Genomic DNA, 60,948 nt, shown 5'->3' with positions numbered 1-60,948 from the left:
AGCCACAGGTGCGCGATTGGCGAACTGTACCTCAATAAATTTGGGGCCGTCCATAAATTACGTCACGCACTTAGCGGGGGGGGGGGGGGGGATTGGTCAGACATTTGTGACGATGTGTGACTAGGGGGGGGGGGGTGAGAAATGTGACGTTACATCAAAATGCGCAACTTTAAATGAATATAGACAACACGCTCTACTTAATTAAATAGACTTTTCAATAAATGTTTTCTCCTACATCAGAGTGCAGCGCCACATTAAATATGCACTACAATGACAATAGTTTAAAGCGATTTGAAGCATGTGTTATTTTTCTTGGGGGTTGGGCAGAGCTTTGTGACGTCATATTTGAGGGGGTGTCTGACGCCGTGAGACGAAGGTGGCGGGGGGGGGGTCAAAAATCGTCCAAAATCGCGTGACGTAATTTATGGACGGTCCCTGTGGCGTGGATGGTCAAATTCGCAATGGAAATTCCGGCGATAGGTGAGATTCGGTGTAATTGCCATGGAAACAAATACAGGACGAAGGTAAACGTATTGTGTAACGCTAATAAGAAGACAAATTTAATAATTTAATAATTTCAGATGAAGAGAGAATCGCGGGAAAAAAAATTAAAGCGAGGGAAGACGATGACTACATGAAGCACTTTGCTAATTATTTGACTCAATCAGAAAACACGAACTACACCAAAACACACATTGGCTTATCTCAAACTTAATTTTATTTCAACAGGTAGCAAAGGAAATGTTAATTGGAATATAATTATTGTATCCTTTATTAATTAATTATTCACCAAAGTTACCCAACGAAGAGTATGTATTACACTAGATAATATCCAATAAAACAAGCATATTTCACAACATATTTCTCAATACTGTAATAGGAAAACTTAAAACAATCAATGACATGAACAATTTGCTACAAAATTGAAAGATTATTTCGGTTTTCATATCAATGGCAAAATATAGATTGGAAACTAATTTCTTTAGAACTACATTTTCTGTTTAGATTGTCCTTCCCCCGCACCTCCGATTAGCATGGATGGCTACCTACGGTGTGAAAGAAGTTCTACAAACGTACATTAATTAAAATATATATGGAATACAGTATGTGAATTTTGCAAGTTTTATTTGATGGATCGCAGCTATGGCTGTGACCTAAAGAGCTCTAAGTTTGCCAAGAATGTGTGGTGTGTGTGTAGAGTTTGTGTGGGGACAAGTTCGGGTTGAGTGTGAGGGTCACGCAATGGACAAGGAACCACGCCAATCGAGGTGATTCAAATTTATATCTCAGTGTGCGTGTGTGTGTGTAAAAACGTGTTCCACGTGTATATATACACGTGTTCCGTGTGTGTATACACGTGTTCCATGTGTGTGTGTGTACAAGTGCTCCACGTGACGCAGACAGCAATAATTGCTTAGCACATCACGTGAGACGTGTTTAACAATCATCGGGCAAGTGCGACGTGGAATGAGTTAATAGTGAGGAGTAAATTGGTAAATACGGAAAGACGTAGCGTGGTTGATCGCGTAGAGTGAAGTTTGGGAAACTCTGCCTGAATATCTGATTGTTAACAGCTCTTGCCTCGACATTTGTAGGCTATACAGGGGATCTTTTTCTTCCTTACACGAGTGTGTGTTTGGTGCGTGCGCGCACATGTGTACACACCCGCACAAATGACCGACTTTCTGTCGAAATTAAAAACTCAACCCTGTTCTGGCCGTACAAAGTTACACATTGTATTCCCCATTTTTAAATACAAAATTTGGATTCTGAGCAACGTTCGGAGACTGCGCTGCCTGCACAGGCAGATCCATCACTTCCAGCCACACGATGGAGGCCCAGTCGTCGAGCATCTTAGCCTTGACTTTGAGCGCGGTCGAGGAGCACTGTGCCGTCAAATCCGACCCGCGTGCCATGGACTTCACGAACGTCGTTCCTTCGTTCTTCTGATTTCGTTTCATCATCTCCTCGTAGAGCATTTCCGGCGTGTTCTGAGGCACCCAGTCCTGCAAGGAGATTGCGAACTCCCTGCTGTAGGCCACTGTGAAAGGGTTGCTGAACATCAGGCACAGGCATTTGTCGGAATCCTTGATGCGGTAGATGAGTATACCGGTGCAGCCAAAGAAGCCGGCCTTGGCCTTGCGGAATCCGCACGCTCGTTTCTCGTGCGGGAAAATCTCGCTGGGGATGCTGTACTCCATTGTGCCGCTTACCAAGTACCATCTGTGGAGAATGTGCTTCATTCATTAAATGTGCCTGCATTATATATAAGGCAGGCTTCAACTTACAAAGGCCCGACTTACCAACGCCCGTATACAGATAGTCCCCGAGTTACGATGGTCCAACTTACGATATTTCGATCTTACGATGGCGAAACGACAAAATTGTAAAATATTTTAAATTTCGCGCGGAGTTAAGTTGTCTCGGTGTTAGCGGACAGTATAATATGATACGTTACGATGTGTTCAATGCATGTATGATACGTAGCTTTAGCGATTTCATTTTAGGGTTACCACGATATGATACGTTCAATGCATGTTAAAAGTTTTTTTCATAGCAGATAGGATTGTTTTCTGAAAAAAACTTTCTATTAAATTGCAGTTCATATAGGTAGGCTAAGAATTTACCTTGTTTTTACTTTACATTTTACTGTGAAATACAGTATTGTAATTAATAAATACATACGGTATATAGTTTATACAGTACGGTACTGTAAATTGCTCTGTTTTGCTAAATTATCACCATTCTTTAAGACTCCTGGGTAGGCTAGGCCATCTTCGACTTACGATATTTCGACTTACGATGGGGTCGTCATAACGCATCTCCATCGTAAGTAGAGGACTACCTGTACAGTCGGAACTCGCCAAACGGGCGGAGGTTGCGTTCCTGAAAACTTCCGTGTTGGGCAAAACCGCGTTCAACAAAAATAAACCTCGTGAGTAAAACAAGGGTTGCGTGTTCTTGGGTCCGAAATTATCACCCCCTGCCTCTTCGTTTAACTAATTATAAAAGACGACCGCCATTGTTATTGTACTACAGGATGCCGAGTTGCTCTCCAGTTCTTGTTTGTGTGTACACTCTTTATTTTAAAATGTCATGTCAACACAAAACCTCCGTCTCCATTCCTCTTCCTGCACGTTGGCACTGTATGCCCAACGCTCTCTCCTAACACTGTCACTTAAACGTTGATGATTCGCCATCTAGGCGTCCGTGTATGACTCAGGTCCTCAACGAGCAAGACGGTTAGTTGCACGCAGCAATGTGGTGGACAATTTGCGTTGTGCTGTTTGCGCGTGTTGAGTGCGTTACATTGTCGCACACAGATGTACACAACAAGACACACACAAAACCACGGTCAATTAATCGTTCTCACAGTCGATTCATTCGCGCGTTCAAACGGACGCAGCACTCTCGTCAAACCACGTGTCGCCGAAACATCACCCCCGCGTTAAAGAAAACATACCTCATATGGTAACGCATGTTCAATAGTCCCACACTGGGCAAAGCTTTCTTCTATATAAATTGTATATGTAATATATATAGTCTCCGTATATTTGTTTCTGTCATACCCCCCCTCCCCCTCCCACATCTGCTATTCACTGCAGCAGACACCGACAGCCCGTTGGGACAACGAATAACAACAACCACCGCCATGGCGGTGATGTCACTACGGCGCTTGTGCTAAGGCGATGCGCATTTTAAAGCCACGTGAAGGGGTCGAAACGCCCGCTTGTAATGAGAGGTTCACGGGAAAGATCCAGTTGCCGTGGGTTGACTGCCTGAGATCGCATTTCACCACGACTCACACGGGCGCATGCAGCGTGCGGCCGGAGAAGTTTGAGATCTCCACGGCCACCTTGCAGCTCGTGGGAGTCCCAGCGATCACGGCTTCCACGTCCACCCCCTTTGACTCCAACGGCGGCTTGGTCCCGGTTCCTGCCATCTGGGTTCCTGCTATAGCAAAATAGCAACGAAGAAAATGTTGGGTTCGGATGGAACACGCCTAGATCTCGAATATTATTTGTCTCCACTTTCTCCACAACGTCAGTAAGAAGAACAAGTGAAGTAATGGCTGAATGGTGGTATAGTTGTTTGTTTTAAAACTGTGTGCACTTCGAGGCCACATGAAGTGTCGAAGATTCGCTGGCAGGTCAGGGAACAGACCCAGGTGTCATGAGTTGACTGAATGAGACGCGCCAACCTCGCCCCTACCGTGCCAAATCGCTGCGTTTTAGGAGCCTGATGCTCCGCTCACTTTGAGCGTCGCTCCTCTGCCCTGCCTATTGATGGAGGGCGACTGCCTCAAATATGCAGTAGCGTCCTTCACTAGCCTCATCATCCACAGAGGCCAATCTTTACACCCCTGGTATCGATCATCGGCAAGTCCAATAACCTTCATTACTTAAGCCCATCTCTTTTCTAATTGCGCCGAGCCTGGCACAAGCGCCGTCGCCACGTCACCCCGACTCAGTGGCGAACGGCAGTTATTGTTGTTGTTTTATTGTTATTGTTTTTTTAAAACCCATTCAGTTGCTATTGAAACTGCGGAATTAAATATATCTCACCTGGCAGAGACGCTGCCTTGACTCCGTCTGTGCACCTCGGTCCGTGGGGTTATGCGCAGTGGAGGGCTCCCTAAATGCGCGTTAAAGGCGACCTCGCCCACGCGCTTCCTCGCTCCGGATTGGCCGACGGGAGAGGCGAGTCACCTGTGCAGGTATTGTGGGGCCACTGTGTGGATACACGCACACACAGAATATGTGTAACAAGGCTCACGCGTGCGTGGGTACCTTGCTGACACACCTTTAATGTAAATGTAAAAAAAGCGTCATAGATCTCCACATTTCTCATAACTCAATAAAGATTCTCATTCTGAACAGCTGTCGATCATCACCATTAACAACATTATGATAACCCATGGTCTATCAACTGCCGGATAAAGCCCCCCACCGCCACCCCCATCTACATCTCCCAAGCTGCTATCATCTCTCATCTGATGTTATCGCTCCATCTCCGCGCTCAATGTCCTCGCGGGCCGCGCTCCCTCCTTTGACTGCCACTCCGTTCATAGTCTCGACCGTCGGTCAACACCTGCCAGTAGCACGGTTGGCTACATAGAACGGGACATAAGTTCAACATACACACATACATACACATGCACGCGAGAGTGGGACACCACTCTAACCCTGTAGAGAAGGGACATTGTATGCGGTTGAACTGTTTTGTACTGCCTTCTGGCGAGCTAGGGGGCATCGCATTCTCCTCGCACGCCCACGGGAAGGGAGTTTCACAACATTCGTGCGCCGAGCCTGGCACTGACCTTTGCTCCTGCCTCTGACAGGTGCTGGATTTTATTCCTGCGTATGGTGGCAGCAATATGTCCAGGAGCTAGAGATGCCAATGTCGAGGTCTGATAGTCACGACGAGAGGACTTCATTAGAGAGTTTGTTAAGTTTTGCTGCTCCTCTGTTGAAGGAATGCAGATGACAATGGTTTACCATTTGGTCCATAGTTTTGGACTTGCATGGCCACAATCTTATTTTTAATGCACCTCTACGGATCTGTACGTGTATCTCGGTATCGATGTGTCTCTTTGATTATCTATGTATCTCTATGGGTCTATACGTATATCTATGAACCACTATGCCTCTATTTATGTGTGTAACTATGGGTCGTTATGTACCTACGAAGGACAACAAACTAAACATAGATGATTTTTGTCTTTAGTTTGTTGTCCTTCCCCACATCTCCGATTAGCACGGTTGTCTATGTACAGTGTGAAAGAAGTTCAACATACATATCAAGGTCGACTCACCCAGCAGATGAGATTATGGCAACATGTTCGAACCACCTTATTTTGCTGCATATGTGTTTGGCTAAATGAATTTAAGACGTGTTCTCTGAAACGCCACTGCTGTCTGCCCCAGTGTCAGACTTATCAGCTGCTCACTTTTTTGCCACGGATTCAACACCCATTGAACCTATATTATGGATGCTACAATAAACCAATACAATTTTTATCATATATCCTCACAAAGATAATTGTTTTTTTTTGTGTTTACGATGTCTTTTTTGATTAACATGTTTATGTTTACACCAATATATTATGTAGATGTATGTAGCGCCTTCTTGGAAGGCGCTTAGATTCATATAACTATAGAGTCTGCATTTAGCGCAAAAACAAATTGATTTGTAAGAATAATAGTGACCCCAGAAATCATGATAACTAATTCGTGGACGGAATTAAATATTACATCCCTTAATATATAAAGAGTTAACTGTACACAGTGAGACGATATCAACAATTTAAGATCTCCACTCGGCAGTCTATGTCCTGGAATGGCTGTTTAGAGCATCACTCCGAGAAAACACCTTCCTGTAATCTTTGCAAATGTGTGGCTTCACGCCCGTGTGTGCCCTGGATTGCTTCTGCCTATATGAACGCTGCGGAAACATCCTTCCCGCGATCATTGCATGTGTAGGGGTGTCAGGGGAAGGATTCCCACCAATAGGAGGGTTAGTGGGAGGGGTGATCGAGGAGATATAAGGGGAGAACGGGCGGGAAGAGGGGGCCTTTGGGGGGAACGAGATTGGGATGGCTGGGGACAGGTGTGGATGGGAGAAAAGGATTAAAAGACGAAACCCCTGCAATCTTGTGTCGGCTCTCCTTTACATCTGGTGGCAGCGGTGGGATCTACAATGGCTACGAAGAAGAATCTCCGCGGAAAAGAGCCAAGAGAAGAGGAAGGAAGGGCCGGGGATCCTTCCCATCCCGGTCAACAAGGGGGCCTGCTATCAGAAGCAGCAGCAGGGGGCCTGGATCGCCTGGAGGACCCCATGGAGGACCGCATGGCCCGCGTGGAGAGGGCACTCCAGGAGCTACTGCAGAGGCTCCCTATGGGGGGCCCGCCAGCACCGGGACCCCCAGGGCTAAACACCCAACATGGAGAGCAGGTGGCAGGACGGCCGCGTCGGCTGGGGCCCGTCGACAAGTTCGTGGCCGAGGAAGAAGATTGGGAGGGGTTTGTCCGCCGATTCAAGGCTGCCTTCCACGCTCTCGAGTGGACAGACGAAGAGGCACTACGAGCTTTGCCATCCGTTCTGGGCGAAGAGGCACTCTCCTCTTACACCTCCCTTCCCTCCCACAGCAAGACCACGCTACAGGCAGCCTACAAGGCTTTGGGGGAGATCTATTGCTCAGCGGAAGGAGCCTTTAAACGGTTCCAGGACCGTCAGCGAGGGGCTAGAGAATCCCCTTTAGCCTACAGGGGTGCGCTGCTCGTGTTGGCGAGGAGGGCTTTCCCTCGCCTGGCTGAAGAAGCGCTCGAGGACCTCGTGGTCGAGCACCTCATCGCCTACGCTTACAGCGCTGGCGTTGTAATGCCCGTGGTGACGCCGGAGGAACGCACCTCGCTGTGGGCTGCCCGGACCATCCAAGCCCACGAGCAGGTCATGGGCCGGGCGCCACCCGTGGGCCGGGTGGCTGGCGCGGCGGGGGGGAGCAGCCGAGCCGTTGCCGCAGAGCTACTGGGTCCAGCGACACCAACCGCTGAACCTGCATCGTCGCCACAGGCTGCCTGTGGGGCAGCTGGGAACGGACCCGCGATGTCTGAACCGAAGCCATCGCTGCGGGAGGTGTACGCGGCGATACGGGGACTGGCAGAGCAGAGGGACCAGGGGCGCGACCAGCCGCCGCGTCGCTGGCAGCCGCCTCTACAACATCGCGCCGAGACCCCCGACGGAACGCCCCGTGGGTCTGCCACCGTTGTGGTCGAGAGGGGCATGTGGTGAGGGGGTGCCACACGGAGCCAGAGGCCGCCAACGCCACCTGGAACCCGCCGGGGCCGAACGCCAACAGGATCCAGGCGAGTGACGCCGTCCCGCCCGGCCTCTCGGTCGGGCCGAGCAATTACAACCCCGATGCCGCGAACTCACCGGGAGTCTCCTCGGGGTGGGCGCCGTCGGTGTTGTTCCCCGGTCCCCACTGTCCTGGTCGGGGGAAGGGGATTGCGCCGGGGATAGCGCCGGGGCCGGTGATCGCGTCGCGACCAGAAGTGGCGCCGCGACCAGAAGTGGCATCGCGAACGGACGTGACGTTGCATCCGGAAGTGACGTCGCGGCCAAAAGTGGTGTCGCGGATCGTGCCGGGAATTGCGCCGGGGCCGTGGATCCCGCCGGGAATCGCGCCGGGGCCGGAGACCGCGCCGGGGATCGCGCCGAGGCCGGGGACCGCGCCGGGAATCGCGCCGAGGCCGGGAGGGATGTCGCGACCGGACGTGGCGTCGCGGGCGGGCGTGACGTTGCGGGCGGAAGTGAGGTCGCGGGCGGAAGTGAGGTCGCGGGCGGAAGTGAGGTCGCGGGTGGAAGTGAGGTCGCGGGCGGAAGTGAGGTCGCGGCCGGGAGTGACGTGGCGGCCGGGAGTGACGTCGGCGGCCGGCAGTGGCGTCGCGGCCGTACGTGACGTCGCGGGCGGGCGTGACATCACGGGCGGGCGTGGTTTCGCGGGCGGGCGTGGTGTCGCGGGCGGACGTGACGTCACAACCGGAAGTGACGTTACTAGTTACCTGCGACGCCGGCGAGTTGCCAGGGGCAACGGCCCTTGGAGGCAACACACAAAATTGACATTGCGCCCTGGAGCAGTTCCACGGCCCGCCTCACCACCGCTTTGCGGCGGAGCGGGACGGAACCAGGGGGACCACGCCCCCGTGACAAAGGAAAGGGAGGGGAGAAGGGAGGGGCTCACGGGAAGGCCTACCCCCCAGTCCCCACCGCCCCCTACAATGGGGGGGCCCCCGGGGGTGCCCCCCCACACCACAAGGGGGGCCCATCCTACGTCACCAAGGGTGGGCAATTTGCACCACATAGAGAGCCTAGCCCGCAACCCAGGGGGAAGCCCACACTATGTAACAAGGGCGCGTTCACCCTGCTGCGACGCACTCCAAAGGGAGGAACCCCATCTTCGGTCCATTCACATCCATCCCCCATCATCTCACCATGCACCACAGGATAACGAGACGCCGCCTGGTCAGTGGCCGGACTCAGCCACACAATGGAGGAAGCTGGCAAGGCGGGTGGTAGCGGCCATGTCAGGAACCTCGGTCCTGGTCGGTGAAATCGCGGGAGTGTCGGCACGTATCTTGGTGGATACGGGGGCATCAGCCACGATCATCTCGAGCACCATGCACGAGGTGCTGCCGGATAAAATCCGACCTTTAGTCCCCATCAAGACAACGTTCATTGCAGCAAATTGAGGCAGCATGGGCTTCCTGGGCCAGGTTGATTGACAGATTGGGCAGCTTTCGGTAGCAGGACCCATCCTTGTCTCCGCAACGTTGCCCGTACCCTGCCTGTTGGGGACGGACTTTCTGAGGCGGATGCCAATGAAAATCGATCTGGCCAATGGGCGGGTGGAAGTCCAGGGAACGTATCTCCATTTCCTAAAGGCGGAGGGGGCCAGCCGGGGTGTACCCTACGTGCAGGCTCTGGTCAGTAAGTCTGTCTCCATTCCCCCGGCAGCCCAGATGCTAATTCCGCTGCGATATCGGTCCCCCCTCGTGACAGCCCGACCAGACTCACCCATCCTGGTGTCTCCGGCGTCAGCTGCCATGGATCGCCATGCGCTGGTGGGAGCCGAAACTATTGTACAGAGGAACCAGCATCTGTTCATTCAGGTGCTGAACACCTCCGATAGAACAGCGACGGTGCAGGAGGGAACAGTTCTGGCCCACGTTAGTCCCTTGTCACTAGGAGCCCCAGGGACAGAGCCCGAGCTTGTAGGCAGCATCAGCTAGTCCGAGGACAGAGGGGCCGAATCGTGGATGGACCAGCTGGCGGGGCCTGAGCCGGGATTGCCGCACGACCAGAAACACCAGCTGCACTCGTTATTGCATGAGTTCTCGGACGTGTTCAGCCGGGGACCGTTCGACCTAGGGCGCACAAATCTGTCGCAGCACCACATCAACACGGGAGATGCCGCACCCCTGCGCCAAAACACATATAGAATGAGCCCAATGGAAAAAGGGCACATTCAACAAGCGGTGCAGGAGATGCTGCGGGCTGACATAATTTCTCCATCCTCGAGTCCCCGGGGGGCACCGGTGGTCCTAGTCAAGAAGTCAGACGGGTCACTGAGATTCTGTGTGGACTTCCGACGCCTCAATGCCGTCACGCTGGCCGACACATTTTCCCTACCACGTATCGACGACTCATTGGATGCACTGGCGGGAGCAAAATTTTTCAGTACGCTGGATTTATTGTCCGGGTTCTGGCAGGTCCCACTATACGCGGACTCCCGGCCTAAAACAGCGTTCCGGACACCACAGGGCCTGTTCGAGTTCAACTGCCTGCCTATGGGCCTCCAGACTGCGCTGGCGACGTTCCAACGCATAATGGAGTTGGCCTTAGCAGGCCTTCAATGGGAAACGTGCCTCATCTACCTGGATGACGTCATTGTCTTCAGGAGGTCATTCGAGGAACACATTGACTGATTACGTCAGGTATTCCTGTGGTTCCGGAACGCGAACTTGAAGCTCAAGCCGTCAAAGTGCCACCTTATGCAGTCGTCAGTACGCTACTTGGGCCACGTCGTCAGTGAGTCTGGAGTGGCTACAGACCTTAAAAGACGGCCTACGTGAGGGCCTGGGCTGTTCCCACATCGGTTCCAGAGGTACGCCGGTTTGTGGGTTTCGTTTCTTACTACTGCCGGTTTGTACCCAACTTCGCAACCATTGCCAAGCCCTTGCACGTGTTGACGGCGAAGAACCAGAGGTTTTATTGGGGCCCTCTGGAGGAAGAGGCATTCCAGCAGCTGCGCTCACGTCTGACAGATGCACCACCATTGGCCTTTCCGGATTTTGGCCTTCCCTTTATCCTGGACACGGACGCCAGCAATGTGGGCATCGGCAGTGTTTTGTCGCAAGTCCAGCAGGGTCAGGAGGTGGTTATCGCCTACGGTAGTCACGTGCTTTCATCAGCGGAGCAGCGCTACTGCGTCACACGTAGGGAATTCCTGGCAGTCGTTCACTTTGTGCAGCAATTCCGACCCTACCTGTATGGTCGCAAATTTACGGTCCGCACTGACCACGCAACCTTGCAGTATTCGCTCTGCATCGACCAGCCTTCGGGCCAGCTGGCCAGATGGATAGAGCGCCTGCAGGGTACAGGTACCAAGTAGTGCATCGCAAAGGGACCAGACACGCCAACGCAGACGCATTGTCCCGACTGGCGCCCCAGGGCCCTTGTGCATGCACCACAGGCCGGGCACGCTGCAAGGAGGCGAGGCCGGAGGGGACGGTCATCGCTCCCGTACGCACGGAGGAGGGCACCCAGCTTACCGACCATGACCTGGGGCTGACCTTGGACGATTGGAGATGGCTACAGCTGGAAGAAGCCCCACTGCGAACGCTACGTGCCTCAGCAGAAGCAGGGGGGGAGGAGTACATCGTATGGGAGGACGTCCTCATGCGATGGGACCCGACAGGGCGCCGGCGATGCCTGGTAGTTCCGGAGTCGCTGCGTCAACAATTGATTATGGACGTACACGGCCGCCAGCTGCTGCACCTGGCGGGGCGGAAGACACTGTACACATTACAGGGTCGGTACTTTTGGCCAGGTATGACCGCTGACGTGCATCGATGGGTCGCTACCTGCATCGAATGTGCGCGGCGAAAGCCGCTACCTCGAGTAAGCCGGGCGCAACTACAGCCCATCACGGTGGCCAGGGTCAACGAATTGGTTGCGTTGGACATCCTGGGACCACTGCCGGTCACGCCACGGGGAAATAAATACCTGTTGGTCGGAGTCGAGTACTGCATGAGGTGGCCGATGGCGTGGGCCCACCCGGACCAAACGGCACAGACCATCGCCGATGCCTTCGTGGGAGGCTATGTCATTGATAAGGGGGCACCGGAGCGGTTGCTCACGGATCAGGGCAGGAATTTCTCCTCATGGCTATTGAAGGACGTCTGCTCTATCCTGGGCACTAAAAAGGTCCGAACATCTCCGTATCATCCCCAGACCGATGGGATGGTAGAGCGGCTTAACCGCACCATAGCGGCCATGCTGTCCCAAGTGGTGGACGAAAACCATTCCGACTGGGACCTCCACATTCCATCGGTCTTAGCGGCGTACAGGGTGGCCCCGCACGCGGCAACGGGGTTCTCGCCGTGCGGCCATGCTGTCCCAAGTGGTGGACGAAAACCATTCCGACTGGGACCTCCACATTCCATCGGTCTTAGCGGCGTACAGGGTGGCTCCGCACGCGGCAATGGGGTTCTCGCCGTTTTTCCTGATGTACGGACGGGATCCCGTTCCGCCTATTGAGGTGCAGCTGACGGACATCCCTGCAAGAGCTGACGCATGGCCGAAGGCACTAAAGACCTCCCTCATTTATTTGAGAGAGGCCCGCCAAGCAGCCGAGGCCGCATCGGCCACGAGCCAAGAGAGTAATGTACGTATACGGGAGAGGACAGTGACAGCCAAGCCCTTTAAAGTCGGGGAACAGGCATGGCTACACTGTTCCTCAGGTGCCGGTTGGCCTCTCACCAAAGCTGCACCGACCCTGGAAAGGGCCGGTCGAGGTCATTAAAGCACTCCGACCGCAGTGTGTCCAGGTCCAACTGGGTAAGGGACGATGGTTTGTACACCCCACCCGCCTTAAGCCATAAATCTCTCCACCGTCATCTTCACCAACATCACCACCAACATCACTGCCAACATCATCATCATCCCTACCCAGGCCAAGGTCGCCGACCACCACGCGCCGACCGGCAGGGGGTTCGGTGCCCTGTGTTCCCTTGTCACCTACAGCACCCCATGTGAGGCCTGACGGAGCGGCGGCACGAGTGGGGGCCGGAGAGACAGCGGCGCCAGGCAAGGCGACACCGGCACCACTGAACCAGGGACCGCGACGAGAGGGCCTTTGAAGGAGGGGGCCGCCACGGTCATCTGCTGCCTGTGGATGCCCGGGCTGTATTTACGGGACGCTGGCTGGAGACCTGGGCAGGCTGCACAATTGATTTTGTTGTGTAATATTGCATTGTATGGTTGTGGGGGGGGGGGGGGGGTTAAGGGCTGTCGTCACTGTCAGTGGTGGGAGGCATGAGGAGACTTAAATGGTCCATGGGGGAGGCAGAACCGAGGACGGTTTTTTTTTCTCCGGGGGGGGGGGGGGGGGGGGTGATGTAGGGGTGTCAGGGGAAGGATTCCCACCAATAGGAGGGTTAGTGGGAGGGGCGATCGAGGAGATATAAGGGGAGAACGGGCGGGAAGAGGGGGCCTTTGGGGGGAGCGAGATTGGGACGGCTGGGGACAGGTGTGGATGGGAGAAAAGGATTAAAAGACGAAACCCCTACAATCTTGTGTCGGCTCTCCTTTACACATGCATAACAGCGTCTCGCCAAGAGTGTATCCTGGAATGCATCTCTCAACCACTCATTTTGAGACCGAAACATCGCACCTCCTGGTGTTGACATTCCCCCCTTGAAGACACCGGTGTGTAAACATCAACCGTATCAGAACATCAACATCAAGATTAAGCACGCGTTTCCATTCATAGAGAATTAAGGATCAGCTACAGTAGTTGTGATTGCGGCAATGCAATCCAAACTATGGACCATATAGTAGACCACTGTTACTCTTTGGTTCTTTCGGTAAAGTCACGTAGGTAAAAAATTAAATGGATCCTTGCAGATCCTTGCAGTCACAAAAACTTCTAATCTAGAATAGACCACTGTTGTCTGCGTTCCTTCACTGGAGGAAGAGCAATTCCGCTTACACTACTGCTCCCCACACACTCCCTTTCACGCATGCGTACGCGGGCACACACTCACTCCCAGTGCGAGGCCGACTCATTACATCTTGCGATTCCAAAGAACACAGGATGAGATGTTACTATCCTTTGTGCAAGCACTTCCAAGAGTTCATGAACAGTGAGCCTGGTGAAATTTGGGGAGCGCATCGTCAGTAGTGACCCTTTGGTTCCTAGGGTGTTTCGGCCTTTCATACTATACACCCTCCCCAAAGGCGGCCAGCGACAGGGTGATCAATCCTACGCTTGCGTCCCATTCCCAATTAGTCATAGGAGTTGCCTTGCTGTTGGTAGCCAACATCCCATGGGACTATGCATGGCAGGGGCGTCCTCCTCCCTGAGTCAAGCATTGTTGACTGCATACCTCCTGGCCCTCTCACTTTGGGGCCCAGCTGGGGTCTTTCCTCTTCATCCAGAGCCACTGACTGCTGCCTTCTGCCGCCTCCGATACAGCTTTGATTGCCGAACGCTGGCTCTGGCCCTTAATTCCCAGGTCTCTAAGCAGTCTGGTTGTAGATGTTGCCACAAAACCTCTGCAGCCCACCTCCACTGGTCGGACTTCTGTGTTCCAGCCATGATGCCGTGCTTCGGCAGCTAGATCGGCATAGCGCAGATGTTTTCGCTCATAAGCCTCATCTACTGAGTCCTCCCAGGGTACTGTGAGCTCAATGATGAAGACCTTCTTGAGCGAACGGGACCAGAGCACCATGTCAGGTCTTAGGGTGGTGGTTGCGATCTCTGGAGGAAACACAAGTTGCCGGCCAATGTCAGCTAGCATTTTCCAGTCGCGGGCCAAGCGCAGCTGGTCTCGCTCTATTGGTGTAGAGCCGCTCTTCGGTGGTTTAGCCCCTTCGCGGACAAAGGTCGTCCGTAAGGGGTGTGATGCTGCTGGGGGTGGTAGGGAGTTGGTGGCAGCTCGCTTGTCCTCCAGGGCGGACGCAAGGTTTTTAAGGACTTGGTTGTGACGCCAAGTGTAGCGTCCTTGGGTGAGGCTTGTTTTACACCCTGTGAGAATGTGCCTGAGGTTGGCTGGCATGGAACAGAGGGCACAGTCCGGATCTTCACCATACCATTGGTGAAGATTAACTGGTGTTGGAAGGATGTCATATGTTGCTTTGATGGAAAAGCTCAACCGCCTCGCTTCCATGGCCCACAGATCCTTCCAGCTGATCTTCCTCTTCTCCACACTGTCCCATCGAGTCCACTGTCCTTGTTTGGCAAGAGAGACTGCCTTGGCCCACCTTGCAGCCTCCTCCTGATGGCGTACTTCCTGCACTACCATCTTCCGCCGCTCTGGTGCAGTGGCCTTACTCCAAGCAGCACGGCTAGTTAGCCCAAGGCCTCCTCTCCCTTGCTGAACATGACCCACAATGTCAGCATGTCTGAGGGCTGCTGTTGCCTCCTGGACTGCTTTTCCTGGCCTCCATTTGCGCCCAGTTGCCAAGGTCGGCGCGTTGTTGCTCACCACTGGGTCTCGAGATTCATTCAGTGTCATCTGGAGCCTGGTTTTTGCACACTTGAATTCCTCGGTTAGACTGGTGAGGGGCAGCTTGAGGACACCATCTCCATAGAGGCCTATGGTGGTAAGGCATCGTGGAACTCTGAGCCACTTCTTTAAGTAGCTCGTGGCTCCTCTTTCCATCTTCTCCACTGTTGAGATTGGAACCTCATACACTGCTAGGGGCCACAACACCCGGGGTAGGAGACCAAACTGCAGACACCAGGCCTTTAACTTTCCAGGTAGCTGGGTGTTGTCGATGGACTGTAGGCTACTACTGATGTCTTTGCGCAGCTGTTGCACCTGGTCTTTGTCCTTCAGGCTTGCATCATACCACCTTCCAAGGCTTTTTACCGGCTGCTCAGACACTGTTGGGATTTGGTCATCTCCGATGAAGAATTTCAGGTCACAGAGTACTCCCTTCACAATCGAGATGCTGCGTGACTTGGATGGTTTAATCTTCATACGGGCCCAGCTGATGTTCTCCTCGAGTTTTCTGAGCAGTCTCCTGGTGCATGGGACAGTGGTGGTCAATGTTGTAATGTCGTCCATGTAGGCTCTGAGTGGAGGGAGGCGAAAACCAGAGTCGACTCGCTGTCCACCAGCAACCCATTTTGAGGATCTGATGATAACCTCCATTGCCATTATGAATGCCAATGGAGAAATGGTACATCCCGCCATTATACCTACATTCAGGCATTGCCATGAGGTGGTGAACTCTGAGGTGGTGAAGCAGAACTGCAGATCCTGAAAGTACGACTTCACCAGGGTTGTGATGGTGTCCGGTATGTGGAAAAATCTGAAGGCAGACCACAGGAGTTCATGGGGCACAGAGCCAAATGCATTGGCGAGGTCGAGGAAGACTACATGGAGGTCCCTTTTCTCCACCTTGGCCATTTGGATCTGGTGCCAGATCATGCTGGAATGCTCCAAGCAGCCAGAGAACCCTGATATTCCTGCCTTCTGTACAGATGTATCGACGTAGGCATTCCTTTGCAGGTACTCGGCCATCCTCTGGGCAATGATCCTAAAGAAGATTTTACCCTCGACATTCAGTAAGGAGATTGGGCAGAATTGGTTGATGTTCACTGCATCCTTCTCCTTAGGGATCAGGACCCCGCCTGCCCTACGCCACACTTTGGGTATTATCTTCTTTTGCCAAGCTGTTCTCATAAGCCTCCAGAGGAACCTCAGGATGTCTGGTGCGTTCTTATACACTTTGTACGGGACTCCATTTGGCCCCGGGGCTGATGCTGTTCTTGCCCTTCGAACTGTGTTTTCCACCTCTTTCCATGTCGGAGGGCTGGTCTCAATATGATGTTCCGGGGGTTCAATGGGTGGGATATCTGATGGGATGGCCAGATGTTCATGTCGCTTTGAGTCAAAGTTTGTTGTTCTCAGGTGCTCTTCTAGGTCTTTCTTTGTTGTTTTTAGAACTCCACTTTTTTCTTTCGTGAAGAGACTTTTAAGGAACTTGAAGGGATCTTTATAGAATCGAGTTCTAGTTTGTTCTTTCTTCCTTCTGCGCTTCCGTAGGTTCTCTGCTCTACGGAGGGATGCCAACCGGGTTTTGATGTCAGCCTGAAGTGCCTCTATGCCCTCCTTTTCCACTTCCGAGGCTTTCTTCCACTGTTTCTTAAGCTGTCTCCTTTCTTGAACGAGGCGCTTGATTTCTTGTTGCCTCCTGGAAACTGGTGGGGTTGGAACCTTTCTCCCGCCTTTTGCCTCTTGCACTCCAAAGCTTTCTGCCCCGTACTCATAGATGATGTCCCCCATCCTCTCCAACTTCTTCTCCACTGTGCCTCGAAGTTTCTCGAGGGTCAAGGTGAGGTCAGTATTCACTGTTTCCCACAACTTCTTGTCACTGGCGCCAGGCCACTTCACATACGGTCTGTGCCCTGGTAGTCTCCTCTCGATTGCAGGTCTCGGAGGCTGGGTGAGTTCCACTCCTGTTGTTGGTTCCACCTCAGTTGTTACTTCGGTGCTTGAGTTTACGTCCTCCATGACAGTGGTACTGATGCACTGCAAACTATGGTTTGCGTCCAGTTGCTGTGCTTCATTCGACTGATTTGATCGCTTTCGCAGAAAGTAATCAATGCGAGGCCTCTGTCTCTCTTTACCCAAACACCCCTTCTTCCCCTGGTGGATCCTCAACCCATGGTGTGATGTAACTTTCCTCCAACCACAGACACATACCTGCATCTGTTTGTGGCCTGCTGTTGCAGCGGAACTTGTGACAGTTGCTGTGGTGTTCTCTTGTGCTGTGCTCTCATTACTCGTAGTCGTTTCCGGTCCAGTCGTTACCATGTTGTCAGTCGATGAGTCATCTTCCGCCCCCGCTCTCGCAGACTCTAGGGGTATTCTCGTATGTTGACTTTCTGTAGCTAAATCGGGTGTTTCCAACATACTGCGAAGCATGGGAAACTACAGAAATGGGAAGCTAACCCATGACTGTCCCAGTGGGGTCTATTCCCTCCTGTCAGCCGTCTCTCCGTGCCGCCACAAGGACTTTCCCCTGTTGTCAGCTGATCTTTCTCAGCAATCACTGGACAAGTCCAGATATTCAGATTCCAAATAACACAGGATGAGATGTTACTATCCTTTGTGCAAGCACTTCCAAGAGTTCATGAACAGTGAGCCTGGTGAAATTTGGGGAGCACATCGTCAGTAGTGACCCTTTGGTTCCTAGGGTGTTTCGGCCTTTCATACTATACACCCTCCCCAAAGGCGGCCAGCGACAGGGTGATCAATCCTACGCTTGCGTCCCATTCCCAATTAGTCATAGGAGTTGCCTTGCTGTTGGTAGCCAACATCCCATGGGACTATGCATGGCAGGGGCGTCCTCCTCCCTGAGTCAAGCATTGTTGACTGCATACCTCCTGGCCCTCTCACTTTGGGGCCCAGCTGGGGTCTTTCCTCTTCATCCAGAGCCACTGACTGCTGCCTTCTGCCGCCTCCGATACAGCTTTGATTGCCGAACGCTGGCTCTGGCCCTTAATTCCCAGGTCTCTAAGCAGTCTGGTTGTAGATGTTGCCACAAAACCTCTGCAGCCCACCTCCACTGGTCGGACTTCTGTGTTCCAGCCATGATGCCGTGCTTCGGCAGCTAGATCGGCATAGCGCAGATGTTTTCGCTCATAAGCCTCATCTACTGAGTCCTCCCAGGGTACTGTGAGCTCAATGATGAAGACCTTCTTGAGCGAACGGGACCAGGGCACCATGTCAGGTCTTAGGGTGGTGGTTGCGATCTCTGGAGGAAACACAAGTTGCCGGCCAATGTCAGCTAGCATTTTCCAGTCGCGGGCCAAGCGCAGCTGCTTTTATTATTTTCAATTAAATTTTATTATAATTTTTTTCTATTTACGTGACCTTACCGAAAGAACCAAGAATACACTTGTACGTAGTTTGCAAAAGTAATGAGTCAGTGTTTATAAGAACAGTAAAGCCATTAGGCTACGAATCTCATTTTCATTTGTCCAGCAGACATCAACATATTCTACAATTACAGATTATTAAATGATGGCAGAGATGGCAGAATGGAGATGCCAATATGCGAAACTGGGTGCTTCAAAAACTTTGGGGGAGCTTTATTAAATGGTTTTGGTCCAAATTGCGTGCGAAATCCTGGAACTATTAATCAACAATCAGACGTGGCATCACACATGTTTTTGCATTGTCTAATGGTAAATAACAGCGGGTCAGACAAATAGAAAACAGATCTACAGACAGTACTCTTGTAAATGAAAATAAGATGCTTGTGCAATTTGATGAGCATTAAAAGTTGCCGTGTGTGTGTCATAAGTAGAAACTTTCATTGCATAATTATCAGTTTAACACGTAGGCTTTCGTGACCAATATCATCCATAATATATATTTTTTGGGTTAGATCGTGTAAATATATAAATGTGTCGTTAAAACCCGCCACCACCCGACACAGCCAACTAGTAAGGTTTGTCACGTAAACAGAACGTGGCCAATTTGTCACTTGTACAGCACACCGGTGTGTTGGAGAGCCAAGCCACATACAATCTGAGTATGACGTTTCGCCAGTAATTACAACTAGCTTCATCAGGTGACAGATTTGTGGAGAAGTTAAACTGTTTCTTTCCTTATGTAATAATCCTTCTTGAGACGGCTTCGGAATCAGTCATTTTATTTCCACTTCCACAATACACTTTACTCACTCACTCTCCGTTGCTGGCAGACAACGGAGAGAGGACAGACTTCACACTAAGTCCCCACCGCGCACGTGGCACCCAGAGCCCCCCGTACACGCGTGACCCTGCTCTTCTCGTTTCCCAGTCTGCTCTCGATCGTTCTCTCTCACTCTCTCTTAATCCCTTCGTCACGTGGTCCCCCCAGCCAATCGTTCATGGATAGCCTTGACCATTCTCGATGGTTCCCTGTCAATCCCGGGACCACGCCTCTCATCCGGCTCCCCATTAGCTGGGGCCCCGAATGGCTAGGCCAATCACTCCTGATGACATGCCGTGATCACGCCGGGGCCATGCTCCCTATCTCAACCCTTATTGGCTACAAGCAGGACCGGCAAGCCAATCCCCACGTGAACCCTCTATGGCTGTTATTACACTTATATAGAGGCATAGATGTGGCGTGCTGAAGGTCCTTCGGCCATGTGGCCGATGGCGCGGATCTCCTCCCACCACCCAACGTGGCTCAGCCTCTAAACTTCCCCAACTGACCTCGATCTCTTCCGGGCTCCCACTTATATCCTCTCCCCCCACGTGACCCTGACTCCTCCCCTTCCGGATCGTCAGATCCGGCCTTCCGGTACTGCCCAGCTGGCTCCGCCCCCATTCACCTCGCTTCCCATTGGAGCCGAGGTGAACGGCGGCCCCTCCCACAAGCCCCTCAGACCGGGCTGTGTGATTGGGCCAGAGCCCAGCAGAAACCCCATTTACGCTCGCATTACACACCAAACGCGTGCCCATCGAGGGGGTTACCTTCTTAAAAAATTAACCCGTAAAAACAAAGTTTTTCACTATAAATCCTTTATATGTAAGATCACCTCTTGACATGCCCCGTATATTCCCGAGGGCACTAGCGTTGACCCGTTTTACCACTTTCAAGAACCTGGCGGCTTCAATTTAACTGCTCTAGAAATAGTCTCCACTGTACAGCGTGGGGGCAGGGATTTCATGCCATGTGGTTAGTCAACATTTGCGTCATCATGAAACGGGCGGCTAGAGTCCTCTCGTCCTCTGGCTTGAGATGGCTGCCACCTATGGGTCAGATGATTGTCTGCCACCATTAAGCAATTGGTAATTAAATTGTTTTTTTTCCCTAAACAGTGTAAAATTTTTGAAAAAAATGTCACGAAAATTGATTGTCACGCACAACGAGTCTGTGTGCAAAATGTCAGCTCGATTGGATCACGGGAAGTGGGTTAAAAAACGACCGAAAGATTTGCACAGTCGTAAGCAAGCAAGCAAGCACGCAAGCACGCAAGCATGCAAGCAAGTGAACTTAATATAAAGGATTTAAAAATAGCAACAACCGACATCTGCAAACTTAAATGCATTACCGAATAAACGAGGATTTAGTTCACGGTTCGTAATGACACCTCCATGTGTTTAATGTTACCCTATATTAACTAAAACATTTAACAGGAAGTATATGTAATGTCAAACGTGATTAAAATTTTCTATAGTGATAAATATAACCTTGATTTGAAGCTTTCGTGACTGCAGGAATCCATACGCTTTGGTTTTTTTCGGTAAAGTCATGTAGGTGTAATAAAGGACTAGTTCATAAGATGTCGCTCTCCGTTGGTTCTTGATTGGGTTCTTTCCTCGCACCCGCTGGTCCTCGCTCTGACCCTCGCTGTGCGCCCCGCGCACGCTCCGTGTGGCTCTCTCTCTTCGTCGCCGTGCGCCCCGTGCACGCTCCGTGTGGCTCTCTCTCTCCGTCGCCGTGCGCCCCGCGCACGCTCCGTGTGGCTCTCGCCACGCCGTCTCCTCCGGCCCCTCCGTGTGCTCTCTCCTCACCCGCCCGGGCCACACCGCCCTTCGGGTATCCCGCACACGCTGCTGCCTCTCTCTATCTCCGTGCGTTCCTGCACGCTCCGCTGCCCGCGCACGCTGGACCCCAGTGCGCCTATCGGCCCCGACCACGTGGCAATAGCGCCACTTCTCCCTCCACCGCCAGCGTGGCTCCCTCCGTGGTTCACTCTCTTCTCCTCCCCTCCTCCTCCGGCTCTCTCCTTATATCTCCTCTCTCACGTGACCCAACTCCACCTTCTCTTACTGCCCCTGTCTCCGCCCCCACTCACCCCGACGACCAGGCTCCACCTCTCCAATACACCGGTCCGTGTGAGTGGTGCGGAGGCAGCGCCCACCCTGTCCTTACTCGCATTACATAGGTATAATTTCCCACCTGATGATGGACGCTTGTGTTGCGCCTGAAACGTCGTGATTTGTTTTATTTTATACCTACGTGACTTTACCGAAAAAACCAAAGAGTATAGATATAACATGTACAGTAAACGTTTAGAATAAAAAAACATGTATTTGTCATGAGAGAATTCGCGGGTGGCTGAACCTCACCGCCTTCTCACTAAAGGCTGGGAACACCGCGTGGCCTGAGACCCACTCTGGGTTGCGTGGGAGTCGAGATGGAGTCAAAGACGGAGACACGACGGACGGCGACAAGACGGCGTGTGTGTTCTTCCGTGGCAGCATCATCGCGAGTAGTGCAGTTGGAGAACCTGTTACAGGCCCTCTTTATGATGCGTAATGTACAGGAATCTCGCGGTTAAAAAATTAACCCGTAAAAACAAAGTTTTTCACTATAAATCCTTTATATGCGTGGCGGCTAGAGTCTTCTCGTCCTCTGGCTTGAGATGGCTGCCACCTATGGGTCAGATGATTGCCTGCCACCATTAAGCAATTGGTAATTAAATATAATTTATTTTTTCCTAAAAAGTGTAAAATTTGGGAATTTTTTTTTCACGAAAATGAATTGTCACGCACAACGAGTCTGTGTGCAAAATGTCAGCTCGATTGGATCACGGGAAGTGGGATAAAAAATGACCGAAAGATTTGCACGGTCGTAAGCGCGCAAGCAAGCAAGCAAGTGGACTTAATATAAAGGATTTAATAAGTATAACCCGTAAAAAAAAAGTTTTTCACTATAAATCCTTTATATGCGTGGCAGCGAACTTATTATAAAGGATTTAAAAATATATTCGCCTGTGGAGGACGCGGGGATCGATCCCGCGACCTTTGGCATGGGAAGCGAGAGCACTACCAACTGCGCTACTCCGCCACGGCCTGTGGAGGGGTTACGCTCTGGGCTCTTATACTGTGACGTTCAGCCAAAGCCACGAATGAGTTCTATTTGAATATATGTAAAATAATTTTTTTTGCCTAACAAGTGTACAATTTTGGGAATTTTTTTTCACGAACATTAATTGTCTCGCACAACGAGTCTGTGTGGAAAATGTCAGCTCGATTGGATCACGGGAAGTGGGTTAAAAAACGACCGAAAGATTTGCACGGTCGTAAGCAAGCAAGCACGCAAGCAAGCAAGCGAACTTAATATAAAGGATTTAAAAATCGGGAATGGTGGTGCCACAGGTGCGCGATTGGCGAACTGTGTGACGAGGGGGGAGGGGTTGAGAAATGTGACGTTACCTCAAAATGCGCAACTTTAAATAAATATAGACAACACATTCTACTTAATTAAATATTCTTTTTAATAAATGTTTTCTCCTACAACATCAGAGTGCAGCGCCACAGTAAATACGCACTACAATGACAATAGTTTAAAGCGATTTGAAGCATGTCTTATTTTTCTTGGGGGGTGGGCAGAGCTTTTTTGACGTCATATTTGAGGGGGTGTCTGACGCCGTGTGACGAAGGGGGGGGGGGGTCAAAAATCGTCCAAAATCGCGTGACGTCATTTATGAATGGTCCCTCTGGCGTGGATGGTCAAATTCGCAATGGAAATACCCGCGATGGGTGAGATTTCGGTGTAATTGCCATGGAAACAAATACAGGACGAAGCTAAACGTATTGGGAAACTCCAAGAAAAGACGAAATTTATAATTTAAGAATTTCAGATGAAGAGAGAATCGCGGGAAAAAAACTTAAAACTAGGGAAGACGATGACTACATGAAGCACTTTGCTAATTTTTTGACTCAATCAGAAAACACGAACTACACAAAAACACACATTTGCTTATCTCAAACTTAATTTTATTTCAACAGGTAGCAAAGGAAATGTTAATTGGAATATAATTCTTGTATCCTTTATTGACTAAATATACACCAAAGTTACCCAACGAAGAGTATGTAAGTACACTAGATAATAGCCAATAAAACAAGCATATTTCACAACATATTTCTCAACTTAAAACAATTAATCAATGACATGAACAATTTGCAACAAAATTCAAATTGAATGATTTCGGTTTTCATATCAATGGCAAAATAGATAGATTGAAAACTAATTTCTTTAGAACTACTTTTTCTGTTCAGTTTGTCCTTCCCCCGCACCTCCGATTAGCATGGATGGCTACCTACGGTGTGAAAGAAGTTCTACAAACGTACATAAATTAAAATATATATGGAATACAGTATGTGAATTTTGCAAGTTTTATTTGATGGATCGCAGCTATGGCTGTGAACTAAAGAGCTCTAAGTTTGCCAAGAATGTGTGGTGTGTGTGTAGAGTTTGTGTGGGGACAAGTTCGGGTTGAGTGTGAGGGTCACGCAATGGACAAGGAACCACGCCAATCGAGGTGATTCAAATTACAATTGATATCTCAGTGTGTAAAAACGTGTTCCACGTGTGTATATATATATATACACACATATATACACACGTGTATATATGTATGTATACACGTGTTCCCTGTATGTGTACACATATTCCGCGTGTGTGTGTACAAGTGCTCCACGCGACGCAGACAGCAATAATTGCTTAGCACATCACATGATACGTGTTTAACAATCATCGGGCAAGTGCGACGTGGAATGAGTTAATAGTGAGGAGTAAATTGGTAAATACGGAAAGACGTAGCGTGGTTGATCGCGTAGAGTGAAGTTTGGGAAACTCTGCCTGGATATCTGATTGTTAACAGCTCTTGCCTCGACATTTGTAGGCTATACAGGGGATCTTTTTCTTTATTACACGAGTGTGTGTGTGTGTTTGGTGCATGCACGCAGACTTTCTGTCGAAATCAAAACTCAACCCTATTCTGGCCGTACAAATTTACCCATTGTATTCCCCATTTTATAATGCAAAATTTGGATTCAGAGCAAAGTTCTGGTAGAACCTGTTATTGGAATTAATCGGAGACTGCGGTGCCTGCACAGGCAGATCCATCACTTCCAGCCACACGATGGAGGCCCAGTCGTCGAGCATCTTAGCCTTGACTTTGAGCGCGGTCGAGGAGCACTGTGCCGTCAAATCCGACCCGCGTGCCATGGACTTCACGAACGTCGTTCCTTCGTTCTTCTGATTTCGTTTCATCATCTCCTCGTAGAGCATTTCCGGCGTGTTCTGAGGCACCCAGTCCTGCAAGGAGATTGCGAACTCCCTGCTGTAGGCCACTGTGAAAGGGTTGCTGAACATCAGGCACAGGCATTTGTCGGAATCCTTGATGCGGTAGATGAGTATACCGGTGCAGCCAAAGAAGCCGGCCTTGGCCTTGCGGAATCCGCACGCTCGTTTCTCGTGCGGGAAAATCTCGCTGGGGATGCTGTACTCCATTGTGCCGCTTACCAAGTACCATCTGTGGAGAATGTGCTTCATTCATTAAATGTGCCTGCATTATATATAAGGCAGGCTTCAACTTACAAAGGCCCGACTTACCAACGCCCGTATACAGATAGTCCCCGAGTTACGATGGTCCAACTTACGATATTTCGATCTTACGATGGCGAAACGACAAAATTGTAAAATATTTTAAATTTCGCGCGGAGTTAAGTTGTCTCGGTGTTAGCGGACAGTATAATATGATACGTTACGATGTGTTCCATGCATGTATGATACGTAGCTTTAGCGATTTCATTTTAGGGTTACCACGATGCGATACGTTCAATGCATGTTAAAAGTTTTTAATGCAGATAGGATTGTTTCCTGAAAAAACTTTCTATTAAATTGCAGTTCATATAGGTAGGCTAAGAATTTACCTTGTTTTTACTTTACATTTTACTGTGAAATACAGTATTGTAATTAATAAATATATACGGTATATAGTTTATACAGTACGGTACTGTAAATTGCTCTGTTTTGTTAAATTATCACCATTCTTTAAGACTCCTGGGTAGGCTAGGCCATCTTCGACTTACGATATTTTTGACTTACGATGGGGTCGTCGTAACGCATCTCCATCGTAAGTAGAGGACTACCTGTATAGTCGGAACTCGCCAAACGGGCGGAGGTTACGTTCCTGAAAACTTCCGTGTTGGGCAAAACCGCGTTCAACAAAAATAAACCTCGTGGGTAAAACAAGGGTTGCGTGTTCTTGGGTCCGAAATGATCACCCCCTGCCTCTTCGTTTAATAATTATAAAAGACGACCGCCATTGTTATTGTACTACAGGATGCCGAGTCGCTCTCCAGTTCTTGTTTGTGTGTGTACACTCTTTATTTTTAAATGTCACGTCAACACAAAACCTCCGTCTCCATTCCTCTTCCTGCACGTTGGCACTGTATGCCCAACGCTCTCTCCTAACACTGTCACTTAAACGTTGATGATTCGCCATCTAGGCGTCCGTGTATGACTCAGGTCCTCAACGAGCAAGACGGTTAGTTGCACGCAGCAATGTGGTGGACAATTTGCGTTGTGCTGTTTGCGCGTGTTGAGTGCGTTACATTGTCGCACACAGATGTACACAACAAGACACACACAAAACCACGGTCAATTAATCGTTCTCACTGTCGATTCATTCGCGCGTTCAAACGGACGCAGCACTCTCGTCAAACCACGTGTCGCCGAAACATCACCCCCGCGTTAAAGAAAACAGACCTCAATAGGTAACGCATGTTCAATAGGCCCACACTGGGCAAAGCTTTCTTCTATATAAATTATATATGTAATATATATATAGTCTTCGTATATTTGTTTTCTGTCATACCCCCCTCCCCCTCCCACATCTGCTATTCACTGCAGCAGACACCGACAGCCCGCTTGTACAACGAATAACAACAACCACCGCCATGGCGGTGATGTCACTACGGCGCTTGTGCTAAGGCGATGCGCATTTTAAAGCCACGTGAAGGGGTCGAAACGCCCGCTTGTAATGAGAGGTTCACGGGAAAGATCCAGTTGCCGTGGGTTGACTGCCTGAGATCGCATTTCACCACGACTCACACGGGCGCATGCAGCGTGCGGCCGGAGAAGTTTGAGATCTCCACGGCCACCTTGCAGCTCGTGGGAGTCCCAGCGATCACGGCTTCCACGTCCACCCCCTTTGACTCCAACGGCGGCTTGGTCCCGGTTCCTGCCATCTGGGTTCCTGCTATAGAAAAATAGCAACGAAGAAAATGTTGGGTTCGGATGGAACACGCCTAGATCTCGAATATTATTTGTCTCCACTTTCTCCACAACGTCAGTAAGAAGAACAAGTGAAGTAATGGCTGAATGGTGGTATAGTTGTTTGTTTTAAAACTGTGTGCACTTCGAGGCCACATGAAGTGTCGAAGATTCGCTGGCAGGTCAGGGAACAGACCCAGGTGTCATGAGTTGACTGAATGAGACGCGCCAACCTCGCCCCTACCGTGCCAAATCGCTGCGTTTTAGGAGCCTGATGCTCCGCTCACTTTGAGCGTCGCTCCTCTGCCCTGCCTATTGATGGAGGGCGACTGCCTCAACTATGCATTAGCGTCCTTCACTAGCCTCATCATCCACAGAGGCCAATCTTGACACCCCTGGTATCGATCATCGGCAAGTCCAATAACCTTCATTACTTAAGCCCATCTCTTTTCTAATTGCGCCGAGCCTGGCACAAGCGCCGTCGCCACGTCACCCCGACTCAGTGGCGAACGGCAGTTATTGTTGTTGTTTTATTGTTATTGTTTTTTTAAAACCCATTCAGTTGCTATTGAAACTGCGGAATTAAATATATCTCACCTGGCAGAGACGCTGCCTTGACTCCGTCTGTGCACCTCGGTCCGTGGGGTTATGCGCAGTGGAGGGCTCCCTAAATGCGCGTTAAAGGCGACCTCGCCTCTCGCCCACGCGCTTCCTCGCTCCGGATTGGCCGACGGGAGAGGCGAGTCACCTGTGCAGGTATTGTGGGGCCATTGTGTGGATACACGCACACACAGAATATGTGTAACAAGGCACACGCGTGCGTGGGTACCTTGCTGACACATCTTTAATGTAAATGTGAAAAAAGCGTCATAAATCGTCACATTTCTCATAACTAAATAAAGATTATCATTCTGAACAGCTGTCGATCATCACCATTAACAACATTATGATAACCCATGGTCTATTTTCTGCCGGATAAAGCCCCCCATCGCAACCTCCATTTTCTACATCCCCCAAGCCGCTATCATCTCTCATCTGATGCTATCGCTCCATCTCCGCGCTCAATATCCTCGCGGGCCGCGCTCGCTCCTTTGATTGCCACTCCGTTGGTAGTCTCGGCCGTCGGTCAACACCTGCCAGTAGCACGGTTGGCTACATAGAACGGGACATAAGTTCAACATACACACATACATACACATGCACGCGAGAGTGGGACACCACTCTAACCCTGTAGAGAAGGGACATTGTATGCGGTTGAACTGTTTTGTACTGCCTTCTGGCGAGCCAGGGGGCATCGCATTCTCCTCGCACGCCCACTGGAAGGGAGTTTCACAACATTTGTGCGCCGAGCCTGGGACTGACCTTCGCTCCTGCCTCTGACAGGTGCTGGATTTTATTCCTGCGTATGGTGGCAGCAATATGTCCATGAGCTAGAGATGCCAATGTCGAGGTCTGATAGTAAGGACGAGAGGACTTCATTAGAGAGTTTGTTTAGTTTTGCTGCTCCTCTGTTAAAGGAATGCAGATGACAATGGTTTACCATATGGCCCATAGTTTTGGGTTGCATGGCCACAATCACACTATGGTGGCTTATTTTTAATGCATTTCTACGGATCTGTACGTGTATCTCGGTATCGATGTGCCTCTTTGAGTGTCTATGTATCTCTATGGGTCTATACGTATATCTATGAACCACTATGCCTCTATTTATGTGTGTAACTATGGGTCGTTATGTACCTACGAAGGACAACAAACTAAACATAGATGATTTTAGTCTTTAGTTTGTTGTCCTTCCCTACATCTCCGATTAGCACGGTTGGCTATGTACAGTGTGAAAGAAGTTCAACATACATATCAAGGTCGACTCACCCAGCAGATGAGATTATGGCAACATGTTCGAACCACCTTATTTTGCTGCATATGTGTTTGGCTAAATGAATTTAAGACGTGTTCTCTGAAACGCTACTGCTGTCTGCTCCAGTGTCAGACTCATCAGCTGCTCACTTTTTTGCCACGGATTTAACACCCATTGAACCTATATTATGAATGCTACAATAAACCAATACAATTTTGATCATATATCCTCACAAAGATAATTGATATTTTTGTGTTTACGATGTCTTTTTTGATTAACATGTTTATGTTTACACCAATATATTATGTAGATGTATGTAGCGCCTTCTTGGAAGGCGCTTAGATTCATATAACTATAGAGTCTGCATTTAGCGCAAAAACAAATTGATTTGTAGGAATAATAGTGACCCCAGAAATCATGATAACTAATTCGTGGACGGAATTAAATATTACATCACTTAATATATAATGAGTTAACTGTACACAGTGAGACGATATCAACAATTTAAGATTTCCACTCGGCAGTCTATGTCCTGGAATGGCTGTTTAGAGCATCACTCCGAGAAAACACCTTCCTGTAATCTTTGCAAATGTGTGGCTTCACGCCCGTGTGTGCCCTGGATTGCTTCTGCCTATATGAACGCTGCGCAAACATCCTTCCCGCGATCATTGCATGTGTAATATCGTAAATTACGGCGGGAGACCACTTGACGGGTAGCACACTTTATTAACACTTTTCCTTGCCACAATAACACGTGTGGTCACTACAGCTCACGCTACACGTTCCACCCGGCTACACACACACGGGCTCTCCAGCCCCGTAGCTTCCAGGGGAACTTACAGACCCACCCCAGCTTGGGTATGGATCACGACCACTGGGTCCCGCAGCCCGGCCCTCACACGGACGTCCGGCCGCGGGTCCCAAGGTCCCGCCTCTGAGCCACACAGGGTCCCGGCCCTTACAAGGACAGCGGGACTAGGTGTCTCAGGGCCCTATCTCTTCCTCCTCCGTCTTCTGTCTTCACTGGTTACCAACTCCCCGAGCGCCCGCGCACATTGCCTTTTATAGTCCTCCGCTCCCGAGGGGACGGAGCCTATGCGGACCTCGATGTGAGCACCCACTCTAGTTAACCAATCACCACGCGCTGCCACACGATCCCTTTTTCCCAGCGCGTGTCACCACCACATAACCAATCACCCCGCGCTGCCACACGATCCCTCACTGTCAGCGCGCGTCACCAATACACAGCCAATCACCACGCACTGCCACACGATCCCTACTGCCAGCGCGTATCACCACTACATCACCCCCTCCCACATAGCTCGCAGCCGGCCCGGCTGCCAAAAAAAAACCCCACTCCCCAAGTGTGCCCCGTAACCATAATGCAACACAACAACACAACACAACACCGAACGTTAACCAGTAACAACAACGAACTATGTACAAACCGACGAGTAACAGAATAAAAGTTATTTTGAAAAGACTGACGTGTCCAGTGTGTCCTCGACTCCCGATCCCCCTCCCGCTTGCTCCTTGAACGGAACGATAGAGCGGTCAAACGGACGGGTAACGCCGTGACGAGACGAGCCGGCCGACTCGCACTGCACCTCCACCTCATTTATTGGGTCAGGAAAAGTGGCGCGATCTAGCGTGAGTCCGCCTGGCCGGTCCGTCGTACGGGACGGGACGCTGTCGACCGTCCGGTGGCTCCGGCAGCCCAGGAAGGCACGGTTCGGGCCTGGAAGGACCGTCCGTGTTGCGGGGATCCGGTCGCCGGTGGTCGGCAGCCATCAGTTCCGAGACACCTGGGAGCGGATCAGGCGAAAACATGTGAGGATCAGGCGGAGACATTTCCCTCCCCGGGTCGTCGGTCACATCACATGCTCGGTCCTCACGACATAAAGGAAGGCCATATGGTGGCAAGAACGGTTTCAGCCGGGAGGGGTCAACGTACCAACGGCGCTTTCCCTATTTTATCTGAACACACTGGGGGCGTGCAACCCGCACGACCTCCACGAGTCCCCGCCATGGCCTCAATAGTTTAGGCGACGTAGCCAATGGTGCATGAGGGCAGTGCAGCCAGGCCCTATCGCCCGGTTCCCAATTGTGCACGGACACCTTCCGTGAACGCAAGCGCTCGTTGGCGATTTGACGAGACCTTGAATTTAGCCGTGCGGCCTCCCGTGCCTCGACAAGTTTTGCAATGTTAAATTTAATATGGTCGGCCAACTTAGAATTAGGCCGTGGCACGGAAAGCCCCAGCTGAGTCTCCATGGGCGGATCGGCTTCCCGACCGTACATCAGATTAAATGGGGAAAATCCCGTAGCTGCATGGGGGGCCATCCTGTACGCGGCGAGGACCCCCGGGACCTGCAAGTCCCAGTCAACCTGTGCTTCGCCCACCTGCTGGCACAACATGGAAGTTAAAGTTCTGTGGAGTCGCTCCACCATCCCGTCAGTCTGTGGGTGGTACGGGGAAGTACGCACCTTTTTGTACCCAAAAGGTCGCACACCTCATGCAGTAATTTGCTCGAAAAATTCTTCCCCTGGTCGGACAGCAAGCGTTCGGGAGCCCCCTTATCCAAGACGTAGCCCTGGACAAAGGCGTCCGCCACGGCATCCGCCGACTGGTTGGCGAGTGGCCACGCCATAGGCCACCGAGTAAAGTATTCCACACCAACCAACAGGTACTTGTTACCCTTAGGCGTGACAGGAAAAGGCCCCAAAATATCCAGCGCAACGAGCTCGTTAGTGCGCGAGACCTGAATGGACTGCAACGGTGGATTTGGCGCAACGGGCGGCGGTTTCCATTTCGCGCAATCCAAACACCCCTTCAGTATATTGACCACATCGCTCCCCATCCCTGGCCAATAATAGTCACGCTGGATCAGAGCGAGTGTTTTGTTTACTCCAAGATGCAAGAGGCGTTCGTGTGCGGCCAGAACAACTTTGCCCCGCATAGCGGTAGGTACGACAAGTGCGTGCCGCCGGGACATATTGTCCCATCTCATCAGCAGGCCCTGCTTAAGCAGCCAGGAGCCAGCTCGCTTCTGACCTTCCTCGGGACCCCCCGCCCTGCGACGCAACGCGAGCAGGGAGCTGTCAGCCATCTGGAGCCGACCCCACTTCTGACACCAGTTGTAATATCGTAAATTACGGCGGGAGACCACTTGACGGGTAGCACACTTTATTAACACTTTTCCTTGCCACAATAACACGTGTGGTCACTACAGCTCACGCTACACGTTCCACCCGGCTACACACACACGGGCTCTCCAGCCCCGTAGCTTCCAGGGGAACTTACAGACCCACCCCAGCTTGGGTATGGATCACGACCACTGGGTCCCGCAGCCCGGCCCTCACACGGACGACCGGCGCGGGTCCCAAGGTCCCGCCTCTGAGCCACACAGGGTCCTGGCCCTTACAAGGACAGCGGGACTAGGGGTCTCAGGGCCCTATCTCTTCCTCCTCCGTCTTCCGTCTTCACTGGTAACCAACTCCCCGAGCGCCCGCGCGCATCGCCTTTTATAGTCCTCCGCTCCCGAGGGGACGGAGCCTATGCGGACCTCGATGTGAGCACCCACTCTAGTTGACCAATCACCACGCGCTGCCACACAATCCCTTTTTCCCAGCGCGTGTCACCACCACATAACCAATCACCCCGCGCTGCCACACGATCCCTCACTGTCAGCGCACATCACCAATACACAGCCAATCACCACGCGCTGCCACACGATCCCTACTGCCAGCGCGTATCACCACTACACATGCATAACAGTGTCTCGCCAGGAGTGTATCCTGGAATGCATCTCTCAACCACTCATTTTGAGACCGAAACATCGCACCTCCTGGTGTTGACATTCCCCCCTTAAAGACACCGGTGTGTAAACATCAACCATATCAGAACATCAACATCAAGATGAAGCACGCGTTTCCATTCATAGAGAATAGCGGATCAGCTACAGTAGTTGCGATTGCGGCAATGCAATCCAAACTATGGACCATATAGTAGACTATTGTTACTCTTTGGTTCTTTCGGTAAAGTCACGTAGGTAAAAAATAAAATGGATCCTTGCAGATCCTTGCAGTCACGAAAACTTCAAATCTAGAATAGACCACTGTTGTCTGCGTTCCTTCAATGGAGGAAGAGCAATTCCGCTTACACTACCGCTCCCCACACACTCCCTTTCACGCATATGTACGCGGGCACACACTCACTCCCAGTGCGAGGCCGACTCATTACATCTTGCGAAAGATTGCTCCTCCAAAAAAAATAGTTCCACGGTTCAGTTTGCAAGTGCGACTTCGCGCTGTAAGTCAACGCCATTAAAAAAAAATATTTAATGGCAGCTTGTTCGTAAGTACGAGTGGTCGTAAGTTGGGTGTTCACAAGTTGAGATCTGCCTGGACTCAACGGACTCTCTCCTGACACCATCTCGCGGCAAGCAGACCTCAGACATTGGCATTCAGCTCACGAATATATTGCCATGGGGAAGAATAGCATCGGCAGAGTAAATATTGTTTTAAAGATACAATAAAAAAACGAGTGTCTATTGCGTTGTGAATACCCAGTACAGTTTGCATCTGGAGCCGTGTGATACCAGCTTGAAACGTTGACACCAAACGGTGTGTGGACTGACTCGGATGGAGTCGTGACATTGGGGCGCATGGCTCCCTCTGGCGCTCCACTGCGAGTATGGTCACTTACAATAAAGGGTGTTCAATTTTGACTTAAAACGTTCGTGACTGGATGAATTAATTAGCTATGGTTCTTTCGGTAAAGCCACGTAGATAGAAAAATATATACCAATAAAATAATAAAATTAAAATAAAGTGAATAAAAAATAATAAAACATCACGACGTTTCGATCGCAACACAAGCGGTCGTCATCAGGAACAGGGAGGTTAGCCTCTGACAGGTTTAGAGATATGACTGTACAGTACTTTACAGTACTATACAATACTATGACTATAGAGTACTAGTACTACGCAGTTTGTCATTGTACAACATTGTACAACACATACAACTAAAATAATGACCCATAGCTAGAAATTGGGCCGCTGTGTTTACAAATGCCTGGGCCGATGTTTAGTCCAAGTCCCGTCACTGGCCATGAGACTGGACACAACGAGACAATACATATCTAATCTAGATTTTGAAGTTTCAGCAATTGTTTCTTGCTATGGTTGTCCCACCTAATGACGGATGCTTGCGTTGCGTCCGAAACGTCGTGATTTAATTTATTTTATCTTATACCTACGTGACTTTATCTAAATAACCAAAGAGTATGAAATAATTATCTATCCATGAAATGGTTCAATGGCCGGATTCGTGGCGAGCCATCGAATCGCTGTGCTGTGAATTTGTTTCGTGTTCACTGCGCGATACGCCGAGTGGAATCGAACTTGAAAAGTGGTCATGTTTAAATGCATGCCTATACAGGCCACCATACTTCAATAGGGATTACCATTGGTAAGGCTATTTTAATACAATGGACAGGAGAGGGCTCGCATGATGCGCATGCATAATGTACGTTTACTCATTAATCCCCCCCCCCCCACACTTTGCCCAAGAGCGCAGAAGCGTGGTCACCACATCTACGCCTCTATATAAGGAATGAAACAGGTGGACTTCTCCCCAAATCTGGCTGTCGCCTGATGGAGCTAGTTGTAATTACTGGCGAAAGGGCGTACTCAGATTGTAAATGTTGTGGCTTGGCTCTCCAACACACTGGTGTGCTGTACTAGTGACGAACTGGCCACGTTCTGTTTATGTGACAACCCTTACTAGTTGGCTGTGTCGGGCGGTGGTGGGTTTAACGACGCGTTTATATATTTACCTGATCTAACCCAAAAAAACCCCCTCTTTTATAGAGGTAATTAATGTTCGTAAATAAAACGCACACTAGTCAAAAGTAGTACAAATGTAATGTGAAACGTTATGTTCAGGTCAACACAAGTTATATAATTTTTTATAACAGTGACATAAACACACTTATATTGAAAAAGACAGTGCAAACATTTCGGAGCAACAGGATACAGAAGAAGTTAGGTACAAGTGGCAGAACATCACGATCTGGGTACATCAAGACCCGGGGACACGTGACAAACGAGATCAAATGTCGTCGGGTGGTCGAGGGATTACGACAAGATAGTTGGCATGACACTTTGTGGCAACTGTAAATGTTGTGGAATTGGCATGCTCTGTTAACTTGACAATTCTTACTAATTGGCTGTGTCGGGTGGTGGCGAGTTTAACGACGCATTTATGTTTACGAGATCCTCCCAAAAAAACATATATTATGGAAAAAACAACCTACTACCACGTGTTTGAATCCACGAAACGTCACGACAGGACTCACCCGCATCTACCCATCACACGTGGAGGCAGTTAAAGCTGGTGTTGACTTTAATACATAAACTTTAAGCACATTTTCAGTGAACGCCATTTATATCCTAGAATATCACATGTAGTGTACACTTAAAACAAATCAAAATGACTTTAAACACATCTGCATTTTGTATTAGACGTGCACTATATATTGCATTAATATGTAAGCACATAAAGCTAGAAAAGAACAAATTGCAGACTCTTCCGGCCGATGCCTTCAATGCACTCACTGAACTAAAAACACTGGGACTGAACAGAAACGCGTTAACCATCCTGCCACCTGGAGTATTTTATGGACTGAACGCACAGCTCGGCTCATTGATTGGAAGGGCCGTATCCTGCTGTATCTGGCTGGCTCAATGATGAGGCACAGTTATGAGACGAAGTGATGAGCCATAGCGAGCACCGCGTTTGTCAGTCTCCCTATTTTCTGACTGCAGTCTTTCATATTCTTGGTTATTTCGGTAAAGTCACGTCGATATATACATTTAAAAAAAAATTAAAAAAAATTGAAAATAATAAAAGCAAAAAACCTCGCTACACACTTCCCAGGAGCCATTTTAAGCTGGACATCAATGGGGGGTATGATTCCCGCCCATACATCAAAAAGAACGGCGAGTAGCCAATGGAAACATGTGGAGCCCTTCTGTAGGCCGCAAGCACCCCAGGGATGTGCAAATCCCAATATTTCTGTGAATCATCGACCTGCTGACTCAACATCGAGGTCAAAGTCCTATTGAGCCGCTCTACCATGCCATCTGTTTGGGGATGATAGGGCGATGTGCGAACATTTTCTATCCCCAAAAGGTCGCACACCTCATTCAGTAGTTTCGCCGAAAATGTTTTCCCCTCATCAGTGAAAAGGCGCTTCGGGGGCCCTTTATCTAGCACGTACCCGTGCAAAAATGCCTCGGTGATACCGGCAGCTGATTGATTTGTGAGCGGCCAAGCCACAGGCCAGCGGGAAAAGTATTCAATGCCCACAAGTAAGTATTTATTTCCCTGGGCCGTAGTAGGGAACGGTCCCAATATGTCTAGAGCCACAAGCTCATTGATGCGGGACACTTTAATGGAGTGTAAGGGCCGGCAGCACTTCGCTTTCGACGAGCACACTGCAAACAACCCTTCAAGATGTTTTTAACGTCCGCCGCCATGCTGGGCCAAAAATAATCAAGCCTAAGGGTGGCCAGGGTCTTATGAACCCCCAAATGCATTAGCCGCTCATGGATGGCCACAATCAGCCTGCCCCTGAGGCACGTAGGCACAATAATACTATAGCGTTGCAATCTGCCATCCCAATACATCAACAGGCCCCCCTTTTGAATGACGGGAGCTACCCTGCATCGGCACAAGCCGTCACCTAACTCCCCTACACGGTGCCGCATTTTAAATAGGGAAGCGTCCTCTGCCTGGAGGTGCCCCCATTCGGAGTGGGTCAGCTCCAGGGCAGCATCACGTGCCATGGGAGCGCTGGGCTCCTTCGTGAAAAGTGTCGATGCCGACGCGACGATGGCGGGGAACACAATCATGTCCGGCGATTTTCAGTGGGCGGAGCCCGAAAGACACATGCAGTTGCTGTCTGGGGCAAGCCGCGACAGCACGTCAGCATTAGTGTGCCACGTCCCTTAACGATAAGACACCCGGAATGAGTAATCCTGCAGGATTTCTAACCAGCGTGAGAGCTGGCCCGATGGATGCTCAACGCGCAAGGCGTGCTGTAGGGCGGCGTGATCGGAGAGCACCTCGAACCTCCTGCCATACAAATGGGGCTGGTACTGCTGTACAAAGAAAGCTATGGCGAGTAGTTTTTGGCGCGTTACACAATAACGTTGCTCGGCCAGTGAGAGCACTCCACTGCCATAGGCCACCACCCTCTCTACTCTGTCGACCACCTGGGACAGTACAGGGCCGATACCCGTGTTGCTAGCATCGGTGTCCAAAATGAACAGCAATGAAAAGTGCATGTATCAGAGGGGATGGGCGCCCACCAAGCTGTCGTGGAGGGCAACGAAAACGGCCTCCTCCTCTGCTCCCCACCGAAATTTTTGTCCCTTCACCGTCAGGGCATGGAGGGGTTTGACAACGGTGGCGAACCTGGGCACAATGCGATGGTAATAGGAAACAAAACTGATTAAACTGCGTACTTAACCCACCGACTTGGGGGTTGGCCACGTGTGCACGCATGCAGTTTTATCGGGATCAGTCGCGATACCCAATTCACTAACAATGTGCCCGAGGTATTATACAAACGTCTGAGGTTTAACTTAAGATTAGCCTATCGCATCTTAAGAAAAACAGTACGCAGCCGGGTCAGGTGATCATCGAACGTGCGGCTGATTACAATAACGTCGTCCAAAAATATCAGGAAGGAGTCCCACTGGAGTCCTGCCAGGACTAGCTCCATTAACCTCTGAAAAGTTGCTGGGGCCGAGTGGAGGCCCATCGGGAGTCTCTTAAATTCGAATAAGCCTTGCGGCGTTTGGAAAGCAGTCTTAGGCTTTGAGAAACCATAGGTCACGTGTCCGGTCGGGTTCACACAGAGTGCCATGGCCTGACACGACCCCATTGCACTCGTCAACAGCCTCTACACTGCCCAACCCGGCAGTGACATCAATCGTACCGACCCGACATAGCAGTGACGTCATGCGAACAGACCCGACATAGCACTGACGTCACGTGTGTACAGACCCAACATTTTTACGGTCTTGTCCACACACTCTCCACAGTAGCTTAGCCTGTACACAACACAAGCCATCTAACACTGATGGCGCTGACTAAGATAGCCAACTACTATCCTTTGTAGCGCAATATCTAGCGGAGATGATTAGCGACAACGGCGACGAGGCGACAGCAATGACGAGACGAATCCATTCCCAGAACCGGCAGCCTCGAGCTCCCGCTCTCGGCTTCTTTCATGCTATCAGCGTGGCCTGGCTCCATCTTGACTGCCCCTCCCTTCGCTAACCTGCTAGCAGGTTCCAGAGGCCTCCAGATGGGGTCCTCCGTGACCCTTACCCTAGTTTCTCAGCTCTGAAAACACACCCGTGCTCACGCTCACCGGCATGTGTACTCTCTGTCCACCACAGTTGTCGCTGCTGTCTACCAGCCAGCGCTATTACACTACATCATGCCCCCCCTTGTTTATAAACACTAGCCGTCCCAGCTGATACACAGTAACGCAACCGGGTTGAAAGGCAGAGCAACTTCCACAACCGAGGAACATCCAAAAACCCTCAAAACGCTAAAAAACAACAATCATACAAAACCACAATTGCGCTCTTTCTCGTGCCTCAACAACCCAACAACTGCTCCCTCCGAGCAAGTCGGCGTGCGAGCAGGCACACAGCACAACTGCGGTGCCCCCCATGAACTGACAACACAACTGCCGTGATACTCGGCGCATGGCGCAGGAAAAAGAATTTCCATCAACAACAACAACCACCAACACAAAGCTCGCAGCACCACGCAACCCCCTTCTCAGCACCCGTTATCCTTTTACACAGCATTTTTCCCCAATCAAACAGTACAAGGGCGAGTCCGCTTTATCGGACATTGCTCACGTGAATCGGGTCCTTGATGCCGGGTACCCGTCTTGGGCAGGATCCTGTATTTCTTGGGGGCTCCGAGGAACAAAAAAAATGGCCTAAAGAGCGCGGCCCCTCCCTGGCGAGGTCCGTCGGTAGGGCCTGCAGGGCCTCCTCTTCCATCTACCTGAGAGACACCCAAGCTGCTTTGAAGCGATGACGGAACGCCGTCCAATCGCCTCCCGCCGCTATGAACTCCCGAACGGGAGGCAGCCTCTGTAGTCGGCACGCGGCACCTCCTTAGCATCGTCCCACGTCCCACTCCCAATGGCGCCCACCTGCCACGCCATGCCCACGGCGGGAAAAATAACGCCCGGCAACTGCAGGGTCCCCGCCGCGGGAACCACCGCTGCAGGTAGCAGCTTCGATGGCCCACTTGCTGTACCCTGGACGGCACGCGAGGACGCGGAGAGCTGCGTGACTAGCCGTCTGATAGTCACGAGGAGCAGGTTGTGTCGGATAACCACCTCACACCACCCATCCCTAGTTCGCGATTCCGGAGGATTGGTGCCCCTCCCCCGCTGATCCGCAGCTGCCGGTTCTGCACCATTGAGTTTTGTAATCGGGGTCACCGAGTCCCGGGGCTTGGTGGAGGGATGACTGTCTCACCGTCTTCGTCCTCTGATTACACTATGGGTAGGTTCCTTATCCTTGATAACTTCACCATTGCTATTATACCCTAATGTCTATTGAATTTTCCAACCACTTCTTACACCAGTTGAAGAGTCAACGATTCAGAGACAGAGTTTCTAGGAGGCACTTTCGTTATTAATAACTTTCACGATCTCCTCTACACACTCTCCACAGTAGCTTAGCCTAGTCTGTACACAACTCTAGCTGTCTAACACTGACGGCTCTGACTAAGATAGCCAACTACTATCCTTTGTAGCACAATATCTAGCGGAGACGATTAGCGATGACAGCGATGAGACTACAGCAGCGACGAGACGAGTCCATTCCCAGAACCGGCAGCCTCAAGCCCCCGCTCATGGCTCCTTTATGCTACCAGCGCGGCCTGGCTCCTCCCTGACCGTGCCTCCCTTCTCGAACCCACTAGCAGGTTCCAGGGGCCTCCAGATGGGGTCCTCCCCGACCCTTGCCCTAGTTCCTCAGCTCTGCCAACACACACCATGCACACCCTCACCAGTGTGTGCAGTCTGTCCAGCACAGTTGCCGTTGCTCTTCACCAGCAAGCGCTATTACACAACATATGTATGCGAGCCGTATACAAACCAATTTATACGCAGATACATACCCACTCGTGTGCCATGATGGTCTTCCTAGGTGCAAGTCACTAACAGCACTTGTTTCAACCGTCTGTTAAAGCTATACTGGGGATTTTTGTTGTGTCTGAGTGTGCACGTGTGTGTGCACACGTGCCCTCCTCGTGTGTTTGTGGGGAGTGGTAGGGCAATAGTTAGCGTGCTGTGCTACCAGCCTGGCGACCCGAGTTCGATACCCGCTCACGATCAACACCAGTGGAGATTATGTAAATGAGTCCTGGGCATCCCCTAGGTCGACTCAGCTGGAAATGAATACCCAATGTGGTGTGTCAACATCGCCACTGGGGAGACAAAGGTGGCCGGGGGTGGTGCTGGCCACGAACCCCCTCGTGTACCACAGTGCCGGGCTTCAAAGATATTCGCTAACAGCACTTGCCCCAACAGTCTGTTAAGGCTACACGGGGGATCGTTATGGTTTGTGTGTTTGTGTGTCTGTGTGTGCGCGTGAGTGCCCCCATGTGTGTGTGTGCAATTGTGGTGTCTCATTGCCCCCTTCCGACACGCAAGCCAGCATCAGGACTCAAGGGAGGTGAAGATAAAACTAATTTATTTTTTATGTTACTCTATTTTGTTTTATTTTCAATACAGTACTTTTTTACAGTGTTACGCACAGATGTACAATATTTCTCCTCATGTATGAGTTTAGCAGTGCTTCCCTTTTTTGTTGAACCGTAACACTACATTTCATAACACCGGACCATATGGACCTTTAAAATTACTTCGTCGATTGTATTATTCTTCGTCAAACCTCACATTCGCTCCTGTCCACATTTTGGTCAGTTGTGGCCTTTGGGACCATTTGGCATCCTTTGGCACTCCTTGCCAAATCGGGCTACGTGGGTCTATGTCCTCGCCCCCAAACTGCGCCCTCCTCTCCTCACCCTCCTCCTCCCCATGCCCCCATCCCCCAGCTGGACCAGGCTTGATGTATAATGGGCGGGGGGTCGCGTACTGGTTACGGTTTAACTCAGTGTGTGAGAGAGTGAGTGCCGGCGAACTCATTAATCGCGTGCAGAGGGACTTCTGCACCGCACCGGCCCTTCCTGCTGCTGCTGCCGCGTTATTGAGGCGCCTTGCTACGCGGTGCCTTCAAAAGAAGCAGGTGAGTTACTCCCATCATCATCACGAGCATTTACTACGACCAATTTCATCATCAATGTCGTTATCGTCATCATGAGTTACTCCGATTAACATCATCATCATCACGATTACAGTTATTTACTACGACCAACTTAATCATCAATGTCATCATTATGATCATCGTTCAATTTCAGATTGAGCAGACCGGAATTCTTGGTCTGTATCGGGGAAACACCTTGGCCCAAGGCAGTAATTATAATAGATATTGGGGGGGACACATCCCCCCCAATATTCAAATATGCTCAAAATGTCCCCCCCCACCCATATATTGCTATAAAATAGATTTCTGTTTTCTGATTGTGGTTATGGTTGTACTTTATTCATCCATAATCTTTGCCATTACATACAATGAAACAAGAAAAGGTAAAAAAGAAAAAACAGAGCAATGTAATACAATATACTATTAGACATTATTGTAAAAATTTACTAAAAAGTCCATCAGATGCGTTAGTGATTTTTTTAATATTTAGCCAGGAAATTCGTTTTCAAATTTTAATATTTTGTGCGGGGGGACCCCCAGATCCCCTGGAAAATTTGGTCCCCCCAATGTTGACTCCATGGTTACGAACTTGCCTTTGCCCATGCCACATCCATCCCACCTCACGAAACCTGCTTTGTCCTCATATCATTAGAGGCCCACGGGGTAACGTGGTAGCGCCTTACGCCGATTATGCTCACCCAGAGCCAGGCCTAGCGGTGTTACAAAAAGAACGGAGAGAGACCCGAAGCCCTGGTTAAGATCGCGACGTGGTTTGTTCCTGGCGATGGTTTCTTTACATTACAACTCTTTGTTGATCCACGGCTGGATGAAGAGGCTCCCCTTGATGTTGCCATCCGTCGAGATTGTTTGATCATATCTGGGTGTAGGGTGCTTTCAGTGGTGACACTCGTGCTTACGGCCACAAGGGTCTGGGTTCGATTCCCAAATACGGTTCCTCTCTCTGTGGGCTTGGTATGTTCTCGCCCCTGTTCTGCATGGGTTATATGGTTTCCTCTCATAGGTAAAAAAAAAAACATATAATCGTGGAAATGGTACTGGCGAAAACGAAATGTATAATCACTGCCTAATGACCAATTGGTACACACTTTTTTTTTATAAACTACATCCTCTTCTGAACAAATTGTGTCTTCAATCAATACGGTGGCATTTGATCTTGACGTAACTCTTGACAATGCCACGTATAATTGTCCGTGAGAAAAAAACTGGCTGCGGCATATACAATCCCAAATGACGAACTGACTGCCCTTGCGATTTGTTGATGGTCATTGCAAATGCAACTTGAAGAGAGAACTGTCTTCGCCGGAATTGGGACTGGATTAGTTTCTGATTATTACAACGTGAGGAATGAAAACTCTCTTCCCATAAAGAGAGCCAGGCATAATGAACGAATCAATGCAATTTCATGTCAATTGGATGTATTGGACGCATGTATACTGTGTGTATATTACACAGCGGGACAGATTTCCCTGCAATCTGTAGGAGGACGGAGCTAAGCGAGCGGAGTTGGCATCTCCCCCACCCTGCGTACAGTTTACGCACGCATGCATGTATGTCGGAATACGCGAGCGAGCTGACGAGAGCCGTCAGAGTGTGTCGGTGGGGAAGTGTTTGCCCTGATTGCTCGGGATTGTAAATGTGGCGAGTGGAAGGGCAGTGGTGATGGTGGAGGAGGGAGGTGAAGGGAGCTCTGGGCTGAGCTCAGGTGGGGAGACGTGAAGAGGGCGAGCGAGAGAGGAGATGGAGATGGTGGGTGAGGTTTGTGGGGGGCTCTGAGCGAACTAGTTCTGCCCGTTTTTTCACGAAACACTCTCTACTCCCCCCCCTTACCGCCACCCACCGGAGAGACTCCCACCGTGGTACAATGTAGCCCTTGGGCCCCCTCTGTGATCGAGAGCCGAAGTGGGAGACACCACCGCTGCTTCTCGGCGTGGCTACCCGTGCCAGACCGGGCCGGGTATGTGTTAATGTATGTTGAACTTATTTATTACCGTAAGTAGCCAACCGTGATAATGGGAAATGCATGGGAAGGACAACAAACTAAACACAAAATTCAAAAAGCAGATCTCGTGATGGTGATGCTGCTGCTATTACTCCCGTGCACTCACGCATTTCTCATTATTGTTACGGCCAATTCAATTGACCTTAAGTTGAGGGATTAAATCTGACGGGCATCTATGGGTAGCTTGTCGGTGATAAGCCGTAGTGTGTCAACCATTCGTTGAGCTATCATTTGTGATAGCCTTACCTTGGTAAAAATAAAATAGTTGAGTTTTTAAATTATTTTAGTTTAAGATTCTGAGTTGACCATAATGAAATTTTACAAAGGCGAGGATATGGGTCAAAGTATCAACTGGTGGTCGGAAATAACCCCAAGTTTGTTATTTACAATTGTGAAGGGAAATGGCGCCCTTACAAGTAAGATTACGGTCCTTGCCGTGTATGTTTGTCTTTAGTTTAATTGTGATCGACCCGCGTGGTCTTAAATGTCGCCGTTGGTACCATTGTGGTAATAAATAACTTTACCATTATGACGTTGTTTTTTTAGGGGATCCATTAAAGATTTGCGTCATTGAGCGGCCACCAATGAGCACCTGAGGTGACGCCCACATTGTTGTGGTTATGCGAGTGGTAGTTGTGGCCTCTGTTCGTGGTTGTTGTGCGGTTGTAGTTGGTGTATGGTTGTGTACAGTTGCGGTGTATGGCTGTGGTTGTTGAGCGGTTATTGTGGTGCATTGTGGTTGTTTGAGCAGTTATAGCAATGCATTATTGTGGTTGTTGTGGCCTATGTTCGTCGTTGTTGAGCGGTTGTAGTTGGTGTAAGGGTGTGGCACAGTTGTGGTGTATGGCTGTGGTTGTTGATCGGTTATTGTGGTGTATGAGTGCAGTTTGGAGCAGTTGTAGTGGTGTAATGTTAATCGCTTTATAAAACGATGTACATGTAAGCTGAGCTTACGAAAATGTTTTTGTTTTAACTCTCGGGATAGTCTTCTTGGTTCTTTCGGTAAAGTCAACCAAGAAGATGAATCCCTGCAGTCACGAAAGCTTTAAATCGAAATATAGGGATATTTCTTTTTATAAAAAATAATAGATTTTGCTGTCACCCCCTCTGATGGTGTCACCCGCACCCCCCGCACCCCCTAGTGACGTCACTGGTTTACGATGCGGCGCTCTTGAAGTGGCCGCTGGTGAAGGTCAATTGACGCCCTTTAAAGTTACACTTTGGTGTTTTGCCATTCATTTATTTCTTTCGTTTTGCCATTCATTTATTTCTTTCGTTATATTTTCAGCGACGCGTGTGGTCGTCAACATAACCGTTTATGAATCGCTGTAAGATGTAAATGTATAATGTATAACCTGCTTTATTTTATTGGCGCACCTTGCAGTTTTTGCGAAATCCTGGAACTATTAATCAACAATCAGACGTGGCATCACACATGTTTTTGCATTGTCCAATGGTAAATAACAGCGGGTCAGACAAATAGAAAGCAGATCTACATACAGTACTCTTGTAAATGAAAATAAGATGCTTGTGCAATTTGATGAGCATTCAAAGTTGCCGTGTGTATGTCATAAGTAGAAACTTTCATTGCATAATTATCAGTTTAACACGTAGGCTTTCGCGACCAATATCATCCATAATAGAGTTTTTTTGGGTTAGATCGTGTAAATATATAAATGTGTCGTTAAAAACCGCCACCACCCGACAGCCAACTAGTAAGGTTTGTCACGTAAACAGAACGTGGCCAATTTGTCACTAGTACAGCACACCGGTGTGTTGGAGAGCCAAGCCACATACAATTTGAGTATGACGTTTAGCTAGTAATTACAACTAGCTTCATCAGGCGACAGATTTGTGGATAAGTTTAACTGTTTCGTTCCTTATATAGAGGCATAGATGTGGTAACTACACTTCTGCGCTCCTGCGAAAATTGGGGGGGGATTAATGAGTCAACGTACATTATGCATGTGCATTATGCGAGCCCTTTGATCTTGTTCTTCCTGTCTATTGAAGTATGGTGCCCTTTATAGGCATGCATTTAAATAATGTATTATCAATCTTAATTTTAGAACTTTCGTGACTGCAGGAATTATTATTTGTTTCTTTCGGTTAAGTCACGTCTAAAGATAAAATAACAAATTAAATTAAATAATAGAATACGACGTTTCGATTGCAACACAAGCAATCATCATCAGGTATAATGAAATAGCGACATAAAATCTAACCAGAAAACTATAGACAGACATATTAGCAGACAGATATCACCAAGATACATAGCGAGAGCAACACAGGTAACAGAGAGGGGTGATCGTCTCTGTGTGGTGGCTTTAAATAGACAGAGGGGGGGGCGGAGGCAGAGAGAGGGAGGAGGGTTAGAGAAAAAATTAGCATATCAATGAGTGGTCAACAGACGTGGTGCTGCGAATGCGATGGCACGGCAAGCAAGCCTGAAAATCAGGAGAAGGACACACTAAAATTAAATAACCTAGTAAAATATCGAAATGTAATGTAATACAACACAGAGGGTCGGTCAACACACAATTAACGCATAGCCTGGTTGATTACGTATTTCAAAGATTGCTAAGTTAGAATTTAAGTGTGAACAATCTAAAGAGAGGACACAGGCAGAGAAAACAAGTCGCCAGAGAGAGAGAAAAAAGATAAGCTTAAAACTTCCCCGTAGAAGTGGTTCAATCTTAATTTTAGAACTTTCGTGACTGCAGGAATTATTATTCGTTTCTTTCGGTTAAGTCACGTCTAAAGATAAAATAACAAATTAAATTAAATAATAGAATACGACGTTTCGATTGCAACACAAGCAATCATCATCAGGTATAATGAAATAGCGACATAAAATCTAACCAGAAAACTATAGACAGACATATTAGCAGACAGATATCACCAAGATACATAGCGAGAGCAACACAGGTAACAGAGAGGGGTGATCGTCTCTGTGTGGTGGCCTTAAATAGACAGAGGGGGGGGCGGAGGCAGAGAGAGGGAGGAGGGTTAGAGAAAAAATTAGCATATCAATGAGTGGTCAACAGACGTGGTGCTGCGAATGCGATGGCACGGCAAGCAAGCCTGAAAATCAGGAGAAGGACACACTAAAATTAAATAACCTAGTAAAATATCGAAATGTAATGTAATACAACACAGAGGGTCGGTCAACACACAATTAACGCATAGCCTGGTTGATTACGTATTTCAAAGATTGCTAAGTTAGAATTTAAGTGTGAACAATCTAAAGAGAGGACACAGGCAGAGAAAACAAGTCGCCAGAGAGAGAGAAAAAAGATAAGCTTAAAACTTCCCCGTAGAAGTGGTTCAATCTTAATTTTAGAACTTTCGTGACTGCAGGAATTATTATTTGTTTCTTTCGGTTAAGTCACGTCTAAAGATAAAATAACAAATTAAATTAAATAATAGAATACGACGTTTCGATTGCAACACAAGCAATCATCATCAGGTATAATGAAATAGCGACATAAAATCTAACCAGAAAACTATAGACAGACATATTAGCAGACAGATATCACCAAGATACATAGCGAGAGCAACACAGGTAACAGAGAGGGGTGATCGTCTCTGTGTGGTGGCCTTAAATAGACAGAGGGGGGGCGGAGGCAGAGAGAGGGAGGAGGGTTAGAGAAAAAATTAGCATATCAATGAGTGGTCAACAGACGTGGTGCTGCGAATGCGATGGCACGGCAAGCAAGCCTGAAAATCAGGAGAAGGACACACTAAAATAAAATAACCTAGTAAAATATCGAAATGTAATGTAATACAACACAGAGGGTCGGTCAACACACAATTACATTTCGATATTTTACTAGGTTATTTAATTTTAGTGTGTCCTTCTCCTGATTTTCAGGCTTGCTTGCCGTGCCATCGCATTCGCAGCACCACGTCTGTTGACCACTCATTGATATGCTAATTTTTTCTCTAACCCTCCTCCCTCTCTCTGCCTCCGCCCCCCCCTCTGTCTATTTAAGGCCACCACACAGAGACGATCACCCCTCTCTGTTACCTGTGTTGCTCTCGCTATGTATCTTGGTGATATCTGTCTGCTAATATGTCTGTCTATAGTTTTCTGGTTAGATTTTATGTCGCTATTTCATTATACCTGATGATGATTGCTTGTGTTGCAATCGAAACGTCGTATTCTATTATTTAATTTAATTTGTTATTTCATCTTTAGACGTGACTTAACCGAAAGAAACAAATAATAATTCCTGCAGTCACGAAAGTTCTAAAATTAAGATTGAACCACTTCTACGGGGAAGTTTTAAGCTTATCTTTTTTCTCTCTCTCTGGCGACTTGTTTTCTCTGCCTGTGTCCTCTCTTTAGATTGTTCACACTTAAATTCTAACTTAGCAATCTTTGAAATACGTAATCAACCAGGCTATGCGTTAATTGTGTGTTGACCGACCCTCTGTGTTGTATTACATTACATTTCGATATTTTACTAGGTTATTTAATTTTAGTGTGTCCTTCTCCTGATTTTCAGGCTTGCTTGCCGTGCCATCGCATTCGCAGCACCACGTCTGTTGACCACTCATTGATATGCTAATTTTTTCTCTAACCCTCCTCCCTCTCTCTGCCTCCGCCCCCCCCTCTGTCTATTTAAGGCCACCACACAGAGACGATCACCCCTCTCTGTTACCTGTGTTGCTCTCGCTATGTATCTTGGTGATATCTGTCTGCTAATATGTCTGTCTATAGTTTTCTGGTTAGATTTTATGTCGCTATTTCATTATACCTGATGATGATTGCTTGTGTTGCAATCGAAACGTCGTATTCTATTATTTAATTTAATTTGTTATTTTATCTTTAGACGTGACTTAACCGAAAGAAACAAATAATAATTCCTGCAGTCACGAAAGTTCTAAAATTAAGATTGAACCACTTCTACGGGGAAGTTTTAAGCTTATCTTTTTTCTCTCTCTCTGGCGACTTGTTTTCTCTGCCTGTGTCCTCTCTTTAGATTGTTCACACTTAAATTCTAACTTAGCAATCTTTGAAATACGTAATCAACCAGGCTATGCGTTAATTGTGTGTTGACCGACCCTCTGTGTTGTATTACATTACATTTCGATATTTTACTAGGTTATTTAATTTTAGTGTGTCCTTCTCCTGATTTTCAGGCTTGCTTGCCGTGCCATCGCATTCGCAGCACCACGTCTGTTGACCACTCATTGATATGCTAATTTTTTCTCTAACCCTCCTCCCTCTCTCTGCCTCCGCCCCCCCTCTGTCTATTTAAGGCCACCACACAGAGACGATCACCCCTCTCTGTTACCTGTGTTGCTCTCGCTATGTATCTTGGTGATATCTGTCTGCTAATATGTCTGTCTATAGTTTTCTGGTTAGATTTTATGTCGCTATTTCATTATACCTGATGATGATTGCTTGTGTTGCAATCGAAACGTCGTATTCTATTATTTAATTTAATTTGTTATTTTATCTTTAGACGTGACTTAACCGAAAGAAACAAATAATAATTCCTGCAGTCACGAAAGTTCTAAAATTAAGATTGAACCACTTCTACGGGGAAGTTTTAAGCTTATCTTTTTTCTCTCTCTCTGGCGACTTGTTTTCTCTGCCTGTGTCCTCTCTTTAGATTGTTCACACTTAAATTCTAACTTAGCAATCTTTGAAATACGTAATCAACCAGGCTATGCGTTAATTGTGTGTTGACCGACCCTCTGTGTTGTATTACATTACATTTCGATATTTTACTAGGTTATTTAATTTTAGTGTGTCCTTCTCTTGATTTTCAGGCTTGCTTGCCGTGCCATCGCATTCGCAGCACCACGTCTGTTGACCACTCATTGATATGCTAATTTTTTCTCTAACCCTCCTCCCTCTCTCTGCCTCCGCCCCCCCCTCTGTCTATTTAAGGCCACCACACAGAGACGATCACCCCTCTCTGTTACCTGTGTTGCTCTCGCTATGTATCTTGGTGATATCTGTCTGCTAATATGTCTGTCTATAGTTTTCTGGTTAGATTTTATGTCGCTATTTCATTATACCTGATGATGATTGCTTGTGTTGCAATCGAAACGTCGTATTCTATTATTTAATTTAATTTGTTATTTTATCTTTAGACGTGACTTAACCGAAAGAAACAAATAATAATTCCTGCAGTCACGAAAGTTCTAAAATTAAGATTGAACCACTTCTACGGGGAAGTTTTAAGCTTATCTTTTTTCTCTCTCTCTGGCGACTTGTTTTCTCTGCCTGTGTCATCTCTTTAGATTGTTCACACTTAAATTCTAACTTAGCAATCTTTGAAATACGTAATCAACCAGGCTATGCGTTAATTGTGTGTTGACCGACCCTCTGTGTTGTATTACATTACATTTCGATATTTTACTAGGTTATTTAATTTTAGTGTGTCCTTCTCCTGATTTTCAGGCTTGCTTGCCGTGCCATCGCATTCGCAGCACCACGTCTGTTGACCACTCATTGATATGCTAATTTTTTCTCTAACCCTCCTCCCTCTCTCTGCCTCCGCCCCCCCCCTCTGTCTATTTAAGGCCACCACACAGAGACGATCACCCCTCTCTGTTACCTGTGTTGCTCTCGCTATGTATCTTGGTGATATCTGTCTGCTAATATGTCTGTCTATAGTTTTCTGGTTAGATTTTATGTCGCTATTTCATTATACCTGATGATGATTGCTTGTGTTGCAATCGAAACGTCGTATTCTATTATTTAATTTAATTTGTTATTTTATCTTTAGACGTGACTTAACCGAAAGAAACAAATAATAATTCCTGCAGTCACGAAAGTTCTAAAATTAAGATTGAACCACTTCTACGGGGAAGTTTTAAGCTTATCTTTTTTCTCTCTCTCTGGCGACTTGTTTTCTCTGCCTGTGTCCTCTCTTTAGATTGTTCACACTTAAATTCTAACTTAGCAATCTTTGAAATACGTAATCAACCAGGCTATGCGTTAATTGTGTGTTGACCGACCCTCTGTGTTGTATTACATTACATTTCGATATTTTACTAGGTTATTTAATTTTAGTGTGTCCTTCTCCTGATTTTCAGGCTTGCTTGCCGTGCCATCGCATTCGCAGCACCACGTCTGTTGACCACTCATTGATATGCTAATTTTTTCTCTAACCCTCCTCCCTCTCTCTGCCTCCGTCCCCCCCTCTGTCTATTTAAGGCCACCACACAGAGACGATCACCCCTCTCTGTTACCTGTGTTGCTCTCGCTATGTATCTTGGTGATATCTGTCTGCTAATATGTCTGTCTATAGTTTTCTGGTTAGATTTTATGTCGCTATTTCATTATACCTGATGATGATTGCTTGTGTTGCAATCGAAACGTCGTATTCTATTATTTAATTTAATTTGTTATTTTATCTTTAGACGTGACTTAACCGAAAGAAACAAATAATAATGTATTATCGTTTCTCAATCCGCTTGTCCTGGTGAGGGTCGCAGTGACAGCATGTTGAGTAGGGCGGTCGAGACCTCCCTTTCCCTGGCGACAGACTCTAGCTCTTCCTCGGGAATTCCTCGGCGTTTTCAGGCCAGCGACAGTCCCACCGCTAGCGTGTCCTGGGCCGGCCCCGGGATCTTCACCCAGTGGACGTGCTGCCCGGTAGAGTTCCAGGGGGAGTTTATCGGGGAGCATCCTTACCAGGTTCCCGAACCACCTCAACTGGCTCCTGTCCATCCAGAGGAGCAGCAGCTCGACTCTGAGGCTCTCCCGGATTACCGAGCTCTTCACCTTATCACGGAGAGTTAGCCCGGCAACTCTGCGGAGAAACCTAATTTCGATCCCTTGTACCCATGATCTCATCCTTTCGGTCAATACCCAAGGCTAACGAGCATAGGTGAGGGTGGCAATGTAGATCGACCTGTAGACCGAGAGCTTTGTTGGAGAACTCAGCTCCCGCTTCACTACCACGGAAAGGTTCAGCGTCCGCAACACTGCCGATGCCGCACTGATCTGCCGCCGATCTCTCGCTCCCACTCGTTAAGGTGGTCAATGATATATCCCTGACCGCTTATTCGGACTTACTTTCGATCCTTTGTGCTCTTGGATGTTAGTGTAAGCGTTCAACACCGTTTGAGTGTCGTGTTCTGCTCAGGCACCTCGAGGCCCTAGTTAGTATCAGTGGTTGAAGCTCTTTCCTGGCTTAGCTCCCTATCTAATCGATCACAAACAGTGTGTCATGTTGGGGGGCCATACATCTGAAACTCGCCCCAGTTGTTACCAAGAGGGATGATTTTAGGGCCTTTGTTATTGTCCATCTATATTTTGCTTCTCGGGAGCATTTTCCATCGTCATGGTCTGAATTAAAATTTTTCTGCTGATGACACCCAAATATATATCTGCAGACTAAGCCTGGCACTGATGTTCTTGTTTTTTAGTCCTGCCTCAGTGTCTCTCTGTTCAGGGTGTAAATTAATTAACATTTCTTGAAGTTTAACTGTGACAAAAACTGAGGTCATGTCGTTGGGTTCCCATAACCCGCTTCATTAAGTACAGTCGCTTTGCGTTTTTACGCACGTTTATGTAACGCCATCTTGAAAGAGAGTGTTAGATTAAATCTTAATTTAGGAGCTTTCGTGACTGCAGGAATTATTCTTTGGTTCTTTTCGGTTAAGTCACGTCTAAAAATAAAATAATAAATTAAAATAACATATTACGACGTTTCGATTGCAACACAAGCAATCATCATCAGGTATAAAAGAAATAGCAACAAAAAATCTAACTAGAAAACTATAGACAGACATACAAGCAGACAGACATCACAACGGCACACAGAGAGAGGACACACATCGGCACAAAGAGAGGGGTTGTCTCTATGACGGTCCCTTAAATATAGAGAGGGGGGGCGAGAACGGAGAGAGGGAGGGGGCAGAGAGAATTAGCATATCAATGAGTGTACGCCAACGTACTGCTGCTGCTGTATATTTAAGGGACCGTCATAGAGACAACCCCTCTCTTTGTGCCGATGTGTGTCCTCTCTCTGTGTGCCGTTGTGATGTCTGTCTGCTTGTATGTCTGTCTATAGTTTTCTAGTTAGATTTTTTGTTGCTATTTCTTTTATACCTGATGATGATTGCTTGTGTTGCAATCGAAACGTCGTAATATGTTATTTTAATTTATTATTTTATTTTTAGACGTGACTTAACCGAAAAGAACCAAAGAATAATTCCTGCAGTCACGAAAGCTCCTAAATTAAGATTGAACCACTTCTACGGGGAAGTTTTAAGCTTATCCTTTTTCTTTCTGGCTATTTGTTCTCTCTGCCTGTGTCCTCTCTTTGGAATTTTCACACTTAAAATTCTAACTTAGCAAATTTTGAAACACGTAATCAACCAGGCTATGCGTTAATTGTGTGTTAACCGACTCTCTGTGTTGTATTACATCACATTTCGATATTTTGCTGGGTTATTTAATTTTCGTGTGCCTGTCTCCTAGTTTTCAATTTTGCGTGCGCGTTCCACATTGTCATCTTACTTGCAGCAGCAGCAGTACGTTGGCGTACACTCATTGATATGCTAATTCTCTCTGCCCCCTCCCTCTCTCCGTTCTCGCCCCCCCTCTCTATATTTAAGGGACCGTCATAGAGACAACCCCTCTATTTGTGCCGATGTGTGTCCTCTCTCTGTGTGCCGTTGTGATGTCTGTCTGCTTGTATGTCTGTCTATAGTTTTCTAGTTAGATTTTTTGTTGCTATTTCTTTTATACCTGATGATGATTGCTTGTGTTGCAATCGAAACGTCGTAATATGTTATTTTAATTTATTATTTTATTTTTAGACGTGACTTAACCGAAAAGAACCAAAGAAGTGTTAGATTAACTTACACTTATTTTTGTGATGCGTGCACTATTATTGAAATAACGTGCTCCAGTGCCGTTGGCCACGGTGTGAGCTCATCATTAGTCGGGGCAGCAAAGTTTCAGGAGCGATGCTGCCTGAGGTGCAGCAGTACAACAACTACAAGCGCGGGCAGCAGCATCAGTCAGCATCTCCTTCTCGCGAACCATTTTTAAGATCTTGTCTACGTGATGTTATTCTTGTGCACACATTTGCCTACCAATGTCCGGTAAACGTGGTAAAAATATTTACTATTTTTTGAAAATGTATTTATTTGAGTAGGCTGTTATTTATTTGAGTAGGCTGTTATTTATTTGAGTAGGCTGTTACTATCTTTAATACGCGTGTAATAACGACTTGACACACTTCTCTTGAGATGGCACTTAATTGAAGACCAGTTCACTTGACATCAGGCGGAGAACCCACTGCAACAACCCTGAGTCTCCCGCGCATCTCCCATATATACCAACAGGAGGCCACGCTCCCCTTTTCGATCATTCTCGCTGACTCTGGATGCGCCCTTTACCAGCAGACCCTTCCGTCCTCTTCCCATAGCCACCAGACCCTTCACACTCACAACTAGTGCATTCGTACTGTAAGCTGACCTCCCTGTCATTACCTCCCGTGGTCACTAGTCCCCTCACACCGCATGCAGGCTTTATCGCCATTACACACGTATGGTTAGTGTTGTGCAGTACGATCACGTGGAGACGGAATTCACTGTAAGGGCTGATGCCACTTATTAACACTTCACATGACACTGTAACTCACACCAGAGGTAGGTGCTCTCTATTCTTGCTCCTTAGCCTGGACTCCGGAACTTTATATTATGCTACCCTCAGCTACCCCTTGGGGCTCTCTCGCTCGTCTGCATGGGACGGGGGCTCATCTAACACCGCCTGGCGACTATGATAGAGAACCCTCTCTCTCAGTCGGTTCTTACTCAATACTCGGAGCCCTACTCTCGGCTATCCCCTTCGCTCTCCTACTCATCTGCACAGGACGGGGGTTCATCCAACACCGCCCGGCGACGAAGAGGGAGGGACCTCTTCCAGCCGATCCTTGCCCTGGCTCCCCACAACGACCTCGCCGTCGTCACGGGGTAGCTCCTTAAGTACCCCTTTGGCGGCTCCTCCCCCTAGCTCGAACCCGCCTTTGTTCCCGAAGGTACCCACTTACAGCACACGTAACATGACGTCATCTTCCACTGTCAACTCGCTCGCACCTCCCTCTGTTCGCCCCTTCGTGGTTGCTCACACGACTCCTCTACAGTAGTATTGTAAATATATGTTCTGTAACCAGTGAAAGATGTCGACCTAATAATGAGGTTCAATAGCGTGTTTTCCCTAACCCTAACCATTTCCTCTATTTCCTATTGTGAAAATTACGTTTTAATTTATGCAAATTTGAGTCTTGCACCGTTTTTCAAGAACACAACCCCCACGTAAAACAAGAGGTAGCCATACATGGTTTCAGTATGATTGTAGTGTGTTGTACGTAGGCACACACGGATTTGGAGGCAACACGTTTATTTGAGAGCTTCCCAACAGGGTAACTCTTAACTTAACTGGTTCAACATCTAAGTGATAAATATATGGTTAACTATGTGAGTAGCGGATTAACTGCATGAACGGGTCAGTCAGCTTACACACTGCCTGACCCATGATGCCGAGCAAAGAACAAACACCCAAAGACAACGAGACGCAGGAACCCATGATGATTTCACAGACAAGCTCCGATCCCTGTCGGGGCTTCCCCTTTATCCTCCCGGCCGCGGGCTCGCCCTGTCCTCGGCCCCCTTCTGGATCATGCCAGAAGCTCTCGGCTCCCTGTCATGTGTCCCTCGAGCCCCCCGATGGCCCGCTTGCATATCAACCCATGGTTTGGTGTAGAGGGGACACCCGGCATGCATCTCCACTCCTGCGACAGTAGCTAGCGCTAAGCGCCATCGTGACACCGTATAAGTCACTACATGATGATTGATGATCTTGAAATCATATCATATTCTAAGTTCCGGGAACCTCAGGGTATTTTTTTTATCTTGCCTTGACTTCTGAGTGCCATGCAAGGAATCTGGCTAAGTTCTCCTCCTTCTTTCGCCTGCGAAATATTTCACGCGTTCGTTCAATTCTCTCAAATGCCGAGATACTGGTGGTACAATGCTTTTATTTAATCAACACTTTGATTACTGTAATGTCCCTGTTTCGTGGTGCTACTGTGAATGTTTCAAATCGGGTTGCAGCTACTCCAAAGCTCTGCTGCCCGTGGTTCTGTGTGGAGTGAGGGAATACGAACCCATCACACCTATCGATCATTTGCTGTATTGGCTTCCGGTACTAAAAAACAAGATTGAATAAAAAATGATTGCATTTACTTTCAAGGACCTTGAAGGGGGTAGCAGTCCCATTATATCTCGGTGATATACTCAAACTGTATGCTGCCTCTATCCGACAACTTCGATGCACCAAATCCTGGCACCATGAGTCTTACCGTGGACTAACCTGTGGTTAATGGGTGATAGAGCGTTCAGTAGTCAAGGCACCTCGTTTGTGGAACGCCCTGACCCAGGCCGTTAGGGACGCTCCATCAGTCGAGGTTTTTAAGGGCTCGTCTGAAAAACACATTTAATTTATCTTGCGTATCCGTTTGTCTTATGGGTTGTTTGTCTTCCTTTTAACCTTTGGGACTTTTGGTGGGATTCTGTTGTAAAATCGCCGTGAAGCCTTGTGTGATTGGCTCGATATATGAAACTGAGTTTTACTTCCTACTGTTCGTGCCCCACAGGTGTTGGTGTTGAACGTAACAATAAAAGCCCCCAGACCAGAACGACTCGTGTAGGATTTCCTTTCATAAACATCTCACAATAATCACTTACACTTGTAAGGAGCATTTCATCCGAAGGCCCCCATGCGCTGTGTATGGAAAGCATGAAATGAACAGAACCAGGTTAAACAGCCAGAACTAGGGGGAAAAAAGGCACCGTAAAGAGGTGAATTTTCAAGACAAACTTCAATATACCTAACGATATCATGGTCATGTGCAGCCTGTAGCAAGAAAGTGTGTTGCAACACACAACAGAAGCATGAGATAGATCACACTTGAGATGCTGGAAAATAACTGGAACTCAGTCCTTCATCCAGTCCCGTGGTGGAAATGTGGATATTATAGAGGAATGAAATACAGTGATCTCTTCATACTGCCGTGTGTGCGTGGAGGAGGTTTGTGAAGGACGCTACTGGTGAGTTGCAGGCAGTCGCCATCCAGCAACAATGGATGGGCAGAGGAGCGACGCTCACAACAATCGCAGAGAGTTGGTACGGTAGGGAGTACAGGTGATGCATCTGTCAGCCATCTTAGTCCGTCAACCCATGGACACCTGCAGGGTCTGTCCCGTGACCGCCTGCCAGGGGGCCTTCGACACTTCACGTGGCCTCAATCTGCACGCACCTAGCATGGCACAGGCGGCGAGGTGATGTCACCACCACGGAGTAGTGAATGGCTGTTGTAGTTTAATATTATCTAAATATATTAAAACCGTTGTTTACATGATATATGTGTTGCACGTTCGAAATAAAGAGATGAGGGACTCCAGATCGATGACAACACATGTATTGCGCATCTGTAACCGGCACAATGTATATTTAGTGTACCGTATATCACACTTAGCAGGTCTGCAAACGGCGGTTTCCATCAATCACGTGGCTGGTCTGCCACCTAATGACCGAAGTCAATATTGACAACAGATTTGCTGTTGAAATCACAGTATGAAAACTAAACTATGAAGTAATTTTTTTGTATGCTACCATGTACGACACACTGAGCTATATCGCTCGTTTTCAGAAGAGACCTGGCCGCAAATTAGAACTCAACGAAGTAGCTTATCCTGCGAGATGTCAACTGCCTCGCCTGGTATGCAGGAGGTTGTGAGTTTGATCTGGACCCTGATGCCTGTACATTTGGAAATGTTTTTCCTGTGGTTGCTTGGATATTTCTCCAGGGTCCTCCGGTTTTTTTCATCCACATTTACCATCACAAGTTTATAGTATTTGGCTGCTATACATTTCCACATAAGCCACTTCGCTGGGCTATCATTTGTGGCCAGGTCGCTTCTGAAAAAATATCTATATAGCCCAGTGGGCCTTATCTGGTAAAATAAAATACAAAATGGTTTGTTTTATTGTGCCACATTTGCACGGATAAAGTGTAAAACGAACATTTAGAGCTTTGTTAACCCACGAGATCAATGAAGGGCCTCCCCACGCCGCCTTGGTTGTGAGGGTGGTGGGGAATTCTGCACCATGGAGGTTGATGAGTGCGGGTCTTAGTAAATGTTGCGGAGAATTTACGAAGTCGCATTTTACGACGTTTAACCAAAACGGGGGGATTTGCCAGTGGCATTTGAGAGGTAAGCCTGTTAATTGGTTGCGATGTTCATCCGAGGTAGTTACTACATATATATAAACTCTATCTCAGTCTGAAAAAGTTTGAAATGTGAATGCCTATGAGTGAATCAACGCCTTCCTATCTTCTAATTCCAGGTGAATGTGCATGGAATTTCCTTCAAGATGGAATCAAACAAGGTGTTCCTGCTGTTGGTGGTTTGTGGAATGACATTGCTGGTTGTATTTCTGGATATCCACCTGTTTACTGCTGGTATGACTACTGACATCACGCAGAGAGCTTCTATTGCTGGACTGACCAACGCCATGGGAATTTAGAATATCAACATTTCTGTGGAATCTCCACACTGAGGAGAATCATGGCGGCGCAGTGATACTGTAACACTTGCACCTCACGTAAAAAAGGGCCTGGGTTTGATTTCCGACTCGGGCGCCTGATTTGGAGTTTGTATGCTCTCCGCTTGTCGTACGTGGATTTCCTCCGAGTTCTCCCAATTACGCATAATGTCAATCTCACTTCAAATTTACACACAAAAAAACCCTACAAACTACTCGCGTAACAATCATCGCCACCCCCTACTGGTGATGAGTCACCCTGTGCTGCACAGGAACAGCTGCCAATAGGGAGGCATTGTGCTCTGAGATGTCTCGCTACGTGATAAAGCGCAATCTGAATGCAAAACACAAGAGGGTCATTGTCGTCGTGACCTGCAGTATAAACACGAGTTCATTCAGCATATTTACTGTCTCAGGTCCAGCAGAGGCAATGAACATCACGCGTTGATTAATGATGCAGAGACATTTTTAATAGTTTTTTTAAAATTACAAATTGTACTTGTTTTTTTACGCTGCCATTTGCTTTGTTCTTGTGACAGAAAGCTTGACAAGACCATCAGCGTTGACCCCTAGGATCAAGGAGCAGCGAATAACACAGGAGGAGAGGTTCGCAACTCTCTTCCGAGTCTGCAGACAACTCAAGAAAAGTCACAACAAGTCAACACCGTTGCCACCGGTCAACTTGCGACTGGACGTACTGACCCGCCTCTACGTGAGCGACCGCTACTCGCTCGTGTATTGCGAAGTGCCCAAAGCTGGGTGCACCAACTCCTCACGATGGCAGGAAATGCCAACCTGTCCAGGGTCTTGTCCCAAAACGACGTGCACGTGATTAAAAACTACACCAGGCTGAGCCAGTTTGACGCTGCCGGTCAACGCTCCCGGCTGGATGGCTACACGGTGATGATGTTTGTGAGGGAGCCCATGGAGCGCCTCGTGTCGGCCTACCGAGACAAGTTTGTGCATAAAAACGAACACTACCAGGTACGTGTCACGTTTTTTTTAAAACCGACCTCATTTGATAAACCGTGTAGAGTTGGAACACGCGGTTGATTAAGCCGTGTTTGGCAAGATTTTCCTGGACTCTTGCAGTAATCTTACAAAACCTTAATTTTTGAAAATGTATTATTGGCGGATTAATACAGTATGAACAATTAGATAATTACATTGATAACAAAAAACTGTATATGGAAAAGGAATAAACATTAACTGAAGGTTCTGAATATGTAGCTGTACCAGAATGTTCATCAGCTACTCAAAGATACACGACATATAAATATATTGAAAAAAGTTACAATACTATTATGTTTAAAAAAACACAATAACCAATACATAATAATAATTTACGAAAATAACTACTTTATTACAACCTAACCAATAAATAATTATAATTAACACAACAAGGAGTATTTTCATGCTTACCAGTGTAGTGGCGTAACGAGCGCAGGGTTTGCAAACAGCAGTTGCATTCATGTACGGGGTTGCAAACAGTGAGGTCAGCTCAGGATAAGCAGGTGCCAGCGTGTGGCCTGAGAGATAGTAGACAGAGAGACGCCAACAATTATGGAAAGAGGCAGTGATTGGCTGGCTGCAAATGCAAATGCGGGGTAGGCGCCACGGAGGCGAGAGATCGTGGCGATAAGGGGGAGAACACGTGCAAGAGATGGCAGAAGGACACCGGCTTAACGAGGGCCACCTGATGACACTTAATGAGGAAGGGGATATAAGGGGAACATGTGAGGCAGTTGGGTTGAGTTGGTTGGAGATGAAGCAGTGAAGAGATTGAAGAGAAGTCCGGGACCTCGCCCTCTACACCTCGTCCTCCCCAGCGGTGTTGGCTGAACCCCCGCTGGGGGCACGGGCGAGGTTGGAGGTGCGGGTGTAGACAAGCTCGCTAGCGGAATCTGAGTGTGGATAGGCTCGTGGGGTGAGAAGCTAGCAGAGTATACAGAGAGTGAGTCCGTGACAGGCTAGGAGAGCGGGGAGTAAGAGGCTAGCGGAGCGAGAGAAAATAAGCTCGAAGTAGAAGGCTAACGGAGGAAGAGTTTGTGACAGGAGTACGTGGTGTTGAACAAGAGGAGCATCCGTGTGGGATGGTGTGAATAAAGTGACAGCATACTACACTAGTAACATATCCTTCAACAAGATATTGTAGCACAGAACGAGTCGCGTTTACCTTATGGCTGTTAATTAAGTAAATACGTGGGGTTTAATCAGCACAACAACCATTCTGTAATTAAAATTCCAAAATTTTAAATCTATGATGTCGTTTGAGTAGACTCCACTTCGTGCAGAAGTAGAATTGATTCTCAAATATTCCGAATTTTAATCGGGAAAATATTATTCTGGGATAGACTCCCCATCTCTAAGGCATGGCAGATGAGTGCAAAGCTAACGTCGAGCTCTGCCGATTCATTCAGCAGAAAGGGCAACATCTACTCTTTCACGCCAATGTCCACCACATTTACCAGCCCCACTCACCAGCCTGGTGAAGTATGGTGAAATAAAGCCTAAAACCCGCAATGTTATGGGGAGGCCCTCATCCAGCAGTAGAGTGACAAAGGGCTGTGCATATCCGCACACAATCTTTATAAGGAATATGGAATTGCATTGGTCGGGCGCTTACATTCCCCCCCCCCCAGCATCTCATGACACATTAAATGAATTCACATCTCATCTCACTCATCCCGAATGCCCAGCTTCAGTTTTTATTGTTTTTTTTTGCCTAGGGGACCCCCTGATGAGAGCTGTCCCCGTGTGGCACAATGTATCAGAGCACTGGTTTGCAAGGGGGCAATAGTCTACAGGTAGAGGGCGATCTTCTGATCTGTTATTCCATTGTAGTTATTTCGGAGCATTTTTTAAAAGAAAATTTGTACAATGACGCTGATACACAGTGGATTACTCCTTTTCGAAAAACGTCACGGGATCATTACAATGTTCACATATTGTATGGTTACAACATTTGTAGTTATAATCAGGGCGGTCCAGGCCTTTGAACCGCAAAATTTAAAACTGAAAACTTCTCTACTGCAACATTCTCACGCACTTACGCCACTTCTTGCCTCCCTTCCTCCCCTCTCACCAATGGAGAAGTTATACGACGAACCATAATGAAGCACTATCGCAAAAACTCGACCAATGCGCCGCTAGCTAAAGGCGATTACGTCACCTTCCCCGAGTTGGTGCGCTTCATCCTCGATCCTAAACGGCCTCTGTGGCAGGACGTGCACTGGCTGCCCGCTCACCACCTGTGCCAGCCCTGCCTGCTGCGATACGACTTCCTCGGCAAAGT

At 48.3% G+C, this 60,948-nt stretch overlaps 2 protein-coding genes and 1 long non-coding RNA gene across 5 annotated transcripts; 1 reads left to right on the top strand and 2 right to left on the bottom strand.

Moving 5' to 3' along the window:
- Positions 1-695: 695 nt before the first annotated feature.
- On the bottom strand, positions 696-21,499 carry LOC144735982 (uncharacterized). Of its 2 annotated transcripts, none has more exons than XM_078618589.1 (4): positions 20,990-21,499; positions 4,566-4,731; positions 3,807-3,954; positions 696-2,223 (listed from the first exon to the last, which is right to left on the bottom strand). In XM_078618589.1, the coding sequence occupies exons 3-4, from the start codon at positions 3,941-3,943 to the stop codon at positions 1,728-1,730; spliced, it is 633 nt and encodes a 210-aa protein (XP_078474715.1). In that variant the 5' UTR covers positions 3,944-3,954; positions 4,566-4,731; positions 20,990-21,499; the 3' UTR covers positions 696-1,727. The 2 variants fall into 2 exon arrangements, with proteins under 2 accessions (XP_078474715.1, XP_078474716.1); XM_078618590.1 differs by having other exon boundaries at positions 3,807-3,951.
- Positions 21,500-23,088: 1,589 nt separating this feature from the next.
- Positions 23,089-27,610, bottom strand: LOC144735990 (uncharacterized). Of its 2 annotated transcripts, none has more exons than XM_078618598.1 (3): positions 27,408-27,610; positions 26,649-26,793; positions 23,089-25,065 (listed from the first exon to the last, which is right to left on the bottom strand). In XM_078618598.1, exons 2-3 carry the CDS (start codon positions 26,783-26,785, stop codon positions 24,564-24,566), a joined length of 639 nt encoding a protein of 212 aa, XP_078474724.1. In that variant the 5' UTR covers positions 26,786-26,793; positions 27,408-27,610; the 3' UTR covers positions 23,089-24,563. The 2 variants fall into 2 exon arrangements, with proteins under 2 accessions (XP_078474724.1, XP_078474723.1); XM_078618597.1 differs by having other exon boundaries at positions 23,090-25,065; positions 26,649-26,796.
- A 13,309-nt stretch (positions 27,611-40,919) lies between these two features.
- On the top strand, positions 40,920-58,424 carry LOC144735943 (uncharacterized). Its single transcript, XR_013588701.1, has 3 exons — positions 40,920-41,025; positions 57,456-57,570; positions 58,193-58,424. It is a non-coding gene; the product is annotated as an uncharacterized LOC144735943 (long non-coding RNA).
- Positions 58,425-60,948: the final 2,524 nt, after the last annotated feature.

This window comes from Lampetra planeri, chromosome 58 (assembly GCF_965212315.1).
Source record: "Lampetra planeri chromosome 58, kcLamPlan1.2.h2, whole genome shotgun sequence".
Classification (NCBI taxonomy): domain Eukaryota; kingdom Metazoa; phylum Chordata; class Hyperoartia; order Petromyzontiformes; family Petromyzontidae; genus Lampetra; species Lampetra planeri.
Note: the sequence above shows the minus strand (reverse complement) of the source record. Positions and strands in the feature narration are given on the sequence as shown.

Excerpts from the sequence above, each read along its gene's own strand:
- LOC144735982 (XM_078618589.1), bottom strand. The coding sequence starts at position 3,943 with ATGGCAGGAACCGGGACCAAGCCGCCGTTGGAGTCAAAGGGGGTGGAC. Across the intron at positions 2,224-3,806 it reads CGCACGCTGCATGCGCCCGT|ATGGTACTTGGTAAGCGGCA; the intron begins GTGAGTCGTGGT and ends CATTCTCCACAG.
- LOC144735990 (XM_078618598.1), bottom strand. The coding sequence starts at position 26,785 with ATGGCAGGAACCGGGACCAAGCCGCCGTTGGAGTCAAAGGGGGTGGAC. Across the intron at positions 25,066-26,648 it reads CGCACGCTGCATGCGCCCGT|ATGGTACTTGGTAAGCGGCA; the intron begins GTGAGTCGTGGT and ends CATTCTCCACAG.